This window comes from Thrips palmi, unplaced genomic scaffold (genome assembly GCF_012932325.1).
Source record: "Thrips palmi isolate BJ-2018 unplaced genomic scaffold, TpBJ-2018v1 HiC_scaffold_6, whole genome shotgun sequence".
Classification (NCBI taxonomy): domain Eukaryota; kingdom Metazoa; phylum Arthropoda; class Insecta; order Thysanoptera; family Thripidae; genus Thrips; species Thrips palmi.
Window position 1 is genome coordinate 6,957,717 of NW_023144633.1, and position 66,155 is coordinate 7,023,871.

Sequence of the window (66,155 nt, forward strand, 5' to 3'; positions counted from 1 at the left end):
TTCAAAAATGTGTTGAGTGTTTGTGACTTGCGCAGCAACACCGCCGCCTGGACGTGCTGACCATCACGGCGCCGTCCAACATGGACGCCCCACTGAACCAGAGGGTGGTCGTCATCCTGGCCAGGGTGCACCCCGGCGAGGCGCCGTCGTCCTTCATCTGCCAAGGTCGTGCCAAGGTCGTGCCAAGGTCGTGCCAAGGTCGTGCCAAGGTCGTGCCAAGGTCGTGCCAAGGTCGTGCCAAGGTCGTGCCAACACCCTGAAAAGTGGGTTCTTGTCGTTAGAGTCACTCTTTATCACTTGTACCAAATACTCTTGAGCCCGGCGTATATTCATTGTGGAAATGAAATACTCTTGCTGCCGTCACGGACAAGATCCCCCTTTTCAGGGTAAAGGTCGTGCCGAGGTCGCGCCAAGGTCGAGCCAAGGTCGAGCCAAGGTCGTACCAAGGTCGTGCCGAGGTCGAGCCGAGGTCGTACCAAGGTCGCACCAAGGTCGTGCCGAGGTCGCCTGGCATGGCCTCTCTGCCCTGCGAGTGCCTCACCTTGCCCACCTTCCTCCACCTTAGCCCCTGCTCTGCCCGCAGGCCTGATCGACTTCCTGGCCGGCAGCCACCCCATCGCCGTGCTGCTGCGCGACCACGTCATCTTCAAGATCGTGCCCATGATGAACCCGGACGGCGTGTTCCTGGGGAACCAAAAGTGAGTCGCAGTCGTAAAACGAGAAAATAAAGAGATAAGAGAAGAAAAGAGCTGACGTCCGACAGTCCTAGCTCTCTCTCGCACTCATGGGGCGTCCCCTGCAGGTGCGAGAGAGACAGAGCGACGAAAACGACTCTCGGAATCAGTCTGCTGACACGTAGCGTGACCGGTGCCAGGTGCTCGCTGCTGGGACTGGACCTGAACCGGGGCTGGATCGACGCCACCCCGCTGTCGCACCCCACCCTGGACGCGGTGCAGAACCTCCTGGCGGACCTCAACCAGCGGAAGGTGAGAGTGAGACAACTGCATCGACTTTGAAAACGGGTTTCGGTATACTAAAGGTGCAGCAACTGTTTGGCGACTTGAAAAAGAAGTGTTCTAGGCAAATCTTTGGACGGAGTGCTCCAGAGTCTCTTTGAGGTCTTCATTTTCATACCGGCATTAGTTTTAAAAATGCCGCCCCACCATGAATGGAGCAAAGTCCGTGTTTGCGCTGGGAACTCCCCGTTTAGATCTGTATTCAGGCGGTGCGCCTGAAGTGTGCGCACTGTCGGACTGTCGGTGTGGAGTGGAATGTCTCGGGATTACTACGCACAAGCGCCAGACAGCGCCAGCCAGCGAGCCGCCGACGCGCTTTCACCGCCGCCTGGCTCCGAAGACTCGTCTCGTCGCTCTGTCTCTCTCGCACCCCTGCGGCACGCCCCGTGAGTGCGACAGAGACAGAGCGACGAAACGATCTTCCGGAATCAAGGCGGGCGGCTGTGCCATTAAAAGTTAGGAGCACGGCTGCGCCGCGCTCGCTGGCCGGGCCGACGCGCGGCCGGCGGCGGCAGACTGATTCCGAGAGTCGCTTTCGTCGCTCTGTCACTCTCGCACCTACACGGGACGCCCCATGAGTGCGAGAGGGACAGAGCGACGAAAGGGACTCTCAGCCTGCAGTGCCAGCCAACTCATTGCCGTGCGAGGGGCGAGGAACTGCCTTCCTCTGGGACTTTACCCGGAACGGCAGCACGCTGTGAAACGCGCCCGTTTTTCCTGGCGCTGAATTTGGCGGACAGGCTGCACTGTGGACTGATTCCGAGAGCCGTTTTCATCGCTTTGTCTCGCTCGCACCCTTAGGAACGCCCCATGAGTGCGAGAGAGACAGAGCGACGAGAACGACTCTCGGAATCAGTCCGCTGGAAGGGCTGGAAGCGCGCTGGAGGGCCCCGGGGAGGTTTCACCCTCACTGTAACAGAGTGCCAGCAGCACGGGAAACTGTGCAAATGGTCGCGCAGTCGAGCTGTGCCGCGGCGGCGTGGTCGCGAGGCTAAAACAGCTGAAACTCTACTAACGTCATTAAAAGTGTTATTTTTTTCTGTTTCAGGACGTGCACCTTGACTTTGTGTTCGACATCCACGCGCACACCAGCCTCCACGGCGCCTTCATCTACGGCAACTCCTACGACGACGTGTACAGGTCCGTCCATCCCACAGTGGGCCAGAAAGACCGGTCAAAATCCCGGACGCGTTTTGAGCTCCAGAGTCGCTGAATGGGACTCGAACCGAACGTGTGACCCCACCAATGGATGGCTCTCCGAACGAGGAATCCATTGGTGGGGTCACACGTTCGGTTCGAGTCCTGTTTAGCGACTCTGGAGCTCAAAACGCGTCGAGAGTTTTCGCCGCGCCAGGGTTCCTGGCCCACTGTGCGTCGTCCGTGCCCCCAGTGACCCTGCTTCATCGCTCATGTGCTCTCTGACGTCGCCGACGTGGAAGTCGCAGTATCGTCAGGCGGCGGCTGCGCACAGTCGAAAGGCCCGTTTGCGTGTCGGTGTCGCCGCCGTGCCGCACACTATAATCCGAGCTAAAATCTCATCTTCTCGAGTGCCGCTATCTGCCGTCCTCGCCTCCTTTCTCTTTCGCCCTTTTTTGTGTCCTTTTGGCGTGAGCGACAGTTTTAGTGGAGGGACGCCGAGCACGTCTCAGTGGAAAGGGGGGTGGGGAGGGGGTTCCATTCGGTTTGAAAGACTTTGACAACATCTCGGTCCCGACTCTCCCCGCCGCGCCCCTCCCTGCGCTCCCTTTATCGAATTCCCCTGGGATGCTCTCCTCTTACCCCGGAGAAACTTACCCCCCCCCCCCTGACAATTTACCCTTACCCCGTTCCCTGCCTCGCCGCAACGAGCCAGCTGTCTTCTCAGAGACGTCACTGCGAGCGGCTCGGAGATCCGCTTCTCTATCGCTGTCCTTCCCTTTCTCTCCGCCTCTCCATCTCGGTTCAACGCGTGTCGAGGGATTCAGAAGAGCGGTTTGTCGCTCTGTCTCTCTCGCACCCTTACGGAGAGCTCCATGAGTGCGAGAGAGACAGGGCGACGAAACGACTCCTCTGAATCACTCGGCTGGCTGCCTGCAGGTACGAGCGCCACATCGTGTACCCCAAGCTGCTGGCGCAGAACGCGGAGGACTTCAACTCCCTGGACACGATGTACAACCGGGACCCCAAGAAGGCTGGCACGGCGCGGAGGTCGGCACACCGGAAACGGAACTTGGAGTGAAAGGAACGACCGAAAAGCCAAAGGCGGGTTTCTGCCTCCAGGTACCTGTGCGCCACGCTGAAGGACTCCGTCAACTGCTACACGCTGTTCGCCTCCTTGCACGGCTACCGCCGGGACACCCCACCCTACTTCCTCAACTACAGCGAGGAGGGCTGTATCCTTTTTCACCAGTGTAGCTGGCGTAGCTCGCCGCAGTGCTGCGGGTTTGCCGATCCGAGGAAACCCGCAAACTCGCAACCCTGCGCACAGTGGGCCACAGGAACGGTGGAGGCGGTCAAAATCCCGGACGCGTTTTGAGCCCCAGAGTCACTAAATGGGACTCGAATCGGACGTGTGACCCCACCAATGGATTGCTCTCCGGACGAGGAATCCATTGGTGGGGTCACACGCCCGGTTCGAGTCCTGGTTAGCGACTCTGGAGTTCAAAACGCGTCCAAAGTTCTGGCCGCCGGCGCCGGCCTTCCAGCCCACTGTGCTGCGGCCTGACCGACAGCAGGCCGATCTCGAACAGAGAGCCCCGTCTCTCTCGCACCCGTGCGGCACGCGCCGCGAGTGCGAGAGAGACGGAGCGTCCTTGACGCGCGCACAGACTACCGCCTGGGCCGGAACGTGGCGCGAACCTACCTGGACTACTACCACGTGGTGGGCGTCATCCCCGTGGGGCTGCCCGCCTCCCCCGGCGCCCTCAAGCGGGCCAGGCGCAGCCGGCCGCGGCACCGCCGCCGGTCCAGGTACAGTAGGCGTCAGGAAAACTTCGACAAATTGGAAGCAAAACCGGAACAAAGTAGGTTGTTCAGCGTTTACTGCAGGGTTTTTAAAACTCTTCCTGGGTCCCAGGTCCTGGCCAAGCAGAGAGCCCCGGCGAAGGACACCCGGGGGTCGCGTGGAGCAGCTCCGACCCCACCAGGTAGAACAACGAGACGAATCTCCGAGGGGTACCTCACTTCGAAAACAGGTGTACACTGACTGGTGACTATACTCAATTTCCACTTTGACTAGATTGAAAATATCACGAAATGCGTTGCAAAAATACTAAAATTGGGACAAATTTACGTGGTTTGACCGACTTTTTCAGTGATTAGACTGAAACGAGGCAGTGACTGGAGTCAGGGGTGTACACTGACTAGACGAAGTGAGGTACCCCTCGCGAATCTCCGTTTGTCTTTTCGCAGCTCCACTCGTCCCTCACCCCTTTCCCCATTCCGCGCCGCAGGTACAGTGCTACTGCGTCATCACCTCGTCGAGCGAGGACGAGGACGAGGACGCCGAGACGTACTTCCTGGCCGGGCGGCCGTTTCCTCCGCCGCGCCCCATGCGCTCCAGCCACAGCCCCCCGCGGGGCCCCCACCACCCGCACCGCAGCCCCCCCAGGACGGGCAGGTACGCCCCCCGGCACGCCAGCCCGCCGGGGGCGCCGCGCGCCCGCAGGAAAGTGAGTACGACGCTCCCATGCCGAGGGCGGGGCTGCAAACTCAACCTTTTTTCGAGGGGTCCACCCCTTTTTTTTATAAAACATCTTTAATAATAAAATAAGTTACAGGGGGTCAGAGCCATTACATTGGACACTAGAGAAGGAAATACTCAGCTACACAGGATTTCTGATTACCAGTGATCACCTACAAAGTACTCAAAAAACTATAATTTTGACCAGCTAAGAGCATTTTTGGGCTATTTTCATAAGAAAAAAAAAACAAAATCCGATAAAAACGGCGAAAATAGCCAGGTTTTACGACTACGTAATGACGATTGATTACTGGACGAAGTTCACACGATTACCAGAGTGGTTGACCCCTCGCTTTTTTTGCGATTGCTGGTGTCTATAGGTCGCAGACGACCACATATTTCAAAATGATCATGCACAGCAGCACCACTCCGAATCAAAATTCAATTCCAAATTTAATTTGTTCAGGCATGACTGTTTTAACTTAAGCCGTTTGCGACGTACTAGCTCCAACAACCACGCTGGGATGTTAAGTTTGCACAGCCTGCGGCGACAAGTTTCAATATCCCCTCGACTGCGAATGACGAATGCAGCCGTCCGGTTTGCCAGTCTGAGTGCAGAGTGCTCATATTCGGGCGCCGGCGACGTTTCCCCGGGAGTTTCGTTTGAGTTTGACTTTCGCGGGTCGTACAGTGTACAGTGCTCAGCCTGCGGATGGCGGCATAGGCACGCCCGGGCGCGCCCGTGTGTTGCGGGACGGCCTACCTCCAGACTTCAGGCGCCCGCCGCCACCGCCGCCACCACCGAGCACAGAGACACGGCGCACGGTGGGCCAGAAGACCGGTGGGGCGGCCAAAATTCTAGACGCGTTTTGAGCTCTAGTCGCTAAATAGAACTCAAACCGAACGTGTGACCCCACCAATGGATCGCTCTCCAAACGAGGAATCCAATGGTTGGGTCACACGTTCGGTTTGAGTCCTGTTTAGCGACTCTGGAGCTCAAAACGCGTCTTAGAGTTTTGGCCGCCCCCACCGGTCTTCTGGCCCACTGTGCACCGCCAGCACCGAGCACAGAGACATGGCGGCCGCCACGGCCCCAGCCAGCGCGGCATGGCAGCACGGCAGGCACGGCGGGGAGGAGGCGGTAGGGACTTGCACGTGTGCCCCCCACCCGTAGTTTTTCTGTTCTGATGCTGGAGCTGCTGGCGCTACAGGCTGCGCGGGGCCGCGCTGGGGCGCGCTGGGGCCGGGCCACACCCTGCTGTGCCACAGCGTGGCCACGGCCGTGCCGCGACGCCACCCCTCCCCCACCACGCCCGGCCCCGCCACGCCCTTGTCGATAAAACCGGATGCCGAAGGCGGAAGCAACGTATTGGCGCCGGAGTGTTTATTGTTGGCCGCCTTGTCTGAAGGGGTCTTGGTGAAGACGGCCGGGCAGGGCGGCAGGGCGGCAGCGCGGCACGTCCCGAGTGGCGGAGGAAGCAGGAAAGCCCGCAGCGGCTGCGTGATTAGACTGAGGGCCCCGGCGGAACTCGCGGCAAAGGGAAAAGGGCGGCCCTCGGGCTGCGGCGTGGCGAGCTCGGCGTGCTCCAGCAACAGCTTTCTTTCTGTCTTGCAGGTGGGCGGCGGCGGCGTCATCTCGTCGTCCTGGTTCGCGTCGTCCGCGGCCGCCGCGGCCGCGCCCGTCGAGCGGGCAGAGCGGGGCCCGCACCCCACCCCCGGCGGCGATTCGCCTCCGCCACTGCTCTCCATCATCGACTTCAACCAGCTGGCCCGCGGAGGCCTGGAGGCCGCGGCAGGCGGCGGCGGCGGCGGCGGCGGCGCGGTCGGCCCCGAGGGCGGCGCGGCCAGCTCCTGCCCCCGCATCAGGGTGCGCACCGCCAGGGAACGGTCGCGGAGAAGACTCATCAGCGAATCCTCTGCCGCGGGCTGAGCGAACCACGGCGGCCCCGCCGGCCATGAGGTCGATGCCAGCATGCCTGCAGACATCCGGACAGGCAGTCTGGTGTTTTCCAGCTTGGCACCGCGAGCATGTCGCTCCAAATTCTCGTCTGCCCGGCGGCTCGGCCTCAGTGGCGGGCGGTGGGCGGTTTGGGGGGCTGATGCTGGCGGCCGATGAGGGGCTCGGGTCGGGGGCAGCATCATGCCAGCACATGCAGCACCATGGCGGCTCCGCCCCCGCCGAGACCTAGCCCGGGCAGACCCAGTCCGAGGCCCCCAGGCCCCCGCCCGCCCCCGGGTCCCTGGTCCCGGAGTCCCGGGTCCCGGACGAGGCCAGGCCAGCCGTGCCACCGCCCCCAGCGGCCCCCGGCGGCCTCCACCGCCCCCAGCATCCGGGAAGGGCGGGGCTCGGTCCTTCTCTTCCAGCTTCCAGCGGCTTCCAGTGTGGGGGGCACTCCGCCAGGGGGCGCCACGCGGCGATACCCCGCGCTGGTTCGCGCTGCAAGGAGGCCCCCTCCGGAGTCAGGGAGGGGGCAGCAACAGTGCGGGGCAAGGATGCTGCGGGCTGTGCGCGCTGTGCGCCCTGGCAGGGCCCTGCACACCCGTAGCAGGGCGTGGCCCGCGGCGTGGCGGGGAGCGCGCTACTTGCGACCCGGTGACCCCCAAGGCCTCACCCCCTTCACGTCCTTCCGGTCACCAGTCTCCGCTTCTTGCTTCAAGTCTGTCGCGGGTACTGCCCCCTCCACTTCCTCTTTTTCTATACCTCTGCTGCCAAAACCGGGAAACCGGAGAACAGGGCGGGGCCCGGGGCCGTTGGAACGAACCGCGAGAGTGGGGGGAGCGCGCGATCACGCCTTCATTTTTTGTTTTCGCCGGGGATAAAAAGATTTAATTAAATCCGTCCACAGAGATAATGTGCCCCCCTGCCGCTATCTATCTTCTGGTGAAACGCGTTTCGGCTCATTTCAACGAGCGAATGCTTTCTTTGTTGTTTTGCTGGAGGGAGTGCGTTTTGGATTGTCGTCGAACATTAGACGGGCTGTTGTGTGTTTTCCTTTTTGCTCAATATTGTTTTTATAAAATATGTTACGTCTCTGAAAAGCTGTTATTCTTCATTCTTTCGTCGGCCCGATCACCCATCACGCCATCACACCTTTAAAAGTATGCGAAGCATCGCCTTGTGAAGAAAATGAAAGGCGATTGCGAATTTAATACATCTTTTAATATAGTTTTGTTCCGATTATTTTTTGAAAGTCAACAGTGTAGTGGTGGACGAGAAGTACAAGTCAATGAGAAAAAGTTGGGGCGAAATGGCACGGACGGACATGCAATCGGGAGTCGTCCCGGACTTGGGTTCGGACTTGGGGCTGGCGAGGCGAGGCTTGGGGCGGAATGGACTTGGGGCGACATGTCAGCCCCGACGGGGCGGCCGACGTGGCGGCCGACGCACAGTGGGCCATAAGACCGGCGGAGGCGGCCAAAACTCTAGACACGTTTTGAGCTCCAGAGTCGCTAAATGGGACTCGAACCGAACGTGTGACCCCACCAATAGATTGCTCTCCGAACGAGGAATCCATTGGTGGGGTCACACGTTTGGTTCGAGTCCTGCTTAGTGACTCTGGAGCTCAAAACGCGTCAGTTTTGGCCGCCTCCACCGGTCTTCTGGCCCACTGTGCGACGTGGCGGCCGACGTGGCGGAGGCGGAGGCGCGCTGTCAACGACGTTTACAATAATCGCCTTGAGCCGCCGGCCTCTGCCTCTTGCGGCGGGCCGTCGTGCCCCCGAGTGGCGGCGGCCTGGGGCCTGGGGACCGCGCCGGCCTTCCCCGGCCCCTCCGTCCCGCCCGCGGCGGCCCGCTCCCACACTGCTACGGCCTCAGTGTGTACACACGACACGGCGCCGCTTGGCTAAATAGATTTGCCCGCCGGCCGGGCTTCGGGCTTCCCAGCGACACTTTGGCGCGGACGTCGGGAATACTCCAAAAACTGCCGGCGCGCCTCCACTGCCAAACCAAGAGTGGACAACTCCACTTTCCTGGTGCGGAGGAATTCTCCACGCTTGGGTGTGTGGAGTTTGCAGAGAACTACGCCTGCGCGATGGCCTCCAAAAGGCCTCCACGACGGCCTCCACGAAGGCCTCCACGACGGCCTCCACGACGGCCTCCACGACGGCCTCCATGACGGCCTCCACGACGGCCTCCACGAAGGCCTCCACGACGGCATCGATGACGGCCTCGACGACGGCCTCGACGACGGCCTCGACGACGGCCTCCACGACGGCCTCCGCGAAGGCCTTCACGACGGCCTTCACGACGGCCCCCACGAAAGCCTGCGCACGACGGACACCCCGACGGCCTCCACGACGGCCTCCACGACGGCCTCCAAGAAGGCCCCAACGAAGGCCTCCAAGAAAGGCCTCCACGGCTCGCTCCACGGCCTGCACGGCCTCACCGCGCGGGGTATTGGCAGAGCCATTTCTCTTGCCACTTTCAGCCCCTCCCCGTTCGCCTGTTCGGCCTGTTCCGGCTGCAACAGAGCGTGCTTCCCGGCGCCGGATGGGCTGCCTACCCACCGGGTGCAAAACGGGGCCAGGAAGGGAGGGTTGTGAAGGGCCTGGTGGGCAGGGCACTGCACAGTGGGCCAAAACCCCGGCCAGGTTTTGAGCTCCAGAGTCGCTAAACAGGACTCGAACCAAACGTGTGACCCCACCAGTGGATTGCTCTCCGAACGAGGAATCCATTGGTGGGGTCACACGTTCGGTTCGAGTCATATTTAGCGACTCTAGAGCCCAAAACGCGTTTAGAGTTTTGGCCGCCTCCACCGGTCTTCTGGCCCACTGTGCATCTGCACTGGAGGGGCGGCGCCGCTGGTCCGCCTCGCCGCCCTTCGCTGTGATTACGCCCTCGGGTGTGCTGTGGCGAAACACTCCCCGAGGCCCGGGCACGAGACACCCTCCATGTACACCCTGCCCTGCTACCTCACTGTTAGTGGCGCTGCCAGAACGGCATGGTCAATATTGGAGGGGTTGTAAGGGTCATCGGTCAACAGCACACGCGATCAATATGAGAACGGGCAGCTGGCGGAATCGTCCGCCGTCCATCGTCCGCCGAGGGACGAGTCCGGGCCGGCGTTTCAATTTGGCCGCTTTGCCTGTCGGCGCTGTCTGCAATGGCAGAAGCGGGGCCGCACAGTGGGCCAGAAACCGGCGGGGGCGGCCAAAATTCGAGACGCGTTTTGAGCTCCCGAGTCACTAAGCAGGACTCGAACCGAACGTGTGACCCCACCAATGGATTCCTCGTCCTGAGAGCAATCCATTGGTGGGGTCACACGTTCGGTTCGAGTCCCATTTAGCGACTCTGGAGCTCAAAACGCGTCTAGAATTTTGGCCGCCTCCGCCGGTTTCTGTTCCACTGTGGGCCGGGTAGGCGCCATGGTACGCCCTTCACTCGCACAGGGAAGGTCTGGGGATTCCTGGGCGCCGTCGCAGAGACGGCCGAACCTGTTCAACTCCCTCGGGTAGTCTTGCAAAAGAGCCGCCGCCCTCCTCCCACAGTGTAGCCCACACGTCCGCCGAACCTGCCCTAACGCCCAGGCAGGTCCAAAGGGCTAATGCCCGCGTGGCGTCCTATCTGATTTCGGCACGGCCGCGGCGGCCGTCGGGCCGTCAGCTCGGCGTCGGCCTTCCGCGCCCTCCCCCACCCCTGCATAAAGAGGAATGTTGACGCCGCCCTGCCTGCCGGTGCCCGCCGGGCCGGCCGCGCGGCAGATAGTTGCCACAGCAACCGCCGGGACGCGCTAAAGCTCTCGAGTCGCTTGAGTAAAGTCCTTTACCTTCGCGGCCCCCCGTCGGCCACTCGCCCCGCCGCCACGCCTAGTCCCGCCCCTGCCGCCCGCCCGCCCGCCACGCGTGAGCCTCGCGTCGGTATCGACCGCCTCTCTCCCTCTCTCTCTCTCTCTCTCTCTCTCTCTCTCTCTCTCTCTCTCTCTCTCTCTCTCTCTCTCTCTCTCTCTCTCTCTCTCTCTCTCTCTCCCTCTCTCCCTCTCTCTCGCCCTGCGCGCCCTGCTCCGGGTCGCGTCGCTCCGCGCTCCGCCCCCGCTTCAACTTCAACCTGTCCCGCCCGGCCGCAAAATGCGAGTGCGCCGAGCTTCGCTAGCTTCGCCTGCCCTGCTTCGCCGCTTCGCCGCTTCGCCGTGCCGCCCTTGTTGTTGGCGATGTTGGCGAGGGTGGCGCCGCGCCGCGTCCGCGTGCCGCGAAGTGCCGCGTGGCAGAGGGGCCGTATCGATCGCAAACATCGCCACAAATGTCCTGCCTTCTGGAAAACACTGTTGATTACGAACGAGTCACCACCCAATCCGCTTTTATCCGTTTCTCAAAGTCAGGGAACCAATGTTGTTGGGGAGGGAGGGTGTAACCTAGAGTCAGGCACAATTTTCCTGAGATAAATTTACCGAAGCTTTGCGACGAATTTTGCGTGTGATACGCACTCCCAGAGGAACACGTCGCTGCTGCGCCTCGCCGCTGGTTTAAAATTCCCTCCCAATCCGCCGTCGAGACAATCGAGATGTCTCGAAGAGGCTCTCGATTCATAAATCGAAATCGAACCTCCTGGGGGGGGACTTCGCTTAATTTTTTTGATTAGCGTCGACTGCTGAAGTTGTTGTTTATGTAGGGAGTTTTGTGAGTTGTTAGAAATGAATTTGTCAATTTCTAAGTTTTTTTCTTCCAACAAAAAGAAGCATGCTAACGAGGGCCCAACAGAAATCGGTCGACCAACTAACGTACTTCATGAATTTCATGTTAGTAGAAATAAAGAGACTGGCCTTCTAGAGGGCCTCCCAACGCCCTGGCTCAGGCTTTTGAACACACAAATAACGTAAGTTGATAAGGATCTTGTAAGTATAAGTGTTAAATTGGCCATCCGTTCAAAAGGGATGTCATAAATTTTGATCTTTTTAATCATTAAAGGAATTCTTGTAGTGAGGTTATGTTATTGTTGTGACTCACCTGTTGTTCTGTCACTCTTCCCAGAGCATCGTTTTCCTTCATGATTTTGATGCAGGAATATAAAATAATTGAAAGAAGACATTCTTTTAAAAAATACTCTCTGTTAGAGCAATTTACCTTTGTCCTGTTAAAAATTTTCCCAGAGTGAAGGTCACTTCCCTAGGCGTGTCAAAATTTTTTACATGTGTTATTTAGCTTCATCCAATAATGAATTCGTTTACAGGAAAGCAGAACAAGATGAGAATCCAAATGCTGCTCTTCAGGCCATCAAATTTTATAATTATTCTATCAAGAAACGGCACTCGGACACTTTTAAACCTCTAGCAACAGAACGAGTTATTGAGCAGGAATCAAAAGAAATTGAGAAAATTCTTGGAGAAAACATCGGTTTGGGTAGGTTCAATATAAAATTGATGGTGTTTCATCCACTGTGGGTTATTTGGGCTTTCTAAGACTACTACGCTTCTGGCACTTTGCAAACATCATTTTTCAATAATTAATTTTTTAAACAATTAGTATTTTTGCAAGCGGCTTGGATTATGAGGTTTATTACCTGATGGTAAGGCATAAATTAATGCTAATTTGCTTACTAATTGACCTTGGAGTGCGTTTTGATTTGGTCATCCATTAGTTGTAGACAGGCTCAAGTTTGTTTTCTTCATTTTCCCAACATTTACATTTTCTGTTGCATAGGCCGTGCTAAGGGCTGCAATAACCTGACACTCAGTATACTCAGTGACGGTACTGACAGGGTTGTATCACCATGCTCCTCTTCAGAAGAAGCTACACCTCGATCATCTCTTCAGTCTGACTATGGGGAAGCTTTTGATCGGTCTACGTACATTGTTGAAAAAAAGGTGTGGTAATTGTTTTTTTTTATTTTTTTCGTGCTTTTGCTTTTGGGGTGTTGTGGAACAGTTTGAAAACACACTCTAATGTGCAGGATGACCAGGAAGCATCAAACTGCACACTGATAAATGACGCACTTGAAGAGAGCTTGAAGAATTTGCAACTGGAAGTTTCAACGCTTCCTGATCCAATTTTACCTGACAGCCATAGTGACAATGAGAGTCCAGTTTTGAGGAGAAAAACAGATGACCGTTCCATAGATCAATTGAACGAGGAGGAAGTTTATGCTGAGTTGAGGAGAATCTGTAATCAAGGAAACCCAAAACGGCGATTTGAAATGAAATCTGAACTTGGTGCAGGGTAAGGCTTTAAACAACTATTGCATTTGCATTTTGAAGTACTTAGACATGTCCGGTTGCAACACCTTCACTTTTTTTTCCATTTCAGAGCATCTGGAACAGTTTCTATTGCTAGAGATATTGTGACTAACCAGAAGGTTGCAATCAAGGACATAGATTTGTCAAAGCAGCCCCGCAAAGAACTTATTCTTAATGAAATTCGAGTCATGAAAGATTTTAATCATGATAACTTAGTCAATTTCCTGGATGCCTACCTAGTAGATGATCATCTCTGGGTAAGTAAATGCATGATTCATACATGTCTTTGTGGACAGCAGATATTTTCTTCTGTGTTTCAGTAATTAATTTACTTGTTCTTCTGTTTTCCTCAGGTTATTATGGAACTGTTAGAAGGAGGACCATTGACAGATGTTGTTACTGAAACTGTAATGAAAGACAAGCAAATTGCAGCAGTCTGTCGAGAAGTATTGAAGGCTATAAGCTTCCTGCATGCCAAGGTTTGAATTCTGCATGCAGAACAATTGTGTGTGGACTGTGACTTTGTCAGTTATTTTCAACTCCAGTTTTCTCCTTTTCTTCAGGGCATTATACACAGAGATGTGAAATCTGACAATGTTCTTCTTGGTCTTGATGGAACAGTGAAGCTCACTGATTTTGGATTCAGTGCAAATATTGTTGGGGATGAAAAGCGGCAAACAATGGTGGGAACTCCATATTGGATGGCTCCTGAAGTTGTGACTCGGAAACAGTATGGACGTAAAGTTGACATATGGTCTTTGGGAATAATGGCTATTGAAATGATTGAAGGAGAACCACCATACTTGAAAGAGACACCGCTTCGTGCACTCTACCTGATAGCTGCCATTGGCAGACCTCAAATTAAGCGTTGGGACAGCCTTTCCCCAGAGTTACAGGTAAGGCTGTTGCCTACAAAACAATTTACTGGAAATTTGTTTCATTTGTCCAAGTGTCATTCTCTATGAGTTGATTTTTGTGTATTTCCCTCCAGGACTTTTTAGACCGGTGTCTTCAAGTTGATGTTGATACACGAGCCAGTGCAGATGAGTTATTGAAGCATCCTTTCTTACAAGATTGTGCCAAGCTCAGCTCACTAACTCCTCTAATTCGTGCGGCTCAAAAAATATTAAGCAAAACTTATTTCTGAGCCAACAACAATCAACCAACTTGTCAGACAACCCACTTCAGCACAACACAACCTGAGTTACCAGCCCCTCTTCTCCATTGCACAAGTCTGCATTATGTTAATCTAGTGGTTTTATTTCTTAATACCTAAATGATATAAAGTTATTGTTATTTGAAGTATTACCTAGAGCAGTGTTTAATGGGGCTCCCAATGGCCATAACAGTACCTGCTTTAGGAAGCTTGTTTTCATTTTTAATAGGTACCGCTAGTTTATAATTGATTACAATTTTGTACATTTTGTGTATTTTCACTTGTTTACTTGCAGTATTTGTGGTGTGATGTATTTTCAGCCTGGTCCAATCTGTCATGTTTGTATAAAGAGTGGGTAATGAATTCAGGTCTAGTCGAATACACCCACAATATATACGACTCTCTAGATATGAAAGCAATCAGATTGCTATCATTCATCACAGCATGATGGGCTATGTTATTTAAGTAACCAATTAGAATTTTTAGTTTTTTTCTTTAACACAATTGTGAATGTGAGTTTCACAAATGTCATACTTAACTGTGTTATGTTTCAATTGTGGGACCACTTTGAACTTCATTGAGTGACGAATTTGTGTGCTTCAAACTTGTTGACTGTCCTTGTTTATTTTGTCTCATATTCTTGACTTTTGAGCCACGTATTCTTTGTAAATGTTGATATTAGGAAATATTTATGTTAATCATTCCCAGAAATGGATAGTCTGAAATGTTTAAAAGAAAAGAGATACATTCCTGTTGTGCACTTAGAAAAAAAAAATCTTTCGCAACAGATTGATCTAAACATGTGCTCATTATTTACCTTATGGGTTTTGCTTTTTATTGATTATATTTTTAAGATTTGTATTTTTTCCATATATTTTATAGAAGTTTTATGAAATAATATTTTAGAATGTCTTCCCTCTTTTGCTGTCCTATTTTTTATACGGATGTTCTGCAGTTGTTTGCTTTTCACATTTTACTACTTCCTGCCTGATCTCCTTGATGAACTGAAGTGATTTCCCTTTCGACCAATGTTCTTTAACCTAATTGTTGCATCAGTGATTTTGTGTAGTTACATAGTAGCCATTTGTACTTGATACTTAAGTCACACCAACCTACCTAAGTGGGCTGAGGAACATCCGTCCATGTATTATTGATCAGACTATAGGATCTTCTTAGTTAGAGACTGCTTACTTAGGAACTGGGCGGTACTAGGGAATTAGTGCCATCCTCTGGAGGAAATAGTGTATAAAATGTCATGTACATAATATGTTAGTGTGCTATCAGCGTGTGTCTCAACTTACAGGGTGCATATATTGATGAAATGTTTCTTTTATGATAATTTTTTTTAGATAAGAGTTTTACAAGTTTTGGTCTGTTTTTTTTTTTTGTTGACACAGTTGTGTTAAAATGGATCATAGTTTTATTTTTAATGAAGATTATTATTCATTGAGAAATTTTACCTAATAATCCTCTGGATTGTATGAACCATGTCTTTGATGGAAGGAGTATTAAATAAAGTGACTAAAAGAACCATCCCTTTTTAAAGTAAAAAGTTCATTATCCTCAGGTCAATGCACATTTAGTTAGAAGTGAATTTTCTACTTCGGTTTTGGTTTTGGCTTTGCAGGAGCTTTCTTCTGGCCTTTCACTTTTGGAGCTTTGTCCAATCCACGCATGTTTGCTATGGGTACCCTGTATTTGTCTGCCAGAGCAAAACAAACTTAAATTTAAGTGAGGAAGTGAAAGAAAAGGTCTGTCACATAAATATCAGCCTGAACTTACCATGCAATAACTGTGAAATGAAGCGTACTTGATTTCCCTGAATTTGGAGTTGAACACCTTTTCTCCCAGGCAATGGGTTAATAGTAGTGCTAGCAGCAACACCTCGTTGACACTCCTTAGCAAATTCGGCAACATCAACTCCATAAATTTCCAAATTTGCAACCAATGTTACCTAAAAAGTTATTACAAATAATGCATTTATGTGTGTTCAGGATTAACTATGCTATGAACAGTAATAATAATCATTTTTCAATGCACCTTCTTGTTTCCAGTTCGAGTTGCAGTTTGAATATCTATAGGAGTCAGTTTTCCTTTATCTTCCTTGGCTACTTTTGGTGGGGGCAAAGTACTAGTGTCCAGCATCCGAGCCATTATTCTTTTAAGTAAATCACTGCACTGAAGAACTAAGGCCTCAGTTGGAGGAATTCCCAGAACTGCTTGGGCAAGGACTTCATCACACTTTATGTCACTAAGAAACAAAGTTTAATAAATTAAGTAAAGTTAAATGCAAAGAATCTATGAATTGCCATTGTATTAATTAATTACCTTGTGTCTGGACTTGAAAGGGACTTACTGGTCACATAGTCCATTACAACCTTTTTGACAGAAGAAGCAGTAAGCTGATCTCCTAGCCTTTTTTAAAATAAAAAAAAAAGTAAAATAGCTTAAAATTGATTTTTTTAAATCCACAGCTGTGTTTACCAAGTCATTGCCATACCTGTTGGAATATAGCCCAAATATTGGGAGAACAGCTGGTGTAACAGAGTACATTTGCTCGGTGTGAACTTCTCCACAAATGCATTTCCCCACTAGTGAATGGCCCTGCATGGCATTTCCTACTACAACAGCATCAAGGTCCAAAAATGTTAGAATAGCTTCGTGCTTATAATTGATGGCTGGAACAGATATTTTAATTATATTAGAAGTTTTTCAGTTGCCATAGTAGAAGAGTTAGGGTATTGCAACTGATTTGGAATATTTTACCACTCACAAGTTATACTCATTACACCCTTGCTTAATTCCTTTTGAACTAGGATCTTCTCCTCAGCAATTTCATCCAAAAACTTTCCAAGCTTTTTATATGATGATTTCTTTAAATCAACAGACTTTCCAGAGGGGCAAGCTGGGAGCATATGCACTTTATAGAAATTGCTTGCAAGAATAGGAAGAGGCACCTAATGAAAATTTATAATGAGAGAAAAAAATGGTTACTGTACTTGAAGATCTTATGCAAATTCCCACACTAGTGATGTGCAAAATACAATGCATCACACATCAGACAGGTTGTTAAGAAAATACACACCTTAGCAGCTGATGTTTTAAGTGCTTTTATACAGCAGAACCTTATTAATTTATCCATAGCCTCTGCTTCTGTTTCTACTGGAGCAGGTGAGCTAGACACGTCCGCAGTTTCCATGTCACTGAACTTTTGTTCAAGTTCTTTTACCCCTGTAAGATAGCAGAAAGTTCAGGTATGTGACACACATCCATCAGTAACAATAAAGCTTAATTAATAAATGATCTAGTCAAAAACAATTACCACCGGCTTCTTCTTTGTCGTTATCATCATCGTCATCAGAAGAAGAAGAAGAGGACTTCTGGTCTGAATCATCTTCACTACTTTCATCCTCTTCTTCTGAACCACCCAGTTCATCAGGCATATTTGGCATATTGGGAGGGCCTAGCTCTGGAACATTATATTTTCCTTGCGACCATAACAGGTCTCCGACAAAATGCAGAACGTTGACACATTTTCCTCGTCCTCCACACATGTACATGTCCTGGCTGGAGTGTGCAGCAACACCAACAGCGATAGGAGCTCGATTAGTTGATAAATTAACTGAAACACAATCCCCTTTTTCTAGTGTACCATAGGAATTAATTCCTATGACGCCACCAGGTAACACAACCCCAGGAAGCATGAGATCTGCTCCATTCTTAATTTTGTCAAGCACCTGAAAAAAAAATTTAACACGTAAAGTGTTGGTCAAGTGGATATTTGGCAAAAATGAATAAGATGTAATTTGCACCTACCGGGGGCCATGTAGTGAATGTTGGAACCAAATCAGGGAACTGCCACAATAAATATAATGCAGGAAACAGTTTGTTTTCCATCTCAAATGCAATTGGACCTTTTTCTATGCTGTACACATGGACCGCCTGTTTAGTATGAGTGTAAACTTTCATCACAGACACCGGGTCCTTATTTGGAATACATTCATTGAAGGCATCTTCTGTGATGGCAGGAAACGCTTTCAATACATCAGCTCTGAACTTTTTCCTGAAAAGAAGAGGATGATTTTTGTTGAATACATGTTCAGTACTGTCGGAACTACGTTAACTTGGATTCAGCAAAAGCACTGTCATTAGAGCAAAAGGAAATAAAAAGACAAGTCACTCAACAAATTTTTGACATAATGATAAAACCAAAGGATGCATAAGAATGGAGTTTAGAATGAAATTTATTTGAAAAGGTAGATAATATGTGAGATCATACCTTGCTGATCCTTTCAGTTGACTATTGCTTTTTTACTTGGAAGGGTTTAGCAAACATTTTTGTAACTGACAATCAATATTGATCTTGCAACAAAAACCATAAGCAATAAGTCGCAACACCAAAACCCACAGCTGTAGCTAGAATAAAACAGGAGCAGACCAAAACGTGTGAAACCGTCACCCCTTTGACAGAGGGACTCTGTAATGTTGGTATGTGAGGTGAATACTAATCACTGCTAAATTGTACTGATGTACTGATGTACTAGAGATAGCTCGCAATTCCTAAAAATATATGTCCGATGAATTTTCTTTTCATAAAAAAACAAATCTAACAAAAATAAAATAAAAGATAAACATTCACCATTTGTTGCTTGTTGGTACACTGTGCGTCGTCTGCTCGAAGGTAGCGTTTGTTTTGTGTGAGAGAGAAAGAAAGCGAAAGGAAAGAGAAAAACACATGATGGCTGCTCTAAGGGCCCGTGCTATATCTCTATTTCAAGGGATTCTATGCAATTCTAAATCAAATTCTAGTGCTCTTGATGTTCGGTACGATTACTTGCTGATAGGTTTCCATTCAGAGAGGCTGGGATAGATGTTTTAACCCCTCGTCGTCATTACTTTGTATTTAGTACTGTCGGCATGCTGTAGGTTATATTTTCAATTTTATTATTATAATTGTAATTCTCTACAGGTTTCAAGTTTGTGTGACACAAGTGAGGAGCCACAAAATCATTCAAATACCCAGATTTCGTCATCCTTACTGGCACGTTCGGAAAGATCGTTCTGTAAGTAAAATGGACATTCCCCATTCCTCACATTGGAGTCTTATGGAATTTTCTACATTAATCTGCATTCTCTGTTTCAGCATTATTCTGAAAATCTTACTGCAGAAAACAAAGAATTCATACAAGAGACTATTGCTAAAGAATTTGGTCCACCAACTGTTGTCAGTGGTGTTCAGACTTACGGCTCTCCTGTTAAAAATGTCACAAAAGTTGAGCCCGTAGAGTGGTTCCCTGGAATTAGAAGAACCTCAACAATAGCAAGGAAGATTGGTATTCAGCCTATGTGGCTCAAAGATGGAACTCGTGTCATGTGTACTCTATTACAAGTGAGTACAATTTTTCGGAGACTGGCATTTATGTAAGCTTTGAGCTTTCTGACTTACTGTTCTTGTTGTTCAGATTGTAGATAACCATGTTGTAAAGTATAACCCACCTGAGAATGTTATTCCATTAAGAAGACGTGAAAAAGTTGTTCCCAAAAAGGCTCTGGGTAGATATGGTGCTTTGGTTGTCGGAGCGGAGAGTGCAGATCCCCAGGAGGTATGGTGTATTTTTGCTGCTAATATGTCTATACATATGCATTTTTTCATCATGTATTAGAGGCTCTTTTCTTTCCCTGCTGAGGTCCAATTTACATTTTGCAGTTCACCAAAAACTATTGTGGATTGTTCCGGGAATCGGGACTTCCACCTAAACGCAGGCTGGCAAGGTTTTTAATATCTCCTCAAGCAGTTCTTCCTCCTGGTACTCCTCTCAATGCTATGCATTACCGAGCTGGAGATTATGTTGATGTAACAGGGTTTACGTAAGTATTACTCATGTGTTCATGTATTCATGTGTTTCTTAAATCATAAATAAATTTAATGTAATCTAATTTTTGTATGGATTTTAGGATAATGAGAGGGTTTCAAGGAGTCATGAAAAGATGGGGCTTCAAAGGCATGCGAGCTACTCATGGTGTTACAAAGACTCATCGACGTCCTGGTAATATTGGTGCAGGTGGAGGTAAAGCACGTGTTTGGCCAGGGAAAAAGATGCCTGGGCACATGGGAGGAAAGACACGAACACTACGAGGCTTGAAGGTGTGAAATTTGTTCCCTAGTGATTTCTGATCTGTGTCTTAAAATGTAACTTTATAGGAAATTAACTGATCATTTTCAACCTTTCAGATTTTGAGAATTAATACTGAATACAATGTTCTTTATGTTATTGGACAAAATGTTCCTGGACAAATTAACTCCTATACCTACATTCATGATTGTTTATTGCAACACAGGTAAGGATTTTTTAATTTTTTTTTTTTTAGAACTTTGAAAAACTTTCACAGAATTTAAATTGTTTTAATTTTTTTTATCAGGTGGGTTAGAGAGGCAAAAGATGCACGTCCACTGCCAACCTACATACCTAAAGAAGGAGAGACGCACCCAGAGGACATTTATGCAGCTGATGTCCATCCATTTGATGGATCTTCCATAATGTATGAAGTAGTTGACACTCCTACTGTGAGAACTGGTGCTAAGATTGCCAAAGCTAAAGGAGGAAAGAAATGAGAATAATACTGCAATACCTTCACAATAATCGTTTTCACTACTTCTGAAAAATAATCATGCCAGAATGTTGTAAAATATTTTGTACATTAGAGTATTAAAATTTGTTAAACTTGACAGAATTATGTTCTAGATGGAAAGTTTCCTTGCCCTTTGCACATGAAAGTTGTTTTTGAAGCCAGAAAAAATGAATGTCAGTCCAAGGTAGTGATGCTTCCCTCAGCATCAACTGAAAAATCTACCTAGACAGGGTTGCAAGGTTGCAGGCATACTATGATGTTTCAGCAATTGGGATTTATTAGAGGTAGTAACTCAACTCAATTTAAACAGTGAGGAATTGTTTTTTATTCATAAAGGCTTTATAGGCATGTCTTTACAACTGTACCGGAACATCAAATGCATCAACATTTTCTATTATAAAAATAGGTGCACAACAGTTTGCAGGAATGTTGCATTAATTTGATTTAGATAGCTTTAAGAATGCATTTGATTGAGTGCGACTAGAGATCTGATGTGATTGGTTTTCTTTGTGGACAGATTCATACATCACAAGTAACATATATATACTAAATTGTACAGGTAACTTACAGTTTAACAAATGCACAGTAAAATACATTAAAAAGTTTGGCATTTTAAAAGGGGGCAACAGGGGAAGGGGGGGGGGGCATATAAAAAAGGTGTTTTCAGGAAATTTACTTGGTGACCTCATGCATAGCCTTTGCGAGGTATCCAACATTCTTGCTGGTGACTCCAGCCATAGAAATGCGTCCATCCTTGGTAAGGTAAACACTGAAAGTCTTGGTAAGCCGTTCAACCTAGGAAGAAACAGTCGTATAAGCAAAGGGAACATGGGACTGGACACAGGACCAAATAAAATAGAAAGCATAGAATATCTCACCTGATCGGGCTTCATGCCAGTGAAGCAGAACATTCCAATTTGGTCAGTGATGTGAGTCCAGTTGTGGGACGATCCCTCCTTCTTTAAGTTATCCTTGAGCTGTGTCCTCATAGAAATGATACGGTCTGCCATTCCCTTCACATCCTTCAGCCTATTAACAGCAACGAAGTATTTTACACCATCAAAATGTTGACAAGCGGACTAGAGAGAATGAGCAAAAACACAACTTACCAAGTGGCCTTCAAAGAAGCATCACCAAGGATTTCAGCCACAATTCTTGCTCCATGAACGGGAGGGTTGGAATACATAGGTCGGACAAGAATCTTCAGCTGGGACATGACAGTGTCAGCTTCTTGTTTGCTGCCAGCAACGAGAGAGAATGCTCCCGCACGCTCACCTGAAATAAATCAGTAACTAGGGAGCTCTACCAAAGTTATGATTCATGTGAACTTGCAAACAATACTGACCATAGAGGCCCATATTCTTGGCATAGGACTGCGCAAGAGCAATGTGGTGACCTTCCTTCACAAAAAGCCTCACAGCGAACGCATCACGGGCAACATCACCTAAGAAACCAATTTCAAATTTATTTCATTTCTGGGAGAAACTAAGGGCATCTTATTGATTAGGATTGTTAATTGTACCTGATGCAAAGCCCTGGTAGGCCATATCGAAGAAGGGGAACAATTTTTTGTCCTTGATGAGCTTTGAAAGCTCCTTCCACTGCTCTGGCTTGGGGTCCACACCAGTTGGGTTGTGTGCACAGGCATGCAGTAAGATAATAGATTTCTCAGGGATTTTCTGAACAAATAAGAATATTATTAGTGTGTTAATAAGTATGTAAGAACCATTCAAGCAGTCAGAAAGGCCCTGAGTGTTACATACTGAAATGTCATCCAGAGCACCCTGGAAGTTAAGTCCGCAGGTAGCAGGGTCATAGTAACGGTACTGCTTTACATTAAGTCCAGAATCCTTGAAAATGGGTGTGTGGTTTCCCCAGGAAGGAGTTGGCAGGTAGATGTCTTTCGACCCAGGGAAGAATCGTTGAAGGAAAGCACCACCAATACGCAGGGACCCAGTTCCCGAAATACCCTGTACTGTAGCATTCTACAAAGCAAAATAATGAACGTTACTTCCATACACTTGTTGATAAAGTAACTGCAACCACCAGTGACAAACTTGCCAGAGAGTTCTTCAGATGTTCACTGTCTTCACCCAGAGCAAGTGCAATGCTGTGTTTGCAGAAATCAGCAGGACCAGAGATGGGAGCATACTCCTTGTCCAGTGCCTTCTTGCGCATGCGCTCTTCAGCCTAGAAAAGAGAGTACGATGTAATTCAGATGGGTGTGTCATCACACAACAAACAGAGCTAAGTTTCCGAAGACAATCGTTCTTACCTCAAGTACACTTGGCAGAACGAAAGGTTTGCCGTTGTCATCACGGTACGCTCCAACACCAAGATTGATCTTGTTGGGATTCTGGTCGCGCTTGTACGCCTCGGTCACACCCAGGATTGGGTCGGGGGGACCCATCTGAACGTGGGACCACCATGAGCTGGCAGACAGAACAAACAGGAAATTAAATGCACCGCCACACTGGAAGTAGCCAGCCACTTGACATCGGACGCCCTGACGTCAGGGCAACCACGAGGCCAATTGACGAGGCATGTCAACGAACGGAGCGCGGGTGGGACGACCAAACAGATGGAACACAAGGACTGGTACGCCGGGCGGCAGCGAGTCTGAGTCGAGCGACCTTGAGCTGACCTTGATTGAGTGCGAGTACTTGACGAGGGGCGTGCCGAAGGCAAACCCTACCCGCCCCGGCCCTTGACCACCGACACTGAACGCCACCGACACCGAGGCCGGGGCACTCACTCGATAAAGCACGCGGCACGCGGCCTTACCGAGCGCACTTCGCACCGGGGTTACGTCAACTCACTTGTGCCTGGACGGCGCGGCCGATGACAGCGACACCGGCGCAGCCTTGAGCAGGGAGTTGGTGGTGATGCCCACGATCTTGGTTGCTGACGCCATGGCTCGTGGGATTTCGGCAAGATCGGGGAGGAAGAAACGCCGCGCCGTCAAGGTCAGCACTCTGAACGCTTCTGACTGACGGAGATCGAAAGCAGTGGCCTGCTCTCCTCGCGTGGCACGGCGCACAGTGGCTGTCGGCTGCTAGAGGGGGGCGGCGGAGGGGAGGGGGCGGGGGCAGGGGCGGAACCAGCTGATGGGCGGGGGGCGGGGAAAGACACAGCCACCACACTTTATCTCGCCGGCGAATCAGCTTTGGAAACAAATAACCGAGTCCCACTCATCTCGCTCAAGGCCGAGACGCGATAAGTTGCGCTCGGGGATGTTCTGACAAGGTTTTGTCGCCCCGTTCGGCGAATCGCGAACGCTGTAGAAAAAAGTTCTTCATTGAACACCGCCAGGGAATTTCCACCTCCACGCAAATGTGTCTTTTTCGCAGTTTACTGCTGGGTCATGCGTCATTTTATTTTTAGATCAGTTGCTCTTTGATCCGAGGAAAATTAAGAAATGGGGAGATAAGAGAGAGAGGTGAGCGGCAGAACAGGGAAAGGGGTAGAGAAATGGTCGATGCGAATATGAATGTGTGCCATGAGGAGTACTTGTAGATTTGACAAGTTAATACCAGAAGAAAATCACCGCGAATACTTTTTGTCTTCAGGTCGCGCTTCAGACTCCTCTAGCTTTGAGAACGGACTAGTGCAATGTACCCTACAATAAATTTGTACCCCCAGTTTTCATTTTTGAGACCCGTGTGAGTGGTAACACTGCTGTCCGGCTGTCACTTTCCGTTACCGTCGTCTGTCCGTCTGTCTGTCTGCTACGGTCAGTGGATGTGTGTTGTTGTGGTTTTGCTAGGGTTTTACATCAAAGTATGTGCCTTGCGTACCGTTTATCTACATCTTGATCAACTCCGGCGTGACAAATCTCATTGCATCAGACTTTAATCGTTTCAAACTTGGGGTGTCCTTATCTCAGATATGGACCACGCAATCAAACGACAATGCTCCTAACCTTTTTTATTTAGTAAACAACTGTCTTTTGACAGGAATTGTAGGAATCAGAAATGGGGAGAACCGTGTAAATTGTCACTGAACTAACCAGTCAGTTGAAACTCATACAATCAGAATGATAATAATCCCTTCAGGGTCGGGAATACCCCGTAAGTAACAGGAACATTAAGCTTTTCTAATGTCACTTATTTTGTTTCTACTATCCAATTTTTGGAATGTTTCATTAATTTTCTTATTTATTTCAGGTTTGCACATTCCATCTGACCAGCCTTTGACTGATGAGCAGAGTGAAGATGATATTCATATTTGCGGCAAGTGTAAAAAGCACTTTACGGATATATTTCTGTTCATGCGTCACAAGAGCGAAAAAAACTGTAATTCGCCCATTAGCAGAAAGTTGGTGTCTGCTCCAGTTCCTTGCATCTCTCCTTCATCCAGTAGCAATCCTATTTTTACATCCTTTAGTGGTAAGACTTTCTTTCTTTCTAAGTGGAGATAGACATTGATAAATGCTTCACAACTTTTCATACTAATTTATTTTGTAGGTAGCAACATTAGTCCCACCCGGCCAGAAACAAAGTATACGAGGGTTGCCTTAATCAATACTGAGGCATTCACCATTCAAAAGGAAGAGGTTTATGAGGAAGTTCCCCCCACAAATTGCATTGAAACTGCTGAAGCACCTTCCCCTGCTCACCCACCTCATTTGTTGTTGGCTGATCTTGCAAGTCAAAGATTAGACGACCTAAACCAAGATATTTCTTCAGATGACAAAGCAGCTGAGGAGGGAATCATGTTGGATGATGATGTACGTATTTTTCAAAGCTGCAAATTTTGAGTATCTCTCAGTTTTTATATAAATTAGTAGCAAATTACATCATTACCATCAATATGTTTTTCTTTTATCTAGTGGGTGTCTTCCTGGTCTGCTGCCAAAGTTTTGGGCACTTTTAGTGTTTCTAATTCTCTGAGGAAGCTGCAGAACCAAAATATGAAAGAGAACTGTAATGTTGAAGAAGACGCAAGTGTTGAAGTGATGGCCACAGAGGATGACAGCATGCATGAAGAGATGGGCCATGAGCATTTGCAGAGGTGTGAAGAGGATTCTGTGCTCACATTGACTCATGAGAAGCATATTGATGATGAGATTCATTCGGTGAGTTACTTTGTAAGTACATTACTGGATTTGAACTGCCTGCAACTGGGTGTTAATATTTGTGTCACTGTATTTTGGGGATAAGGTTGAAGAAGAGTGCCAAGTTCCTGAACGGTTCATCGGTCCTCATGGTGGTTTGTTGGATGTTGAAGATGTGGAAGTTGCTACACTATTAGCCAACCATCTAACAAATGAGCCAAGCCTCCCAATCTATCCTAATGCTGCTGGTAAACTGAAGTTCATATTTGTGCTTTGCTCTGATTGCTCTTGCGCTTGTCTCTTTTATTTATTTTTCTTCCATTGATCACAGAATCATTCCTGTCCTATGGCAATTTGCACAACCAGTTGGTTATCACTGACTCAACTGACACTTTAACCTTTGAAACTGAAGATGGTAAAAAGAGATTGCTAGAGCAGGTTGCTGAACCAGAAACTACTTCACCTGCTCCTGATGGCATTGACTCACTTGGTAGCAACATACTATCACAGATGCAAACAAATCAAGTTTTGAAAACAAGTAGGCCTCGCAAAGTTCACTCATGTCCCAATGATGGATGCAAGTTTCAAGGAAACTCTTTAAGAGATTTAACCCGACATATAAGAACACATACAGGTATTGAACCTTTCTACTCACAAAGTGCCAATTAAGTACCCTGTAGAGTTCTCAATGGCTAAAGTAGGCTTTGTGTTTTAGGTGAGCGACCTTTTAAGTGCCCTGAATGTGACAAGACTTTTACACGAGGAGACAAATTGTCAGTTCACCTTCGCTGCCATGGTGGTGAAAAGACTTTTCTTTGTAAAGTCTGTGACTTTGCATGTAGGGACCAAAGCGGTTTGGTCATACACATGCGCAAGCACACAGATGAACGGCCTTACAAGTAAGAAGATTTCTTGTTCTTTTAACACAATTTTTATTTAAAAGTACCGTACTTATGATTGGTATTGTTTTCTTTTGTAGGTGTCAGTTATGTGATCACCGTGCTCGCACAAAGTCACATTTGAACGTTCACTTGAGGAAGCACACTGGTATGATTAAAAATAAAAAGCCTATCTAACTAAAATACAAGTTGGTATTTATTGTTATTGTTTTAAAAAAAATCTATGTATTTTTCAGGTGACCATCCCTACAAGTGCAAGAAATGTGGCAGAGCTTTCACTACCAGCTCTGACCTTACAAGACATACAAGATTGCATTCTGGTGACAAGCCATTTAAATGCCCAGACTGCAGCTATGCTGCTGCTCTTAAAAGTGAGTCATAACAATGTTCCTTACAAATGAGTTTCAGCATTAGCAAAAAGAATTTCATCAACTTATTAAACTCCATGATACTGATTATTGATATACTTTCTCACAGCGAGTCTAAGAACACACATTCAACAAAATCATCAACCAGGAATTTCACTTATTTGTCCAAAGTGTGATCTTCGGTGTGAGTCTCGCAAGGATTTGCGGAATCATGTGAAATCACACAAAGGTAACCTTAGGGCTTGGCAAGAGAAATTGCTATCATTAGTAACAAAATTTTGTTTGTAAAATGGGAATAATGATCATTAAATTGTGTCCACAGATGATTGCAAACGATGCAACAAGTGTGATTTTGTTGGTGCCACCAACACTGCTTTAAAAAATCATATGAAGGTTCACATGCCTGAAAAAGTAAAACAAAGTCCATTATTAAATGGAAAGAGAGGTATGTATCTGTTTGAGGTCTCCCCTTCAGTCCCCTGTCTGTCTATCTACAGTATTGCTTGTTTTATTTTCATAGGTCATCATCGACCACACCTTAAGAAGAAAGCTTCACAGAAGAAACAGAGGAAAGTCATGGATGTTTTCCCTGTGGTCCACAATTGCACATACTGCAATGAATCCTTTTGGCGGGAAGATACCTTGGAGGAGCACTTGCGGCAGCACCAACTTGAAGAGCTAGTTGGTACTCGGGCCTCAGCAACCCAGGATCCTGTGCTTGCAGATAGTGCTGATAGCCGTGACAGCACAGACAGCACAAGTATGGATGGTACTTGTGGCCTGGCAGGCTTGGCTGCTCTGGCCTCTTATCACAGTACAGCAGAACAACCCACTTTCCTTTATCGGTACATATCTGGGTCGCACAGCAATGAAAGCAACGATGATCTGCGGAATGCAGAGATCTTAGCTTCTCTTAACCAAGGCTCCAATTTGCCCCAATATGTGGCTATTCAAACTGAGCAAAATACACTTGTTGATGCTTTGAACTGTATACAGTATGTACTACCTAGTCCATTAGGAACATTGGATGATAATGATAATGACAATGCAACTTCATTACTCTGCTAGTCATGAAAAAAATTTGAAAATCCAGAGCTTTACAAATCTAATTCTGTTGAGCTTTTGAAAAGACTGTCATCTTAATGGGAATTTTGGTCTTGATTGAGTTGTTTCTGTGTTAATTTTGTGTTGCTTTAACTAAGAAATCCCTGTAAATGTCGAAGAAGTGAATATGCCTGTGATAAGTATTTAACATTTTCTGTGGTCTGCATAATTTAATTTCGTGGATTCTGTTTGGTTTGTTAGTCAGAATAGTTTGACATTAAATTAATTACCAATCCTACTGAAGTAAGAATACTTTACTTATTGAAAATCTGTTTTGTATGTTATTTTTGTGAGTCAGTAGAGTTAAGTTGTTAATTATTTATATCTTGTGTTGGCCAGTGGAGATCTTTTTAATTCTTTAAAAGACTGATTTTCATGCCTGTGTAATTTATTTACCTTCTGATTTAAGGAGCATGATTTTTGTTTCTATCCAAATCTAATGGGCTCCCAGTATTCTGTGGCCCAGTATTGTACGTACTATATCATATTCTAGATGTATTTCTAATAAAGAGTTAATATTGATGAAACTGCTTCTCTGTTCTTCCCCTTATGTCTCTATCTATGAGCAATTAAATTTACCGTAGATAAAGACACTTGAAAATGCTGGACTGATGATCAGCCTCCACATACATCTCATCATTGAGAAAAATTAGAGTGAAAGAGAGGAAGAGAAAGAAAATGAGAGAGAAAAGAAACAAAAACCCTCAGCTGCGTGAGAAAGAGTCGCGAGTTTGACGACGGGTCTGAATTCGATAGGCAGAGATCAATGCGCAATTTAAAGAATGACTCGCTTGCCGACAGGCCACTGCGGCCTAAGGGGTCGAAGGCCCAGCAACGTCCATTCGAAAAGAAAGCAAAAGGAGAGAAACAGTGCGATGAATACATTTGCGCAGTCATCGAACTTAGCGAAGCGATTCTGAATTCATGAAGACACGTCTGCGACACAATGATGCACTGTCAACACGGGGGATATGAATGCGAGATGGATTCGCCCCACCCCATGCCGCGCTGCTGTTGACATTAAATCTGAGTGTTGACGCACCTCGGCCTCGGGTCTGCCCGTCCGGCCGGGCGGGGCGGGGCGGGGCGGGGCGGTCTGCACGTGCCCGTGCCTGCACCTCGAGGTGAAAGGCGAACAAGAGGGGCTGAGATTGCATAAGCTGACGAAATAAAAAGACGCGTCTCGAGAGTCCCGCAGACTGACTCCGAGAGTCGTTTTCGTCGCTCTGTCCCTCTCGCACTAATGCAGCGCCCCGTGCAGGTGTGAGAGGGACGGAGCGGCGCGAACGACTCTCGGAGTCAGTCTGCTGCGCGCGACATCTCAATCACAACGTCACAAGCGCCGTTCACGCGTTTCAATCTCGGCTCGGCCGGGGGTGGGGTGGGGCGTGGGGCCCGACCACGGGCCGTGTGCACCATGCACCAAGCAGTGCAGCAGTGCATCCAGTGCGTCAGCTCCATGGTCCTCGAGCGGGGACTCGAATCAGACACACGAGAGTAAACCAGCGGACTGCCTTGCGAACGCGGACGCGGAATCCAATAATGGCACCGTCAAGTGCTTGATTCTAGTTCTAATTCAAAGGGGCTTCTCAGTGAACATGGGCGCCGAGTGCGCTTGCAGGGCGCGTGCACTTGCAGTGGAGGCGCCCGCTAGCGCCCGCCGAAGCGAGGGTGGGCCAGCCGCCACACAGTGGAGCGGTCGGGTTGCCTACCCCGCCGTTCGCAGGCGCCATAGCTAGGCCGACGGCCGGCAACGGCACAGCAGACGGAGCACAGTGGGCCAGAAGACCGGTGAGGCGGCCAAAACTCTAGACGCGTTTTGAGCTCTAGAGTCGCTAAATGAGACTCGAACCGATCGTGTGACCCCATCAATGGACTGCTCTCCGAACGAGGAATCCATTAGTGGGGTCACACGTTCGGTTCGAGGCCTGTTTAACGACTCTGGAGCTCAAAACGCGTCTAGAGTTTTGGCCGCCTCCACCGGTCTTCTGGTCCACTGTGCGACGGCCGCCAACGGCACAGCAGACGGAGTCCGAGAGTCGCTCTCGTCGCTCTGTCCTTCTCGCACTCATGGGGCGTCCCGTGTAGGTGCGAGAGAGACAGAGCGACGAAGCGACTCTCGGACTCGGTCTCCTGGGAGTCGGCGAACGGGGAGTCATCGGGGCGCACGTCCCGTCGCGCGCGGGGCGGAGGATTCCGAATAGCGCCATCTCACTCGCACTCACGGGCCCTTCCACCGCCCGTAGGGGTGCGAGAGAGACAGAAGAGACGAGGCGTCGGACGGGGTCGCGCCCACGTCCACCTCGCGTCGCGTCGCCACGCCGCCCCGCCCGTGGCTCATTTGTCCGTGATGCCCGCCTGCCTCGATCCGGATTTATCGAGAAACAGCGAGTCTGGGCGGGAAAAACACAAAGACGGCCTGGAGTTCATTGTCCGGGCCAAGACATGCCCAAGCCTTGCCCCAGACACGTCCACGCCCCACGCGTGTCCGTCGAGGAGGTGTCGCGGGCCGCGGCGACGTTCATTTCCAGTCAGACAATGCCGCACATCCCACGTGTGTCTCCCTCCCTCTTCTTTTCTTCTTTTTCTCTCACAATGAGGGGGTCCGTATAGGTGCGAGGAAGACAGAGCACGCTTTGTCCTCTTTTTCGTTCTTTTTCTCTCACAATGTTGACCTTCGAAGGGCCAACTCTTTAGAAGAATCAACTATTTTAGAAGAGCCAACTCTTACTCATATAGAAGAGTCAACTGTTTAGAAGAGTCCACTCTTCAGAGGAGTACACTCTTTAGAAGAGTCCACTCTTTAGAAGAGTCCACTCTTTAGAAGAGTCCACTCTTCAGAGGAGTCCACTCTTTAGAAGAGTCCTCTTTAGAACAGTCCACTCTTTGGAACAGCTCACTCTTTAGAACAGTCCACTCTTTAGAACAGTTCACTCTTTAGAACAGCCCACTCTTTAGAAGAGTCCACTCTTTAGAAGAGTCCGCTCTTTAGAAGAGTCCACTCATTAGAAGAGTCAACCATGTAAACTCTTCGGTTTCCAGACTGGCAGTGCAGGGGCAGGTCAATGAAATGGCCGCTCCCTTTATTCGCTCGCCACGTCGAGGGAGAGACAGGGCGCGGACATGGACGATGAGTCCTTGATGGACGATAATGCTCTGAAGTGATTCTCGGCACTCCAAGCGCCGCCACTGCCAATTAAGGAGCCCTCGGTGGAGTTGCCGCTCGGTGGACCGCGATCCACGCGCAAGTGAGTGCGTGTGCGCGTGTGTGCGTCTGTGTGTGTGTGTGTGTGTGTGTCTGTCTGTCTGTCTGTCTGTCTGTCTGTCTGTCTGTCTGTCTGTCTGTCTGTCTGTCTGTCTGTCTGTCTCTCTCTCTCTCTCTCTCTCTCTCTCTCTCTCTTCTCTCTCTGTGTGTGTGTGTGTGTGTGTCTGTGTGCGCACGCGCGCATGTGTATGCCGGGGTGGTGGGCTTTGAAGTGACGCGGCGCAGCAGGGCGCGGCACGACACGGCGCGGCACGACACGGCGCGGCACTCGGTTTTAACCTTTCGCTCGACTTGGTGCCCCTCTGCTTTTCTGTCCCTCTGCCTCCGTCTCCGTCTCGGGACGCGACGGGACGCGCTAGACGTTGACGTCGTTACCGCTCCGCTATTAGGAGGGAACTCTCATCCGCGTTTTACCCCGGCGCACTCGGCTGCTGACTGATTCCGAGGGTCGTTTTCGTCGCTGCGTCTCTCTCGCACTCACAGGGGGATCCGTATGGGAGCGAGAGAGACAGAGCGACGAAAGCGACTCTCGCAATCAGTCTGCTGGCTCGCCTCCCTCATCGGTAAGCAGCCGGTCGTCTTCGACGACGACATGACGATGACGCCGCCGACGACGACGACGACGTGGATGACGTAGAGGTCAGAGACCGTCCGGGACGCCATCCGATGTTTGTAATGTTGTTATTTCGCGTTGAAAGACAATTACTCCTCGTCGTTCGGCGCGGCCTGCGCCCCGGGGCCGGGCGCCGTCTCGGGCGGTGGCGCACAGTGGACCAGAAGACCGGTGGAGGCGGCCAAAACTCTAGACGCGTTTTGAGCCAAGCTCCAGAGTCGCTAAATGGGACTCGAATCGAACGTGTGACCCCACCAATGGATTGCTCTCCGAACGAGGAATCCATTGGTGGGGTCACACATTTGTTTCGAGTCCCACTTAGCGACTCTGTAGCTCTTAACGCGTCTATAATTTTTGCTGCCTCCACTGTTCTTCTGGCCCACTGTGTGGCGGTGCCAAGGCGGGGCCGTCGGCGAGGCCCGGGGCGAGGCTAGCGCGCCGACTCATTCGAATCGATGCACGGCCAGACGCGCCGCCAAATTGACGATAGCGAGAATGAATTAACGAGGTTTATTGTGTGGTGCCTTCTTCCCGCTTTAGAGTAGCCGTCACCGGCAGACCCTTGCTTCGACTCGCCTCCCCGCCGTCGGGCTTCGGCGGCCCGGACGACTTGGAGTACTTGCTGCAGACTGATTCCGAGAGTCGTTTTCTGTCTCTCTGTCTCTCCCGCACGCATGCGGGACGCCCCATGAGTGCGAGGGAGACAGAGCGACGAAAACGACGCGCGGAGGGCGGAAGGCGCTGGCGGGGAGCCGCCGAGGCCGCCGAGGCCGCCGTCGCAGACTTTGCCGCTAGTTTCAACAGGGTTAAATCGAGTTCGAGCGCAGCGAGTCCTTAATGAAGAAGCAGCGTGCATTCTGGCCGCTCCACCTCGCCCGGCCTCACCCCGCCCCGCCCCGCCCCGCCCCGCCCCGCCCCGCCCCGCCCCGCCTCGCCCCGCCCCGCCCCGCCCCGTCTCGCCCCACCCCGGCCCACCTCCGCCGCCTACCCCCGCGAGTCGACCCCCAGGTGGGAAAAGAATCTGGCGACACACAAAGGGTAAGGAATTGGCGACACAACGCGGAGGGGAGAGGGGGAGGGGGAGGGGGAGGGGATTTGTCATTTCACGTCTCGGAGGCGAAGAGGCAGCCGGGCGGTGAGGGTGAGGAGCGGCGGCGCCTGCTGCCGGGACACTGTTTGTCTGCGTTTACCGACGGTCATAATTATATTTCTCTTCGAGCGCTTCCATCTGTTTGGTTGTGTTTCTCTTTTTCGTAAAGGTAAAGTTGTGCGGAGTGCTCGCTGTGTTGGTCGCGATGCGATGGAGCGCGATGGAGCACTGTACAATGCGGGGCGGGGCGGGGCGGGGCGGGGCGGCCGAGGCCGAGGGGCCGACGGTCCTGAGTGGAGAGCCAAAACTCAATAACGCGGATGATCCGAGACCTGGCTGCCCGTTTTCGCGCGTCGCAAATTACTCAAAACTCGATTTGCTCTTTTCCGGCAGGCAGACGACGAGGTTGGCCCGCCTGGAACTCCAGCGCGCCAACGGGCCAACGGACCAACGCTCCAGCGGGCCAGGAATGGCAGCCATCCTTGTTCCAGGTCGCTTTTATTAACGTTATCGGCCCGCAGTCTCCCCTCGTTGCGTTTGTTTATCTTGTTGCTGCCTGCTGCCTGGTGGACGGCGCGCCCCGCCCCGCCCCGCCCCGCCCCGCTTTGCTCCGCTCCACTACCTCCGCGTTCCAGGTAACGGCAGGGCGCGGCGGGCGATGGGATTGGCGGTGGCACCTGCACTCGCGAAAATGAGCTCCGAAGGGGACTCGGACCGACTCGAACCCAGGCGAACCCAGGCAGCCGCAGCCGCAGTCGGGCTCGCTCGGGCTCGCTCCATGCTGAGGTACCGTTAGGACCTCGCCGACCCGGCCAACATTCCGAAACGCCGTTTCGATCCGAGAACCGAAGACGAAGGTCGTAAAACAGAAGGGATCGAGTCCTATTTTTAGGCTTCGCCGGACAGGTTCGCAGGCCAGTTTACCGGAAAGAAGACCAGCAGCCAGAACTGAGCAAAGACGCGGCCCTGCGGCCCTTGCCCTTGGCTCGCCCTTGGTGGACCGTGAACCCTGCCAAAGGAGTCCTGGAGATAAAGGACGAGGAGGGGCGGCGAGGGGAGGGGGAAGGGGAGGGGGAGGGGAGGGGGAGGGGGATGGGAGGGAGGGGAAGGAGATGGCGGGGAGGGGTTAAAGACGCGGGGGTCGTCGTGGCAATTTAATTCACAGTTGTGTTCAAGCGCGCGTTCAAGCGCAAGTGCCGGGCAGCAGACTATTTCCAAGAGTCGTTTATTTCGTCGCTCTGTCCCTCTCGCACCGAAAGGGACGCCCCATGAGTGCAAAGAGAGACAGAGCGACGAAAACGACTCGCGGAATCAGTCTGCAGCCTCCTTGTCTCCCGGACATCTTGCCGCTCTCTTTGTCCACCAGCGAGATCACGGTGGCCCCTGCAGCAGACTGATTCCGAGAGTCGTTTTCCTCGCTCTGTCTCTCTCGCACCTGTACGGGACGCCCCACGAGTGCGAGAGAGACAGAGCGACGAAGGCGGCCCTCGGAATCGGTCGACAGGCAGACTGCGTGGCGTCGTCCTCCCCCCCCCCCCCCCCCCCTCCCCCTTGGCAGCGAGCTCGGGCCGGGAAGCCCCACCGGCGCGCTGCCGCGCTCCAGACAAGGGGGCACCCACGCTGCATCGAGCCGCGCGGAGTGGCGAACATACACTGATTCCGGGAGTCGTTTCCGTCGCTCTGTCTCTCTCGCACCGGAAAGGACGCCCCATGAGTGCGAGAGAGACAGAGCGACGAAAGCGACCCTCGGAATCAGGCCGCTGCAACATCTGGAACATCCTGTTGCCGGGAGCGGAGAGTCCTAGACGGCCAGAGGCGTGCACAGGAGGTTAGGTCAGGGTTAGGGTAGTATTGCCTTTTTGAAGCAGTGGCCTGCCGCACGCCGAAAGGGTTGTATTATATTTTTGAACGGTGGCCCTTGCGGCGGCCGACCTCACGCCACTAAAGGGAATATCAGTTTTCGCGCAGGGCGGAGGTCGGGAGGGGTCACCCCCCCCCCCTTTTATCGTGCTAAACAGCCGCCTGCAAGGGAAGGTAGGATAATTGCCACACGTTCCGCCAAGAAGCATTAGCTTTGACCGCCCTTTCCAAAATTTGCGGGCACGGCACACCGCTGGGCGGTCCTGGACCGTCCGGAGCTGCATTAGCAGCCTCAATAGTGATTAACTGGAGAGGCAGCCCCTGAGAAGGACTCTGCTCGGACGGGGGAGGAGGTGGACTGCGGTGCGGTGCGGTGGGACGGCGGGACGCTGGTCAGGGTGTCGAGGGAGGGCGGCGGTGGCGAAGGGCGCCGCACAGTGGGCCAGAAGACCGGTGGAGGCGGCCAAAACACTAGACGCGTTTTGAGCTCCAGTCACTAAACAGGACTCGAACCGAACGTGTGACCCTACCAATGGATTTCTTGTTTGGAGAGCAATCCATTGGTGGGGCCACACGTTCGGTTCGAGTCCCATTTTAGCGTCGCTGGAGCTCAAAACGCGTCTCGAGTTTTGGCCGCCTCCACCGGTCTTCTGGCCCACTGTGCGGCGGGGTGGACCGGCGCTCCTGAGCGCCCGTGATAACTGGAGCGGCACCCCTATATTGAGAAGTTGGGGGTGCGGGGGAGGCACGGCGCGGCAGGGGCACGGCAGGGCCAAGGCGCGCCACGGGGCCGGAAGCCGGTGGAGTGGCCACCCCTTGGTCCGAAAACAGGCTCGCCGAACGTCATGTCACTCCAAGGGATTGTTGCGGGGCCCCGGCGCACACTTCGAGTTCGAGTCCCCGTTTTCCCCTCCCTCTCGAGTCCCCTCCCCTCCTCCCACTGTGCGGCGGGCCGGGGCCGGCCCGCTCCGTGCCGCCACCCGCAACATTTGGGACGGCAGAAGGGTGGCGTCGGGCATGGGCCCGCTTGGCCCCGGCGGCGACGCGACGCGAGGCCTGCGGTAAGTGAGCCCCCCTTGCCAAAAAAGCCCGTTAGCTATGTCAACTCAGGGATTTTGAGCAGGCTGGCGCGGCGCTGGATCTGAGGCAGGGAGCCGTTTCCCCGCTCAACTGGCTTCCTCCAGACGCGCGTACCCCTGCCGGGCCCCCCCACCTTCCAGGGGGGCCTCGCGCCCCCCGCTTGGCCACGGGGACCCGCTCCTTTCTTAACTTGATATAGCTGTTTTCGTCGCTCTGTCTGACTATCGCACTCACGGGGCACTCCGTCTAGGTGCGCGAGAGACAGAGACGGAGACGACTCTCGCAATCAGTCGGCTGGCTTCGCGGAGCGCCGCACAGTGGGCCAGAAGACCGGTGGGGCGGCCCAACTTCTAGACGCGTTTTGAGCTCCAGAGTCGCTAAATGGGACTCGAACCGAACGTGTGACCCCACCAATGGATTGGTCTCCGAACGAGGAATCCATTGGTGGGGTCACACGTTCGGTTCGAGTCCCATTTAGCGACTCTGGAGCTCAAAACGCGTCTAGAAGTTGGGCCGCCCCACCGGTCTTCTGGCCCACTGTGCGCCGAGTCCTCGAACCGGCGCCGCCCCACCCCCTCTCATCCCTCTCATCCCCATCATCCCGTCCAACTTTTTAATTAGTGGGGCAGAGCGAGAAAGTCCTGTTATAGGTGAGGGAAGGGTTTATCCCGATGCCGGCTTTGTTTCTTGGAACTGAAATAAAAATACGGCGATGGCAACGCGAAGGGGCGAACCACTCCGCGTTGGTGTACATGCGAGTACAAGGGTGAATAAACACCATGCGATCATCATCAATTCCACAATATCCTGCCAAAACTTTGCTATTTTTGCGTGAGTTGACACTGAAAGCGGGCTCGTGCCCGCCAGAGCGCAGTGGTTCACCCCTGCGGTCGCAGGGCCTCACCTCACCTCTCCCTCACCTCACCTCTCCCTTCCCCGACCGCCACAGCGCAGACGGGGTTTGAGCTCTAGAGTCGCTGAATGGAACTCAAACCGACCGTGTGACCCCACCAATGGATTGCTCTCCGAACGACGAACGGTCACACGTTCGATTCGAGTCCTGCTTAGCGACTCTGTAGCTCAAAACGCGTCTGGAGTTTTGGCCGCCTCCACCGGTCTGCTGGCCCACTGTGTGCCGTGTTGGCACCACCGCGGCCTCGACCTTCTCCACCTGAGCCGGCGTGCAGCCAGCGGCGCCCCGGCAGAGTGGGGGGGGGGGGAGATCCTGATTCCTGGTACCCATTGGGATTAGCCCTTTGGTGTGGCGGGAAGCGACCCCGGCGAGGCGAGGCGAGGCGAGGCGTCCCGCTCCGAGCAGACAACCACACCACACCACGCCATCGCCATCCCCGCTCCATTTCGTGGAAACGGAACGCCGCGGGCGACAGGAGTCGAACCCGGCTCGCTGTTTGTCCAGGACTTTATTAACGGTCAGGTAGCAGGCGGCGGACACACGTGTCGAGGCCGCGGGTACACTATGATTCCGTTGTGGCGCGCGGCCTCCACGCCCAGGAAAGGTTTCGTCATGTTTCCTAAAAATAAAAACAAACTAGAAAAGTTTTTTTTTTTTCAAGTTCAAGAAGTCATTTTCTTGGGTGCACTCAGCCCTGGTGCACCGCGCGTATACGCTCGACCGATCGCTCGACCGGGCCTTGGCTTTGTGCGTTGAGGGTGCCCTGGCCGCCGGTTTCAATGTACATAGTGGGGTGCAAACTTGTTGGTCCGCCGGCCGCCCGCCTTGCCCGCCTCGCCCACCCGCCTCGCCCGCCCGCCTCGCCCGCTGCGCTTCGGTCCGGATGTCTTTTGTCGCGCTGCTGGGCAATCGACGCAAAAGGCAAGGCGGACAACCCGGCGGGGCGGCGCGGCGGGGCGGCACGGCGGCGGGGCCGAAGGGTCGGAGGCAAACTTTCCAAGAGGCGCCGTGCGGGCTGGGCCGCCACGCCGCGCCGCACAGTGGGCCAGAAGACCGGTGGAGGCGGCCGAAATTCTAGACGCGTTTTGAGCTCCAACGTCGCTACATAGGACTCGAACCGAGCGTGTGACCCCACTAATGGATTGCTCTCCGAACGAGGAATCCATAGGTGGGGTCACACGTTCGGTTCGAGGCCTGTTTGGCGACTCTGGAGCTCAAAATGCGTCTCGAGTTTTGGACGCCTCCACCGGTCTTCTGGCCCACTGTGCGCCGCGCCGCGCACAGTCGAGTCGGGCCAGGCCAGCCAGGCTCGACGGAGCATAGTTTGATTCTTGGCCTCCCCGAACCCAAACAGCCGCCTGCTGGGAGGCTGACAGCGCCGGCCTGGTGCTGCACTGCTGCACTGCTGCACCGTGCTTGGGCCGGCGGTCCGATGTCCGAGCCAGATTCGAATGGTACAGATCCCTTTCGGGTGGCGGCCACTAGGGCCACCACCAGTCATGAAAGGCGGCTACCCCCCACGCCCCCACCCCACGGCCGCGCGGCCCCGCGAAACGTCGGTCTCATCAACGTCGTTGTGTCGAGTCTGTCTAGGGAAACAACCCCAGCCCCGGCCGGCCCGGCCCGATGGCCCGGCCCCTCTCGCAGGCCCTCTCCACGGCCCTCTGTCCTGTCTCTGACCTGTTTATCCGCGTGGTCCCGGCCGAGGCCGCGACGCGGCGCCCTCCCTGATCGCCGAATCGAATTCACAGTCAGGATCAATTGCCGGGCAAGTGGCGTGGTCCCCGCGCCGCGCCGCGTGTGTACATCTTTTCAACCCTCGGTGGCCTGTGGACTGTGGTGCACAGTGGGCCAGAAGACTGGTGGAGGCGGCCAAAACTCTAGACGCGTTTCGAGCGGTAGAGTCGCTAAATGGGACTCGAACCGGACGCGTGACCCCACCAATGGATTGCTCTGCGAACGACGAATCCATTGGTGCGGCCTCACGGTTCGGTTCAAGTCCTGTTTAGCGACTCTGGGGCTCAAAAAGCGTCAAGAATTTTGGCCGCTTCCACCAGTCTTCTGGCCCACTGTGCGGCGGACCGGCCTGACGCAAGTATTCTCGGAATAGATTTCGCGAAAGAACACCGGCGAGAGAGCCTGCAAGGGGCTGTGGAACAATGTCCTCGAAAAAATCCTGGAATCGGTCCTGCTGGAAGGGCCCCTGGAAAGGGTCCTGGAATTGGAAGATGTCCTTGAAGGATTCTGGAGGGAGCCCTGGGGTGGCGGAAAGGCAAGGTGCTGTGCCGTCGGCGCGCGGCGGGGGAGGGGAGGGGGAGGGGGAGGGGGAGGGGGAGGGGAGGGGGAGGGGGAGGGAAAGGGGAGGGGTGTGTTGTCGCGGAGGGTGGTGGCTGACGGCTGCGGCGTGCCCGAGGTCCCTGAACCCGGGCCTTTGACATCGACGAGGCACAGCGCGGCACAGCGCCGCGCACATCACGCACTCGCTTATAGATAACATGCCGAGACAGGAGAGCTGCACCATCAAAGATAGGTGCTTGAATGAATCCCATTCCGGCGAAAACCGAAACATTCTAGCCGACTGATTCCGAGAGACGTTGTCGTCGCCGTGTTTCTCTCGCACCCAGGAAGGACGCCCCATGAGTGCTAGAGAGACAGAGCGACGAAAGCGACTCTCGGAATCAGCCTGCTGGGGCGTTGTGCTTTCAATTAAAAGGAGACCGGAGCAGGGTCTTCCTCGTCAACCCACGCGTCTGGCTGGAGACTGGACGGCTCGCGTCGCCGCCGCCGTGGCCGCGCCGCGGGGGCTCTCCTTCTCATCGCACGGCCGTGCCCGCCGCGCCCGCCGCGCCGCCCTCCTCCAGATTCCAGGTCCTCGGTCTTCGGCCCTCGGCCCTCCGCGTGGGCCGCGCGCCCTGCCGCCACAGTGGGCCAAAAGACCGGTGGAGGCGGCCGGCCAAAACTCTAGACGCGTTTTGAGCTCCAGAGTCGCTAAACAGGCCTCGAACCGAACGTGTGACCCCACCAATGGATTCCTCGTTCGCAGAGCAATCCATTGGTGGGGTCACACGTTCGATTCGAGTCCCATTGAGCGACGCTGGAGCTCAAAACGCGTCTAGAGTTTTGTCCGCCTCCACCGGTCTTCAGGCCCACTGTGTGCCGTGGGCCGCGGCGCCGTGGCCTCGGTCCGCCCTTATTACAATAGACGTCTTCTTTGTCCTGACGGCGGCCGCCGACTCCCCCTCCCCCTCCCCCTCCCCGTGGCTTCCCCTGGCGGCTGCCGGCATCGTCTTCAGCGATTCAACTCCGACGCGGTCGCACTCGAGCGGCGCAGGCCCGGCGCAGGCTTAACGCAGCCCCGCGCAGCCCGCAGACGCTCTTCCGGGACCTCTTAGGTCAAGCCACCGACGACGAGCCGAGCCATCAGGAACGGGGAGCGTCTCTCTCGCGCCCCTACGGGCCGCCCCACGAGTGCAACAGGGACACGGCGACGAGGTGACTCCTCGGAATAAGTCTGCTGGTCTGAGAATGGAAAAACTTTTAGCGCGCGGGTGTCGGGCGCAGGCAGCCGCGGTACGGTCTCGCCGAAGCCGTTGAGATGCCCCGCCCCGCCCGTCCCGCCCCGTCCACCAGTAATTATGCTCACAAAGCCCGTCCCCGGGAAGGCACTAACGACCCTGCACTCGAGCCAACGTGCCGAACCTCGAGATACTTCTGGGCAGATCAAATTACAGCGGCGCGGCCTCTGCCATGACGGCCTCCCTCGATACTTGATGGCTCCCTGGCTGATTAGAGTTGCAACTGGTGCCGCTCTTGCTGCATTCCTCACGAAGGACCACCCCACCCCACCCCACCCACTAGAAGCACGCGTCCACCCTACCGCCCTGGGGCCCTTCGTGGGGCAGGTCGAGGCTACCAAGCCAACACGCACAGTGGTATAGTGCTTGTCGATTGAATGCCGGCCAACGCAGAGCTATAGTCGCCGATCTCGGCAGCCTCAGCCACCCTTGTCCAGTGTGCCTCTCAGGTCGGGGCTGGCGGGGCTGGCGGGGCGGGCCCCTACCCCTCGCATCCCTGTTGCTACGGGCAAGCGCACGCGATCTCTCTGTCTCTCTCTCCCTCTCTCCCTCTCCCCCTCTCCCTCTCCCTCTCCCTCTCTTCCTCTCTTCCTCTCTCCCTCTCTCCCTCTCTTCCTCTCTCCCTCTCTCTCGCCCTCTCTCTCTCTCTCTCTCTCCCTCTCTCTCTCCCTCTCTCTCTGTCTCTCTCCTTCCCCTTCTCTCTCCTATTCCCTCTCCCTCCCTCTCTCCCTCCCTCTCTCTCCTTCCCCCGGTCTCTCCCTCTCTCTCACCTTCCCCCGGTCTCTCCCTCGCTCTCACCCGCCCGCCCCTGGCCCCGGCCGGCTGGTCCGGGCCTCCACCTCCAGTCGCTAGTCGCTCACGGCTGGGGGCTGCGAGCGGACGCAGCGCCAGCCCGCACGTCGCCACCCCGGGACTCCAGGATTCCAGGACTCCAGAGCTCCAGGACCCCAGAGCTCCAGGACTTCAGGACTCCAGGAACCCAGGAGCTGCTGCAGACCCTCTTGTAAGTACGCACAGTTCGCCAGTCGCGGGTAGCCTCAGCGGGGGGAGGTGCTGGAGGGGGTGGGGGTGGGGGTGGTAGTGGGTCGGGGAAGGCCGGCGGGGAAGACAGCCCCACTAGGGACCGCGGGTCAAGGAATCGGCGCGGCCGAGTGGAACAGACTGATGATCGCGGAGGAGGGGGTGGTTTGCATGCGAGGGGGCAACCAATCGAGAAATCCTGTGTCCCCTGGAGACTTAGAAACCTCTGGAAATCCGAAATCTTTCCCCAAAGAGGCAAAAAGCCGGCAGATTTTCGGCGTAAAAGTGGACGAAATCTTTCGAAATCTGACGAAATCTACTGTCTTAAGAAATGTTGTGTCCCCAAACATCCGTACGTGGTTGCCCCCTCGGGTGGATGACCGACCTGGCTAAGGAAGGACATCAGGCCACACAGTGGGCCAGAAGACTGGTGGAGGTGGCCAAAACTCTAGACGCATTTCGAGCTCCAGAGTCGCTAAACAGGACTCGAACCGAACGTGTGACCCCACCGATGGGTATATCTTCGAGTGAGGAATACATTGGTGGGGTCACACACTCGGTTCGAGTCCCTTTTAGTGACTCTGTAGCTCAAAACGAATCTAGAGTTTTAGCAGCCTCCACCGGTCTTCTGGCTCACACTGTGAGCCGCCAGGTTTGGAGGCAGTCAATGATACAGTGTAGTGAGAGGACCTAAGGAGCATCGCACAAGCAGTTCAACGATTTCCTTTACAAAACGAACGCACTTTTCGAAAATACCATGAACCCAACGGACCGGCTGACGCCTAAAAAAAATAGGTACTTTTTTTAAAAAAAAAAAAAAGTGCGAGTAAAATGGTGGTTAACGGAACGGACGAAACGAAAAGTGTAGCGCGCTCCGCTCATGTCCCGAAACTTCGGGGACTGGGGACAAGGCGTTCGGAATTGGGGCAGGCAGGCGGCCGGGCTGGCGGGCGGGCAGACGGGCTTTGCTCGGTAAGGGCGCGGGCGGCGCGGGCGGCGCGGGCCGAGGGCGGCGAGGGCGCGGTAGGCTGGGTGGGGCACACAGCAGCGACAGCAACACGGCGAGTAACAGGTCGGCATTCCGCTGCTTCGCGTCCCGTCATCCCGCGAAGAACGTGCGGGGAAAGTAATTTTTTCATCTTTATTTTTAATTTGTTTTCTTATTGGTGAGTCACTGGTGTAAATCAACTCAGAAATTTTCTGATACTTTTGCATATCAGAACATTTCTCATGTCTGAATTCTGATGTTTTTTCGGACACCTATTTCTGGTGTTTGTGTTTCTGATGCCTCAATTTTCTGATGACTTTAGTTCTGATAACAGCGGCTAGACTCATAAAGAAATATATCAGAACAATCATTTTCTTCTGTATATATATTTTTTGATCTACATGAGACTCGGAAACGGGGAAAACGTAGTCGGGGGGTCAAAACCGAGTCCGATCCAAATCTGCAGTCCAAATTGAGCTAGCTCGCCATCAACTCTCAAAAAGACAGTAAATGTGATCCGATCTCATTGAGATAAAAACTGGCCTAGCCAAATCTTGCAAATAAGACACTCACCAAATTTGAAACTGAAATTACGTAAACTTTCTATTTTACAGGGATCTCGTTTTTTGAACATCAGACATCTGAAACATTTCTGACGATTATATTTCTGATAACTAGCAGTTATCAGAAATCAGATCGACTTATCAGAAAGGTCTCTTTTTCTGATGTCTCTATTCTGATAACCTATGGAAGTATCAGAAATAACCATTTCTGATGACCTCTTTCTGATAAATAATTGATGTTATCAGAAAATACTCGAAATCTGATGTTTTTTGGTCAAGTTATCAGAAAATCCACCGTTTATCAGAAAATTTCTGAGTTGATTTACACCAGTGGTGGGATTTTTCTGGAACGAATAACTCGAGGCGCACGGCGCACGTGGCGGAGGCGGCGGTGGAAACAATAAGTTGGGGATGGAGGAGGAGAAATCGGCACACAGGTTCGAACCGAGCCTGCGTCGCTCGGTCTCTCTCGCGCTCGCGGCTCTAGGCTAGTGGGTGAGCGAGGGGCCGGAGAGAGACAGCGCCGCAACAAGCGCTGTTCGGATCAGCCCCGGAGGCGTTGGCCCAAACTCTAGCCGGGTTTTGAGCAACAGAGTCGCTATATGGGACTCGAACCGAACGTGTGACCCCACCAATGGATTGCTTTTCGAACGAGGAATCCATTGGTCGGGTCACACGTTCGGTTCGATTCCTGTTCAGCGACTCTGGAGCTCAAAACGCGGCTCGAGTTTCGGCCGCCTGCACCAGGCTCCTGGTCTACTGTGCCCCGCTCTCCGTTTCCCCCATTGTCGCTCGACGTCTGCCTCCCGAAAAGCGCCCAGCCGGCCCCGCCCGTCCCGTGACCTAATTACTGCCAAATCCCCGGCATTGGACGCAGCGCGGCAGCGGCATTGTCCTTGCTGGCCCGGCGGGGCTGCACCAAGGCCACCAAGGCCCGCGCCAAGGCCACCAAGGCCCGCGCCAAGGCCACCAAGGCCTGCACCATGGCGCCGTGCTGCAGGCGGGTCGATGGGTGGCTTCTAGCCTCAGCCATGATGGCGGCGGGGCGAGAGGCAACCACGTGGCACCAACTACGCAGCATTGCAGCTACGCTACGCCATGACCCCGTTGGCAGTTGCCAGGCACCGAGCTGCCGCGCTGCTATTGGTCGCCCGCCTCCCCCAACCCTTCGCCTGCAGAGGCCCCAGCACAACAGCGCTTTCGTCGCTCTGTCTCTCTTGCACTCATGGGGCGTCTCGAAGACGAAAGACAGCGACGCGGTGCTGTTCGCAATCAAGGAGCTGGTTCCGCCCCTGGCCGGCAAGGGCGCCCCTCCCTCCCCGCCGCGCCCCGAGGCCCGAGCTCGGTGAGCCCCGTTCCCATTGGCGCCCCACTGGTGGCCCCAGTGGTGGCTGCAGCTGGCGTCCATCTTGTGCCGACCTCCCCCCTCCCCCGCCCGGGCCGCCTTGCCTCGCCTAGCCTGCTGGGCCCGGATGGGGCCGGAAGGGGAGGTACCGCCGCCGCCGGTTGGCCCGCGCGGCCACCGCCCCCGCCCCGCCTGCACCCCGCGCGCCCCATCCAGCCGCGCCCCGCCCGGGGTACCCGCGGCCAGGGAGGCTGGAGGGCGAGAGCACCCTCACCAACTGCGCTGCTTCGCAGCTACGCCGTGGCCTCGTTGGCCGTTGCCAGGGACTGGGTGCTGCGCTGCCATTGGTCTGCTGCCGAGGCCCGTGACCGGGGTGACACCCCCACCCTTCCCCCAGCCCCCTCGGTAACCCTAGCCCCGCTGCGCAAGGGTACTCACGGGGCGCGCGGGGCACCAGCTCCAACTACGCAGTTTCGCGACCTCGTTGGCCGTTGCCAGGGACTGGGCTGCAGCTCTCCCATTGGTCTGCCGCGTACTGGGCCGACACCCCCACCCTTCCCCCAGCCCCCGCGGTAAGCCTAGCCCCGCTCCGCCAGGGGTACTCGCGGCCAGAGAGGCTGGAGGGGCGCGGGGCACCCGCTCTAACTACGCTGTTTCGCGACCTCGTTGGCCGTTGCCAGGGACCAGATTGCATCTCTGCCATTGGTCTGCTGCGGACGGGGCTGACACCCCCACCCCCACCCTTCCCCCCGCTCCCGCGGTGACCCGAGCCCCGCCCTGCCGCGGGTACCCGCGGCCAGGGAGGCTGGGGGGCGAGGGGCACCCGCGCACCAACTACGCAGCATCGCAGCTACGCCGTGGCCCCGTTGGCTGTTGCCAGGGACTGGGTGCTGCGCTGCCATTGGTCTGCTGGCGAGTCACGTGACCGCGGGGCGCTCACGGGGTGACACCTCCACCCCCAGCCCTACCCTCAGCCCCTCGGTGGCCTGGCTGCCAGCTCCGCGCCCCGCCCGGGGGCCACACCCTGGTCGCACTCGCCAACCAACTTCCGCGCCGAGCGGCCACCGCTGGCACTCGCTCCGCGTCCGCGACTGCAGCGCGCAGAGTCCAGCCTGCGAGGCGCGCAGCCCGCCGCGCAGCAAAGCCCTCGTGCTGCCTACCTCCCAGGCGCTCCCCGCGCTCGACTAGCGCCAGACTAGCGCCAGACTAGCGTCCGCTCGACGTTCGACAGCCAGGTTTGACGCGGTCCACGTTCTCAACGAGAGTGGCGTCACGCGTGCGGTCGTGGGGTTGTTCACTTGCAGTGCCGTGGGTTCGGAGTTAGGACTTCCCAGTGTCGGGACGGCCCCGCGACGGACTGGACGAGCGCTGGCCTCATTCTGTGCGCGCACTCCGAAAAGTGCCACATTGTGCCAAAGTGCGTTTCTCGCGTCTAGAAACGGCTCTACAGGGTGCAGTTGGTCGGGACCGACAGTCATCCTGACGTGTGTAGGCCGAGGGGGTAAACACTTCAAGAAATCGTGTACAGACTACTCGGTATTACGCTGTATTACGGTGTATTACACGTGTATTACGGCCTTAAAATGCCAAAATTTGGCACATTTGACCCAAAAATGGTATTACGATCACGTGTATTACGCGTAATACACGGTTGTGTAGGCCGTTCCATTCCGTTCGCCCGCTCAGCCCCGTCTCGCATGTAGTTGTCGACTTTGCACGATTTTCCAGGAATTTACCGTGTTTTTCCCCATGTTGTGCTTTTGTGTAGACTTTAGAAGTAGCAAGTCCGACCTCGGGCTGCCCAAGGACGTGCCGTTTTCCAGTAGATACAAATCTCTCCATGTCTGATTTGAAAGTGGCAGGTTATGTTTCTACTGAAAAACGACGCGTCCCACCTCCAGCCGCCCGCCGGACTTCCCCGACCTTCGCAGAGGCGCGACGCGGACTCCAGCCGTAAGTTTCCGCATGCAATGCCCAGCAGCCCCTCCGGAGGGCCGATTTCCGGCCCCGAACGACGTGTTGGTTCTCTGTGGAGACAAGTTGTTTATCCATATCAGAGTGAACGTTGTGGGTATGGAACAATTTGTCGACACTGAGAAACAGCGGCAGTCTGTCCACGCATCGCGGGACGGCGTTCCACGAGGCGTTCCACGAGGCGTTCCACGAGGCGTTCCACGAGGCGTTCCACGAGGCGTTCGTTCCACTACACCGGCGGCGAGCTCGCGGCACCTTCCGCTCTCACTCGCTCGCACATTTTGGTTCGAGCACTCGGATGTTTGACTTGAATGCTCAGCCCTAATGTGAAAGCGGGTGTGAGTGCGACGCGACACCGTGCGGCCTCCTCGTCAGCCTCCGCATCGGTCTCCTCGTCGGCGTCGTGGGAGGACAAGAAAACAAGTCACTCTCGCTGGCGGGTTGTCTGTCTCAAGCCTGCCTCCATAGACTTCCTGAGATGCACTAGAAGTTTGTGTGGGTTGCGCTGAGACAGCCAACTCGCATCTCCTGGACACCGCCGCGGCAGCATTTCGTCCCCGCTGCTTCCCATGTTCGCAGCGAGGCGTTTGGTGTATCTGTTTTAACCCTCTTTGTGTCAAGAAAAAACGAAAAGGTTATTACAGATACACCGACGCTCCGCTGTCAATACGCGCATCGGGACGTCCACCGCCTCTTCAGCGAGGGACTCGGCGCGTTGTCCATCGGGTCGGCAGCGGTGGCCGGCAATTGCTCGCGACGTCAGGTTCGGCTAGCCGGGGCAAGCATGACGCCCGATCAGTTGCCGGCTGCCGTGAACTACCCAGGCAAGTCGCCGCAGTCGCCGCCACGTTGCCGCCGTCGCCGCAGTCGCCACCGTCGCCGCAGTCGCCACCGTCGCCGCAGTCGCCACCGTCGCCGCAGTCGCCACCTGACCTGTCTGGTTAAGCATCGCTTAGCCGAGCCCGTGGAAAGCGACTGGGCGGAACGCGAGCGTGAGTGCTGGCACCACACTGGGACAGGCCCACGCCAAACCGTTAAGTCTCTGCCACTCTAGTCGCCGTATTGATTCCCCTCTCCCAGAGTTTGTAACCCCCTGCGCTGGTGAGTGACGCTATCGACGAGGGCACACCTCACGAGTCACTATTTTATGTTTGGGTTCGCACATTGGTAGTCGACAGCCGCTGTTAAGATGAAAAGACCAATGCTTTTCTTTATCGAGCTAGGTCGAAAAGTATGGGCTGCGGAGCCGAACACTGCCCTTTGATCTGGGTCGCGATAAAAAAAAATCCCAAGTTTGTGTTCCAAAAGAGCATCGACCACTGTGCGAATTGAAGAGTGTTCGTGGTTGAGTCTTCTGGAGAGTCAACCAGACGGTTTACGCATTTAACTGTCCACTTTTAGGCATGCTGTAAAAAAGAGTGTATTTGCCATGAACACAATTTTTTGCCCCATGCCTGTCCAGTACACGATAGTAAGCGTCAACCTTCAGTTTGACTCTCCGCAGAAGAGCGAACCACACCCACTCTTCGGTTTGAAGCGCACCGAAATAGTAGTAACAGGCTCTGACTCACTTTGCCCCCCTGCGAGGGGCAAGGGCAACGTGATCGAAGTGCCAGTTCCACTCCACCTACTCGTGTTACTCTGAGTCCGGACGTGCGCGCCGTTCAAGGGGTTGTAAGGTTGCGGGCTGCCCACCCATCAGGCCCTTCCCGTGTCGTTGCGCCCGGTTGCCTATACCCATCAGGCGCCACGCGCGTCGTCTTGGGCAGGTGAGTGTGTGTCATCGGGGACCTCACGGGGTGGCCGATGACGTCCTAATCGTGCACCGACAAGCCTCAAGTGTTCACTAGGCGGAGCTCCGAGGCAGACCTCGTCCAGCAAGCGAGCTAACCGGTGCCTCTGTGACTCTGCCATCTCTTATTGGCTGCGTCTTCCGGACGTGCCTGCGGTTTTCAATGCCGTGAGGTTTTGGATTACCAGTGTGGGTCCAAGTGGTTTCCCACCCACCAGGCGCTTTCGAGCGTATCTTTACGATGGGGTTGTCTACCCACCCGGGCCTCCGAGCGCTCCGCGTTTCGGAAGGTTTCTGGAAAAAGAATAGCAATGTGTTTGTCTGAGACGACCTTTTGTTTTCGAAGAAGACGAATGAGTTAATTTTTTTTCGTACGCGTTCAGTTTGATTCGTGTCGGGTTCACAGTTGGTGAGTGCTCTCGTGTCCAACCTACCTGTGAAGGCTTTTATTCGTAGCGCACTCCTTTGGCCTCTGCCTTCGCGCCGTGCCGCGCCGTGCCGAAGGGTCCGCCCGCCTCGCGCCCGCGCGTCGGTCGCCGCGTCGCGACTGAGCCGAGAGGCAGCCTGCACCGCATCCAGCTGTCGGCGGACGGGGTCGACATGAGCCCCGTCTCGTTTGCACCCCAATGACCTGAGCCCCGGTTAGGGCTCCGGCTGGCTCCGACTCGAACCCCGTCTAGAGGAGACCTCGACGGGGAGCCTTGGGCCTCCGAAACCAGGGGGACCGGCCGGGGTTTCCCAGTCTGTCCTCCGGGACCAGTCCGGTTTTGTCCCCTTCTTGAGCCCCACTTCAGCCCTGACCAGAGCACCATTTGAGCCCCGCGCAAAAAAAAACTTCCATTTTTACTACGTGTTTTGGTGTTCCGGGTCTATATCATTTGACCTACCGAAAGTAGACCGACAAAAAGTAAACCAACCTATTTTTTGACCGACCTAATAAAAAAATTGAATAAAAAACTTGAATTAAAATATTCGCATTTTCGGGCGACCTAGACTTGACCGACCTTATAAAAAAATTGAATAAAATAATTCAATTAAAATATTCGCATTATTGACCGACCTGAATTTAACAATTCGCTTTTTTGACCGACTTGAATTTAAAAATCTCATTCAACGAACGTTAATGAAAGCAGATGATACTCGTTTGGTTTTCTTCTACGGGATAGTATGGGCTCATTCCAAATATAGTATTTAAAAACTGAGTCTTTTGTGCCTTGGCCTGCACCGCCGCGCCGTGCCCGTTGGATTGCGAGCACCCGGTGCCTCTGGGCTGAATCGGGGAGGGATTGTCAATGTTGCGCGCAGGCCGTCGCGTGCGAGGAGGGGGTGCCATTGTCGAATTCCGCGCAGGCTGCGCCGCATTGAGCCAGCCACGCAGCAGCCAGCCACAGCCCGCCCCGGCAGCCAGCCCCTATTATATTGTTACACTGAAAATCAAATAGTGATACATCTCATTCTCTGAGGGGTGAGACAAAACCGTCTCACCGAAAAAACGGTGATACTAAAATGTATCACCGAGAAAATGGTCGTACACGCATGTATCACCGAAAAAAGGGTCGTACACAAATGTATCACCGGAAAAAAGGTCGTACACAAATGTATCACCGAAAAAAGGGTGATACTTCCCCAGGAAAACAGGGGTTAATCTCGCTGATGTCTCACCTTTTTGTCGGTGATATATTTGTGTACGACCTATTTTTCGGTGATACATGCGTGTACGACCATTTTTTCGGTGATACATTCGTGTACGACCCTTTTTTCGGTGATACATTTTGTATCGCCGAAAATTGGTGAGACGTCTCACCCTTTGAATTACAGTGTAGGATACGCACTTGGTTTTTGGACTCTCGAGTAAAAGCTAGCTGTTACCTTTATGTATCATGTAGTTGTAGTTTTAGGTATGTTTTGAGTGAAGGTATGATCTGCTCAAAACTACGAAGGGGGTGCGGGGGTTATTTTTGGCGCACTCGAGGCCGCTACCTCACCGAAAACCCTCCGTCGAGGACGCCGTCAAGGCCGTTGTTGAGGCCGTTCTTGAGGCCGTTCTTGAGGCCGCCGTCGAGGCCGCCGTCGAGGCCGCCGTCGAGGCCGCCGTCGAGGCCGCCGTCGAGGCCGCCGTCGAGGCCGCCGTCGAGGCCGCCGTCGAGGCCGGCGGCGGCCTCGACGGCGGGCTCAAGAACGGCCTCAACAACGGCCTCGACGGCGGCCTCGACGGAGGGTTTTCGGTGAGGTAGCGGCCTGGAGTGCGCCAAAAATAACCCCCGCACCCCCTTCGTAGTTTTGAGCAGATCATACCTTCACTCAAAAGATACCTAAAACTACAACTACAAGATACATAAAGGTAACAGCTAGCGGACTTCTCGGCGCGGCACGGTGCGCAGGCAGAGGCCAAGTGAGTGCGACTCGAGCAAAAGCCTTCGCAGGTCGGTTGGACGCGAGCACTCGCCCGCTATGCACACGAACCACACCGACCCTGTAAATGAAAGAGTACTCGTCGTCACGACCTTCTTCTAAAACAAAAGGCCGTCTTGGACAAAACTTTGCGATTCTTTTCCAAAAACCTTCCGAAACGCGGAGGGCCCGGTGGTCCTGGCGGGTAGGCAACCCCATCGTAAAGATACGCACCAAGCGTCTGGTGGGTAGGTAGCCACTTGACTCCACACTGATAATCCAAAACCTCGGCATTGAGAACGGCACGCATGGCCGGAAGACACAGCCAACACGAGACGGCGCGGCGGGGTCGCGTAGGTGCCCGGTTGGTCGCTACCTGGCCGCAGTCTGCCCCGGAACTCTGCCGAGTGGACACCTGAGGCTATTCGATGCACGGTTAGGACGTCATCGACCACCTCAAGAGGTCCCCGATGACGCACTCACCCACCCAAGACGACGCGCGTGGGGCCTGATGGGTAGGCAGCCGGGCGCAAGGGTTTGGGCAAGCGCCCGATGGGTAGGCAGCCCGCAACCTCTTGAACTTGAGAACGGCACGCATGTCCGGATGCCCCAGCGAAGCGCGTGTTGGCGAAGTCGAACTGGTTCTGGCTGGCTCTGCCAGTCCCTGTCAGGGTAGGCGAAGTGAGTCAGTGCCTGTCATACTGCACAAAATTGGGGCCCAAACGAAAATAGTAATTCGGGAGTTGTGCTCGTGTCACACAACGGAATCACGCACCAGTGCCTGGGGGTAACAAATTCTCGGAAGAAGAAACAATTCGGTGACTACGGTGGCAGAGAACTTAACGTTTTGGCGTGGGTTGACCCAATGACCCCCGGACTCAACGTTCTCGGCGCTACCGCCCTCCTCGCTTTCCCGCTCTCGCCTAAGCGATGCTTAACTAGCTGGGCCAACAGTCAACCGTCACCACCGTCAACCGTCACCACCTTCAACCGTTACCGCCGCCAACAGTCACGCCGCCGTCACCGAAAAACGAAAGCTCGGATCTTCTGGCCTGATCCCGTCCCTCACTCCGTGATTTGAACTGGAATCAGGGTCGGTGATAAGTTCAAAGGATCCAAGTGACACCCATCGAACTGCCACGCCGTCCTCCTCGATGAAAGACTGCTTTGTAGTATTGTACACTGTTGCGGATTTTTAAGTTAATTGAAAGGAAGCATGAAGGGTAAAGCAAAGACGAAGTGTGCTCGGGGGAACGGAACGGAATGCGTGTCTACTCAAGGATGTCTGCTCAGCTCAGCCAAAACGGCCGCACAGTGGGCCAGAAGACCGGTAGAGGCGGACAAAACTCTAGACGCGTTTTGAGCTCCAGAGTCTCTAAATGGGACTCGATCCGAACGTGTGACCCCACCTATGGATTGCTCTCCGAACGAGGAATCCATTGGTGGGGTCACACGCTCGGTTTGTCCCGTTTAGCGACTCTGGAGCTCAAAACGCGTCTAGAGTTTTGTCCGCCTCCACCGGTCTTCTGGCCCACTGTGGGCCGACTTGGCCCGCTCTGATTCTCGTCTGTACTTGGTGGGCGTTCTCTGCAGCGCACTACCCCCACCCGTGCCCCCGCCGCTGCGCCGCTGCCCGGCAGGCGGGGGGCTGCAGGGGGCGCGGCCTTCATCGACCTCGGGACCACGCCCCCGCCACGCCCCCACCACGCTCCGCCCCGAGTACTGCTGCCACCCTGCTGCAAACTACTGCATGGCTATTTTCCAAGCCTAAAACCCACTTGTTTATTTCTTTCACTTTGTTTTAAATTTCAGCTCGTTGCATTGGAAGGCGAAAGCTCATCGGGGCTGATGCGATTAGGTTGCGTTTGCCATTGACCTATCTCAGCGCGCGCACTGGAATGGAAGCTCTGGAAGCCTGGCACTCCGAACCCTTGGGTCCGTGGTTCGACTCTTATTTTTCTTTACGTTTCCCAACGTGCTTCCTCAGTACGAGCAACAGGCCCCATTTTTCCTACTTCTGAAAATCGTTGTCTTCACAAACAGATTCCATGTCGACCGGAGTGAACCCTTTACCTTGAGTGCATCCCTGCGCCTCCTTTCCCAGAGCGCCCGCAGAGTAGGTCGGCGTCTTGCAGCGTCACCGCTAAGACGTCAACGCCATCCTCTGCCCCGCAGGTGACTCGCCGGCCGCGGTCGGTCAGGGTGACCTCGCCGTCGAAGTCACCGTCGCCGCCCCGCATGCGCCGAACACCTGAGACCACGTCCGCGACCACGCCCGCGACCACGCCCGCGACCACGCCCGCGACCACGTCCGGGACCACGTCCGGGACCACGTCCGGGACCACGTCCGCGACCACGTCCGGGACCACGTCCGCGACCACGTCCGCGACCACGTCCCCGACCAGGGATGTCGTCGTCGTCGCGCAAGGCTCGCGAGCCGCCGGCGTGCAGGTTCTACCTGGACCCTCGGGCCGTCACGATTCTCTTCGAAGCCGCCACGCCGTGCCCGTGTCTGCCGCTGCCGATGGGGCGTCGAGGCCTCATTCACCCCCTCTCCGTCGTCGCCATCTGCCCCCATATCTCGCGCGACGCGACGCTGTGCCCCATGTCGTGCCCCCTCCCTGGCTTGTGCCCCGTTTCGAAGCCCTGCCCGTGCGTGTGCCACTGCGCGCGTTGGCGAGCCGCGCCGCCCGCGACGGCCAATCAGCTGTAGCGCCAAGGCGCCGCCTCAGCTCCGTGGCGGACGTCGAGACACCGGACGTCGAGACACCGGACGTCGAGACCGACGACGCCGAGGTCGCCGGGTCGGCCGACTCGCCCGCCTCCGCGCCCGCCTCGGTGTGAGTGGCGCGGCCCCTGCCACCGCGCGGCCCCTGCATGGCCACGGAGGGCTCGCCGTCAGAGTACGACTCTGACTCCAGCGTGCAGTTCCTGCGCGCCTTGGTCGGCAACCGGCCCGTGGAACGCCCCGGGGACCAGTCCGGGGACCGCACCGCGCACCGCCGCGATGCGCTCTACGATGACGACCATGACGACGGCGAACGGGGGGCGTCGCCCGCACGGCGGGCCTCGTCAGAGCAAGCCAACGCGGCGCCGCGCCCTGCGCTGCCCGCCCAGACCCCACAGGCCTCGCGGGGCCCCTACATGTCGGCCATCGACAACCTGCGCGTCCTCCTGAACGAGCCTCTGGGACACGACTCGAGCCTCGGCCTCCTGCCTCCTGCCTCCACGCATGCATCGCAGCCACCGCAGCCGCCACAGCCGTCGCAAGCGCCGCAGCCGCCGCAGCGGTCGCAGCCGTCGCTGCCACCGCAGCCGTCGCTTCCACCGCAGACATCGCTTCCACCGCAGCCGTCGCAGCCGTCGCTTCCACCGCAGACACCGCTTCCACCGCAGCCGTCGCAGCCGTCGCTTCCACCGCAGACATCGCTTCCACCGCAGCCGTCGCAGCCGTCGCTTCCACCGCAGACATCGCTTCCACCGCAGCCGTCGCAGCCGTCGCAGCCGTCGCAGCCGCCGCAGCCGCCGCAGCCGCCACAGCCGTCGCCAAAAGAGCAGGTGATCCAGGAGACCGCGATTCTGTACTTTCCCACGTTTTTGGGTCAATCTGTGCACGACTGCTTTGGCTTTTCAGAACCCTCAGTTCCTGACCCCTGTCACAAGGCCCGAATTAGAGTACCAAGCCATCTTCTGTGACCCGTCGCGGATCGTCTTGCGACGCCAACCCCAGGCCACGGCCACGACCACGGCCACGACCACGGCCACGACCACGGCCACGGTCACGACCACGACCGCGACCACCGCCGCGGCCGTACTCGTTTCGCCCGACTCCACCACGCCGGCCGCGCAGGCCGCGCAGGCCCAGCACGTTCAGGCCCGGCAAGTCCAGGCCCAAACCAAGCAGGTATAGTATAGCACTGTAGTGCAGTGCAGGCTGCATGACTTGCAGTGATGCACTGGATCTGTCGTTTGGAATTGCACGGACTAACCTTCCACTGTGTTTTCTGTTCTCTTCGAGTTGCGGCGTGTGCGATTCGCAAAGGCGCCAGAGTTCCTGAGGACAGCCTTGACGGGGATGCCCACGGCGCCACAGTATCTAGACCGACCGCCGCCGCCGCCGACCGCGGCGCCGTCATCGCCGCCGCAGCCAGCCTCGCCGAAGCCACCGACACCGTCGCCGTCGCCACCCCCACCCCCGCCGTCGCCGCCGCCGCCACCCGAGGCCACCCCGCCGGTCCCGCCGCTGTCGTCGGTGCCGCCGTGGCAGCGGCGTCGCTTCTCGCCGATGACCCTCCCCGACGAGGCGCTCGGGGCGCTTGGGGAGCCCGTCAGCAGCCCGGAGGTGGTGCTGGAGCCGCACGAGCCGCCGACCGCCGCCCCTCTCTGGCACTTACCCACCCCCCACCTGTTCGGCCCCAACCCGCCAGAGCTCGCCCCCACCCCCGCCCCCGACGATGTGCCTCCGCGGGGCCGCGGCCGCGGTCGGGGCCGCGCGTCCTCAGGCAGGGCCGTTGCCCGAGGGCAGTCCCGCCGGGGCAGCCGCCAGCAACAGGGGCACCTTCAGGCGCCGAGCACCGACCCCGACGTCAACGACGAGAACAATGTACTGCCTTTGGAAACTGCCTGGCCTTTCGTGGGGAAATGCCTGTCGGATTTCTCATCGTGTTTTCTGCTCTCTGCCAGGATCCGAGGCGGCAGGCCAGGCAACTGCAGCGCTCGCCGCCGCAGAGGGCGAACCCTCCGCACCTGCAGCACCTGCAGGACCTCGCCGACCAGCTGCATGTTTCGCGCGCGGGCCGGCCGTCGCAGAGGCCCTTGCAGCAGCAACAGCAGCAGCAGCAACATCAGCCGCAGCAACAACACCACCACCAACAACAAGTACAACAACTACAACAACAACAACAAGTACAACTTCAACAACAACAAGTACAACTACAACAGCAACAACAAGTACAACAACTACAACATCAACAAGTACAACAACTACAACAACAACAGCAACAGTACCAAGAGCAACTACCGCTGCAGCAGCAGTTCCTCACGCAGCCTCAGTTGATCCAGCAACAACAGCAGCAACAACAACTGCACTTCTTGCAGCAGCAACAACTCCAGATTTTTCAGCAGCGCGTGAACCAGCACCAGCAGGCCATGTTTTATCAACAACAACAACAACAGCAACAGCAACAGCTGCCCACAGTGCATCCTCCCATAAGCTGGCACCGGCCGAGCCTTGAAAGCGGCGATTTCATCGGCCCGGTGGACACGGCACCGGTACGCCCCGTCCCCTGGACATTCAGACCTCTCATCTTCGTACTCCAGCCTCGTTTGCTCATGGTTTCGTACTATCCGATAATTCTAATTTAGAGATTGAAATGTAGAGACTTTCTTTTCCAAACGAGCTTCGCTGTACAGTCCCATGTTTGCTCGTGGTTGCTGGAACTGTTCCACTGTTCCAGAATCAGCGGCCGACGTCCACGGTGCACTGGAGGACGTCGAATTGGACAGAGCATCCGACGATGCCCATGCAGCGCGGGCAACACCGCGGGCAGCGAGGGCAGCACCGCGGCCAGCATCGCACCATGCATCGCGGTCTCGAGCGCGGTCCGCAGCGAGAGCAGCAAGCTGGAAGCAGTGGAGGCCCGGCGGCAGCCTGGTCGGCACCGCGGTCGTTAGGCAGGCCGTCGCAGAGGGCTTCGGCCATCGCCCAGATCCCCCCGGAGCAGGGCGCCGCCCTCGCCGACGTGGACCTCGCGCCGTACGCGGCCGCGCCGCCCCGCCCCCACCAGCACATCATGCCGAAGCCCCCGAACTTCCCAGCCGCGACGGAGCAGGCGTACCGTGCCCAGTGGGCTGCCGCGGCCCCGCAGCCCCAGATGGGCCCACTGCACCCCATGCCTCCGTTGCTGCGCCAGGGCCTCGGCCCCGACCTCGGCCAGGGCCTCGGTCAAAGTCTCGGACAGGGACTAGGTCCGGGCCTCGGTCAGGGCCTCGGACAGGGCCTCGGACAGGGCCTCGGACAGGGCCTCGGTCAGGGCCTCGGTCAGGGCCTCGGACAGGGCCACGGACAGGTACTCGGCCAGGCCCGCCCGCAGGCGGCAGCGCGCGGGCGGCGCCATGACCTCGGCGGCGTGCCGGGCGGCGTACCCATGGTCGCCATGCCCTCCATCAGGAACCTCCTGACGACGCTCGTGTCCTCGCTGCAGGTCTCGCACGAGGTGAACCAGGGGAGCCCCGGCGTGGGCGAAGTGCTGGGCCACCTGTCCACGCTGGCGCAAGGCGTGATCCCCGGCAACGCTATGACCGTGTCCCTGACGCTGGAGCACGACGGCCAGGTCGGACCCCCGGGTGCCGGGCGCGCCATGCTGCTGCCCACCAACGGCCGCGAGGGCGTGGTGCTGGGCTCGTACAGGCACTCCAGCCTCGAGGAGACGATGCAGGCCGGGCCGCTGGCCGGGCCCCAGGCCCTGCTCCCCGTCGGCATGGAGGACGGCGCGTCCACGCCCGCCCCCACCCCGCAGCCCTTCGTGACGCACATGAGCTCGGCGGGGTCGCAGCTCACCGTCACACACCTCCCCGAGCTGGCCGCGCCGTGGAACCTGCCGGACATGCAGTAGTCTTTTCGTTACTAACCACCTTCTCGAATTTTATTTGTTGACATTTCTCCTGGTTCCCTCTGGAACCATTTGTCGCGCTAATTGTGCCTGAGTAGGCTAAGGAGCCGGTAATCGGTTTATACTAGTTTTTAATGTGCCATAGATAAGAATCTCGTTATTTACGGCTTTATGCAATATTTTTTAAAAGAGGTGCTTGTAATTGCAAAGCTGGGCGTGAAGGCCATGACTAGAGTGGACTTTCTTCTCATAGATCTTTCAATTTTTTGGAGATGTGTTCAATAAGTTTTCTTCAGCTATGCTTAATAAAAAAAATTATAATTAGCATATAAAATAACTTTAATTGGTGTATGTTGAGATCTAACAACCCTGATAATGATGAAGATATGTAGTGTGTGAAGGTAATGTAGCGTAATGTAATGTTTCAAAAGGTACTACTTACATAATCTCTTTGTGACTCTTACCAATATTGTCTGTGCTGTATGATGTGTGAGAGAAATTTGCGTGTTTATGCAAGTAAAACTAATATATTCTTGCACTTTTGTTTTTCCTATTCTGTCTTAGTAAACCTCATAGCTAAAATAATTTACATATTTCCTGGTTTACATATTCTCTCTCTCTCTCTCTCTCTCTCTCTCTGGATTGCATAGAAATTTACAAAAAGAAAAAAAGTCAGATGGGTGTAATAGAGTTTGTTATTTCTCATGTAACGCATTGGCCCAGTGTACCAGGTCTTTGATTCATTTTTTTATCCTAAAACCGCTAGTTTAGAAAACTGAATGTTTATCAATACATGTTGCAAGAAAGGAATGCAATAAAAAGAATGCATTTTAAAGATTTATTTTAATTATTATGAAGCTAATATATGTAATTTGGGACACTTCACAATAGTTACAAGTCAGGTATACTCAGAGCACCTAAAACATACGGATACGAGCTAACAATTTATAATAACGGATACAAAATCAAAATACACAGGTTTCTGCACAACATTTGTAGAGATACCAATGAGAAATTTCTCTTAATGAGCAGTAACATAAATACATAGAAGCAGCATGTTTCAGTCTTCAGATCTCTAATATTTTGAGGCTAACTCCATTCAGTTTCAAGTGAAACCCCAATCATTGAGACACTTTACTAAGAGAAATTCTATCAAGTAACAAATTATTAATACGGTGCTGAACTGATAAAAATTGCTGAAATTACTGTTTTCTAAATAACTCGATGTCTGAGACAATGATCTTCCAACCTGGTTAAAACAATTGGGAGGGCATCATTGAGATGAATACACAGAGTAAGTAGCACCTGCTTCAACATATTCTGCCACACACAGAAGCCAACACATAGGCACACATAGACAAGGAAAAAAAGTGTTCAGCAATGATTTTTAAAAACGAATTATGTGAACAAAACATTTACATTCCCTTCAAATGACATGAATATGATATGAAAACACAGCTGAAATAGTAGAAAACTTCAAGTTTCCATTAAATTTGAAGTAGTAAGAAAAAGGAACCTTTATTATCTTTGTTAAACAGTACTTCATCAATTCTGAATGGAAGTTCTTCAAAATTGCAAGCACAGCAATTTTTATTGGTTCCAAATAATTTTGAAAAATGAAGTCCACCTTCATACGGTGTGACAAAATATATCACAGCACCTCCACTACAAAAACAGAAAATAAACAGAAACTGACTAGTTTCACATTCACAAATCTCACAGGAAAACAGGAAGAAAAAAATACAAGATTTGTGGTGGCTCTAGCATCAATTACCAAGGAAAAGAACCGTTCATTTAAAAAGTTCATAACATTCCTAAAAAATTGAATATATCCACAAGCAGGCATAAATAAAGGAGAATGCAGATTCCAACCAGCTATGCAACATTTAAACCACATTAGAAAGATACTTATCAGCTAGATGGAATGTGATGCATTTTCAAATGGACCAAAGCACACACACACACACAAAACAAAGGTGTAGTGCTTGCACATAACAGTGAGAATATAAGTCTCAAAACCTTTTTATTATTACTATGATGGGAATCTTGAAGTTCTCATGGCATGGCTGTGTCAGGCAAAATTTGAAATTGGTGCATACCAAAAAGGAGTCACTTCAAGTGTGATTCAATTACAAAACTCTTTCTGATGAAATGCAAATGGAACAGTGTCATAAAACCAGCAGGGAGCAAAACAGGAGGCACATTCAGAGAAATCATCTAACAGGTAGAAAACTACGACAATTAAAGAGCATTCAACTCTAACTGTCCCAATATGGGTTATAGGATATCAAACATAGGTGGTTATGGCAATTTTCTGAGCCATGAACAAATCAGCAACTAATGTAATGCAGTCCATCTCCTGAATGGGGGTCTTGTACACACAAAACAAATGTAAGATGAAAGAATGGGTTGAAATCGGTATGGAATGCAAATCAGCTCTTGAACCCCCACAAATATCTCATAGAAATAAGATGAAATAGAAAATAAAAAACATACTGAAATGAAATTTGTAATTTTTGTAAGCTCTCCACATTATCCCCATCACTTTATAGTGACCTCATTTTGTAAATCCTGTATTAAGATCCAATTTACTTTCGAACTGAAGTCCTAGATGGTTATCAATGATCTGGAAAAGTTCTGGTGGTTGAGGAATACGACCTGTCTCTATTTTGGACCAAACTGGCATATCTGCAAGTTGCAATAAACAGAAAGGATTAAAACTTTATAAATATTTTTTTCTAGGCAACATTTTAAAGACATTTAATGCTAACTTACCATCAAGGGTTATTTCAAAAGCACCTGTAGACATCATTTGTCCCTCAATAGCGTTGGTGAGGAAGAAGCACATAAGGCACGAGTACAACTTATTTTCCACACACCAGACCCACCAGTTTGGTGGCGCCGCATTGCCATGTCCAAGAAATTGGAATGGATTGGAACCAGTCATAATTGCGAAGATTATAACCATTTTGGCAATACTCTGTTGAGAAAAGTCAAAATATTAAAATACAAATAAACTGTGAAGTGTTAGTGGTTTGAAGGAGAATCTGATAACCTTACCAAAAACCTTGCAAACTGCAAGGACACTCCAGGTGGGTCATAGTTGGAACCATGGACAGAAATTTGTGGGTATTTTTGTTGAATGATGGTAACGTAGTCATCAAATACTTTCCGGTAGCCACACGAATAGCTGCAAAAAAGAAAGGGAAAAAGAAGATAATAGGAGCTTGACTTCGGATTGTGAGTTCAAAATTTGCTATGAGTGATCCTAAATTATATGCAAATATGCACAGGATAAGGGGGATTATTGCTTAACCTTTACAACGATTTCAAGAAAAATAAAGTCATTAAATTAGTTCCGAAAATGATCAGCATTCGCAATGCAAGGGAATCGCTGAGCAGTGACAATCCCAAAAACACGAACACGAAGTCGCCAAAACAGACAATGATTCATAGGAATAGGTGAATGAAATTTCGCAAGTAATGTCAACACGGGACCTGATGAACGCACTCACCAATAAAGGAATTTCAGCGTCGGACCAACATTTTTAAAGCCAACTTTTGATATAGTTGGTATCTCTTTTTCACTGGAAGAATCAGCAAACAATCCAATATCTCTGATAGATAATCCTAGGCAAATCATAAACAGAAATACATAAGTCAATCTCGTCAAGTCAGCCATTTTTACTGCACTGTCTGTCCAGTCGGCCGCAAGCAGAAAGCATTTGGGAGAAATTTTTCATTTCTGTGTTCATGTGTATGAGAAAGTTTCAAGTCATGTCAAAACACAAAATTGAATTTTATCGTCTTGTGGCTTTTTAACGAGATTTCTCAAGTAATAAAATATAAGAAATTAGGTCCTTATTCGAGTAGAAACGTGTATTTATCACATGAGGAAATAAATGCTGAAAATAAAGTGAGTCTTGTCTGAAGGCCAATGATCATTCAAGAACAAAAATAGTAACAAAAGCAGACTGCTCAGGACAACAAAACACTGTCGATGTTCATTGCGGCTGCGGCACGGCGACGTGCCCCTGTGTTTTGTATTTAGCTAGAAAGTTTTTATATTTCTGTGAAAATGGCTGGTCGAGGATCTGCGAGTCGTTTAGTTGAGAATGAGACAGCCATTGCCTACGTGCAAATGGATGGTTTGGTAAGATTCATACATGAGGATCTGGCTTGAAGAGGGAATTCTGTCAACTGATTAACCTCCTTGTTACAGGCGATGATGAAAATTATTAAACATTGTCATGAAGAGAGTGCAGGTAACATGAAAATGGCCCAAGGTGCGCTTCTTGGGCTAGTTGTCAAGAACCGCCTGGAAATCACAAACTGCTTTGCCTTCCCTAAGAACAGTGATGATTCCATGGATGAAGGTACGTTGAGTTAGGTTAGGTCTTGCAGGTCCATGTCATGTAACAGATTTCTTTACCTAGGATATATATGATTGATTATTTATTGCAGAGGAATATCAGCTGACCATGATGAGGAGGTTACGGAGAGTGAATGTAGATCATTTCCATGTTGGATGGTACCAGAGCTCAGATGTTGGGAACTTTTTGAGCTTATCATTGCTCGAGAGCCAGTTCCATTATCAGACCTCAATTGAAGAATCTGTCGTTGTCATCTATGGTATGCTTCAATTGGCTTGTTTCGTCTTAACCGTAGCTCATCAAATATTCAGCTTGTGTACTAAAGGCCTATCTTTACAGATACTGCCAAAACTGCTCGTGGATTTTTGACATGTAAGGCATATCGTCTAACTCCTCAGGCTATCAATATGTACAAAGAGGGAGAGTTCACTCCAGAGGCTCTTCGTACTCTGAAAGTTGGCTTTGAGTCATTATTTGTTGAAGTGCCTGTTGTAGTAAAGAATTCTTTACTCACAAACATCATGCTTACTGAAATTGACGAGATGGTCCCTGAAGATGAAGGAACTAAGTTTTTGGATCTCGGGACAGCGTGAGTTCTGTTTAAAATCTCTCTTGCATCAAACCCCTCTCATTTTTACGTCTGTAGCATATTTCAATTTTGTTTTATTTGTGCCAGGTCTGTGCTTGAAGGACAGCTCCGGAGTATGATGGACAGAGTTGATGAGCTTAACCAGGAAGCCATCAAATTCAACAGATTCCAGGTCCAGGTTATTCGTCAACAGCAAGAGAAGCATCGTTTTACATTGAAGAGGGTTAGTACCAGCTTTAATTTTGAATCCAAACACCCTTAAAATAAAACTCATGCATGTGGCTCATATCTTCAAACTGTGTGCTGAACTTTTCTCTCTGCATTTCAGGCTCAAGAAAATGCTGCCCGGTCAGCCAAGGGAGAGCCTCCTTTGCCAGAAGAGGACCTCACCAAACTTTTCAGACCAATTCCTGTGCCACCCCGTCTCAACCCCATGATCATCGCTGGACAGATCAACACCTACAGCCAGCACATTTCTCAGTTCTGCTCGCAATCTCTTGCAAAGTTATATATTACTCAATCCCTTCAGCAAGCAAAAGAAGCATCAAACAATTAGCTGATTGTAACATTCATTGCGTCCATGACGCCCCTATTTTTGAGCTTGTGGAGGCAAGCTCTTTTCCTTTTTTACTGGATCGTAACCTTTGGGTATGCATCAGATAATTCCTCTTTTATTAAAAGTTCTGAAAGTGTACCAATGCATTTTTTTGGAAAGAGGGAGTTCACTATTTTGAAGCAAAGCTTTTTTTGAATGATGATAATTGCAGGTGTATTCATGTCTCTGGTCTCCATCATGTTCATATGAATTCATTATACATCAGATTGCAACTTGTGTGACTGTTGAAATTTCTTTACAGTTTTGTTTGGCATTAAAGGTAATATAAAGCAAGCATCTTGCTTTTGTCTGTCGCCTTTATTTAACCTTATGATCAGACATTGATATTTTTCTACAAAATCATTATCACATATATGTGCGCAACTGAATAAAACACTTATCCCTCTAAGGGAAACATAGTGGCAACAAGGATTACATCAAGAAGGAATTTGTTGATAGGGCAAAAAATGTGCATTTGAAGGCAATGAAATTGCTTTCACAATTAAGAAGCTAGAATTTATAATAATTTGGCTTAAACCACAGTGGAGGGAGATCCCCTCCCGCTATGGTTTTTAACATAACATTGTCTATAGTACCAGGAATATTAGCCTTTCCATCACTTCTGAGCCTTGGGTAAATGGGTATATTCATCACATGTCCAACAATTACCAGCATTGTGCGTTCAAAGCGCATCTCATATTCCAAGCATACAATGGAATGTATAGTTAATAACCTTTGAGGAATGATATGATTAAATTGCAATAACACATGATAAGCTGTACTTGCTCTAGGAGCACTAACATTGACAAGGATTAAATACACTGAAGCCTGAGTGCAATCTGTCACTTCAGGACTGAGACAAATTTCATCTTGAACACATCAACATCCTGAATGAACAGCGACTCAAGCAGCTTCTCTCATATTGAGCAACAATGTGCTCTCTAGTTTGGTAACTTGCAATATATTAACCAGAATAAATAAGATTTCTACTAACAACAGAAACACGAATACATCATTAAACTAAATTGCAATAGAGTAACCACAGAGCAGCTCGCTCTTATCACTTAAAATCATAGTGACTAAAAATTTCTAGGAAAACAATGTAACATAAATATATTGAACACATATTGAAACCATTTTGTACTAAAATTGTTCTTAACAAAATTATTTACTAGTGGCAAAAAATGCTAAGACTTGCAGCCATTTCAAAACAAATTATTTTCTAGTAATAGAAACAAGAATAAAGAAATCACATCTAAACACACTCTTACAATAACACCAAGATAGACAAACAGAGAGGATAAATATTTTAATAATTGATTTAATTTTAATTGATTTAGATAGATAAAACTCAGTTCAAACAACTATAATGCAGAAGGAATGAACACACAACAAATTTTACTAAAACTTGATATAAATAAGTAACAGTAATTAGGATAAGGTAATAGTAATAGAGTTTAGTCACGTCTATGGAAGGCGATGAACACAGAAGGATAGTTAAGGTAACACACTTTGACTAGAACATTGGCTGACGCCACACTAGAAGCGAAAACGAGATATCGTGGTTGCCCAGTGCGGGCCCACAAACAGTAAGTAGCATCTCTAGAGGGGAAACAAGAAACAGGAAGGCACGAAAATCGAGAAATTAGAAAGAGAGGCTGCGACTACCCCCTCGGGGATGATGGGAACCGGCCAGGGAGCTCGGAGCCTTCACGGACCCAGGAAGAACAGGGAAGTCCCGATCAATGATGAAACTTTGGTCCATTTTAATGTCAAAATGACATTAGTTATTGACGACATTTTGACCTGAGTTTGACTGCCTGTTCTCCTTGGGACGTTTGCATGGTTTATATCAACAAGCGCTGCGCCGGGTTGGTGATGGGCAGCACCGTGGGTACCACCACGCCGTCCAGGATGTAGGCCCTGATCGGGTCGGGCAGCGGCAGCGTCTCCACGTCCTCGGGGTTGTGCAGCGCGCGCAGCACGGCCGCCCTGCAGCGGTCCAGCAGCGTGCCAATGTCGACGCGCGCCGACAGCAGCGTGAACTTGGTGTTCCTGGCCGTGGCCGCCACCATGGGGTACAGCGGCTCGTTTACCTGGAACACCAACATGACGTCACCAAGGCCGCACAGTGGGCCAAGACCGGCGCAGGCGCAGGCGGTCAAAACCCTGAACGCGTTTTGAGCTCCAGAGTCGCTTAACAGGACTCGATCCCAACGTGTGACCCCACCAATGGATTCCTCGTTCGGAGAGCAATCCATTGGTGGGGTCACACGTTCGATTCGAGTCACATTTAGCGACTCTTCTGGCCCACTGTGAGCCACGAAAGCCAGCAGGAGAACGCGTCGGGTAAGACGCCCAGCGGGTAGGCAACCCCTACAGCAACCGCCGAGCGGGCAGGCAACCCCTCGTACTTCGTCCTCGCCGACGGCCCACAGTGGGCCAGAAGACCGGTGGAGGCGGCCAAAACTCTAGACGCGTTTTGAGCTCCGGAGTCGCTAAATGGGACTCGAACCGAGCGTGTGACCGACCCCACCAATGGATAGCTCTTCGAACGAGGAATCCATAGATGGCGAGGGGTCACCCACTCCGGGAATCGTGTGTACACTCAGTCCGGGAATCGTTCGTAATTTGCTCAAAATTTTATCGAAAATCTTAAAAGTTTCAATGGTGAGGGATAAGTAATAGACACTAAACACTCAAAAGCTAAGAAAAATCTTCAAAAACCTCTCCTTTTATGCAAGATTTGTTCAGGAATCGCGGGAATCCGGAATCGTGTGTACGCCCAAGTACCGAGTGGGTAACCCCTCGATAGATGGGGTCACTCTGTCGGTTCGAGTCCTGATTAGCGACTCTGAAGCTGAAAACGCGTCTAGAGTTTCGGCCGCCTCCACCGGTCTTCTGGCCCACTGTGCGGCCCTCTCCTCACCTTGTCCAGCCCTTTGAAGGCCACGCCCATCCAGCGGTTGTCCTTGAAGAAGCCCAGGGTGCCGGCGATGCCGTCAAACAGACCCCGATGACGGTGTCCTCGTTCTGCGTGAAGGGCTCGGCGTAGGGCGCCCAGAGGCCCTTGTGCCACACCACGCCCTTGTGGGAGATGCCCCAGCCGTTCTCGTCCTCGCCTGCAACACACAAGTACCGAGTATGACAACGCGGGTTGGGGGTTCAAGGAGGGCGCGACACGCGGTCTGAGGGCCTCAAGGGTGCCGAAGGCAAGCGGCCGAGCAGCCGAGGCAAGGGCCAAGGCAGCCAAGGGCTGCATCCGCTGCGTCACGCTGCCAATAAGACCTCCCCTCCCCCTCCCCCGCGCGATCTGAATCAAGTCAAAATGCCGGTTAGGCATCAGCGCTTCCGTCCTCTTCATCAGGCTATTTGAAATTTTAATGTTTTGCATGGCATATTACTTGTGGACTGCCGCGCTGTTCCCCCGCTAGCTTGTGTACACAAAAAATCAGGGCCC

At 52.6% G+C, this 66,155-nt stretch overlaps 11 protein-coding genes across 12 annotated transcripts in view; 7 read left to right on the plus strand and 4 right to left on the minus strand.

Annotated features, from left to right (window-relative positions):
• Positions 1–483: 483 nt before the first annotated feature.
• Positions 484–4,145, plus strand: LOC117652014 (cytosolic carboxypeptidase 6-like). Its single transcript, XM_034396639.1, has 7 exons — positions 484–698; positions 875–986; positions 2,065–2,156; positions 3,093–3,203; positions 3,276–3,388; positions 3,824–4,018; positions 4,072–4,145. Exons 1-7 carry the CDS (start codon positions 661–663, stop codon positions 4,143–4,145), a joined length of 735 nt encoding a protein of 244 aa, XP_034252530.1. The 5' UTR covers positions 484–660.
• Positions 4,146–11,204: 7,059 nt separating this feature from the next.
• Positions 11,205–15,528, plus strand: LOC117651653 (serine/threonine-protein kinase PAK 3). The gene is made up of 8 exons (XM_034395852.1): positions 11,205–11,488; positions 11,843–12,012; positions 12,313–12,476; positions 12,563–12,828; positions 12,916–13,102; positions 13,199–13,324; positions 13,409–13,741; positions 13,837–15,528. The coding sequence occupies exons 1-8, from the start codon at positions 11,307–11,309 to the stop codon at positions 13,990–13,992; spliced, it is 1,584 nt and encodes a 527-aa protein (XP_034251743.1). The 5' UTR covers positions 11,205–11,306; the 3' UTR covers positions 13,993–15,528.
• Positions 15,529–15,534: 6 nt separating this feature from the next.
• On the minus strand, positions 15,535–18,529 carry LOC117651650 (eukaryotic translation initiation factor 2D). The gene is given in 11 exon segments (XM_034395848.1): positions 15,535–15,703; positions 15,784–15,955; positions 16,042–16,252; positions 16,330–16,416; positions 16,502–16,679; positions 16,775–16,958; positions 17,087–17,232; positions 17,324–17,738; positions 17,818–18,064; positions 18,281–18,312; positions 18,314–18,529. Coding segments are annotated over 11 exon segments (1,800 nt in total). The 5' UTR covers positions 18,338–18,529; the 3' UTR covers positions 15,535–15,599.
• A 147-nt stretch (positions 18,530–18,676) lies between these two features.
• On the plus strand, positions 18,677–20,730 carry LOC117651657 (39S ribosomal protein L3, mitochondrial). The gene is made up of 8 exons (XM_034395856.1): positions 18,677–18,825; positions 18,971–19,064; positions 19,145–19,390; positions 19,464–19,604; positions 19,709–19,869; positions 19,957–20,146; positions 20,234–20,340; positions 20,422–20,730. The coding sequence occupies exons 1-8, from the start codon at positions 18,737–18,739 to the stop codon at positions 20,612–20,614; spliced, it is 1,221 nt and encodes a 406-aa protein (XP_034251747.1). The 5' UTR covers positions 18,677–18,736; the 3' UTR covers positions 20,615–20,730.
• A 202-nt stretch (positions 20,731–20,932) lies between these two features.
• Positions 20,933–23,691, minus strand: LOC117651655 (aspartate aminotransferase, mitochondrial). Its single transcript, XM_034395854.1, has 9 exons — positions 23,451–23,691; positions 22,907–23,063; positions 22,693–22,821; positions 22,395–22,616; positions 22,154–22,310; positions 21,977–22,075; positions 21,741–21,906; positions 21,510–21,660; positions 20,933–21,426 (listed from the first exon to the last, which is right to left on the minus strand). Exons 1-9 carry the CDS (start codon positions 23,543–23,545, stop codon positions 21,304–21,306), a joined length of 1,299 nt encoding a protein of 432 aa, XP_034251745.1. The 5' UTR covers positions 23,546–23,691; the 3' UTR covers positions 20,933–21,303.
• A 435-nt stretch (positions 23,692–24,126) lies between these two features.
• On the plus strand, positions 24,127–28,585 carry LOC117651648 (zinc finger protein 878-like). Of its 2 annotated transcripts, none has more exons than XM_034395844.1 (13): positions 24,127–24,364; positions 24,588–24,701; positions 24,798–25,019; positions 25,098–25,360; positions 25,463–25,708; positions 25,794–25,935; positions 26,019–26,321; positions 26,403–26,586; positions 26,667–26,734; positions 26,823–26,957; positions 27,064–27,183; positions 27,277–27,399; positions 27,475–28,585. In XM_034395844.1, the coding sequence occupies exons 2-13, from the start codon at positions 24,668–24,670 to the stop codon at positions 28,020–28,022; spliced, it is 2,388 nt and encodes a 795-aa protein (XP_034251735.1). In that variant the 5' UTR covers positions 24,127–24,364; positions 24,588–24,667; the 3' UTR covers positions 28,023–28,585. The 2 variants fall into 2 exon arrangements, with proteins under 2 accessions (XP_034251735.1, XP_034251736.1); XM_034395845.1 differs by lacking the exon at positions 24,127–24,364 and adding an exon at positions 24,380–24,411.
• A 24,819-nt stretch (positions 28,586–53,404) lies between these two features.
• LOC117652015 (leucine-rich repeat extensin-like protein 5) lies at positions 53,405–54,223 on the plus strand. Its single transcript, XM_034396640.1, has one exon. It carries the CDS (start codon positions 53,405–53,407, stop codon positions 54,221–54,223), a length of 819 nt encoding a protein of 272 aa, XP_034252531.1.
• A 1,149-nt stretch (positions 54,224–55,372) lies between these two features.
• Positions 55,373–56,494, plus strand: LOC117652016 (transcription factor SPT20 homolog; the record flags this gene model as incomplete). The annotated part of the gene is made up of 3 exons (XM_034396641.1): positions 55,373–55,798; positions 55,984–56,282; positions 56,440–56,494. Coding segments are annotated over 3 exons (780 nt in total), but the record flags the coding sequence as incomplete, so codon positions are not given.
• A 1,468-nt stretch (positions 56,495–57,962) lies between these two features.
• On the minus strand, positions 57,963–60,856 carry LOC117651664 (thioredoxin reductase-like selenoprotein T homolog CG3887). The gene is made up of 4 exons (XM_034395896.1): positions 60,654–60,856; positions 60,199–60,328; positions 59,914–60,118; positions 57,963–59,826 (listed from the first exon to the last, which is right to left on the minus strand). The coding sequence occupies exons 1-4, from the start codon at positions 60,818–60,820 to the stop codon at positions 59,696–59,698; spliced, it is 633 nt and encodes a 210-aa protein (XP_034251787.1). The 5' UTR covers positions 60,821–60,856; the 3' UTR covers positions 57,963–59,695.
• Positions 60,857–61,216: 360 nt separating this feature from the next.
• On the plus strand, positions 61,217–62,990 carry LOC117651660 (eukaryotic translation initiation factor 3 subunit H). Its single transcript, XM_034395891.1, has 6 exons — positions 61,217–61,291; positions 61,361–61,514; positions 61,603–61,770; positions 61,851–62,100; positions 62,188–62,323; positions 62,429–62,990. Exons 1-6 carry the CDS (start codon positions 61,217–61,219, stop codon positions 62,654–62,656), a joined length of 1,011 nt encoding a protein of 336 aa, XP_034251782.1. The 3' UTR covers positions 62,657–62,990.
• Positions 62,991–63,008: 18 nt separating this feature from the next.
• Positions 63,009–66,155, minus strand: part of LOC117651662 (SPRY domain-containing SOCS box protein 3) — a 47,157-nt gene continuing 44,010 nt past the window's right edge. The window contains 3 exon segments of the mRNA XM_034395894.1: positions 63,009–64,791; positions 65,625–65,707; positions 65,710–65,817. Coding sequence (XP_034251785.1) covers positions 64,543–64,791; positions 65,625–65,707; positions 65,710–65,817 — 440 coding nt within the window. The 3' untranslated portion in view covers positions 63,009–64,542.

Bases quoted from the DNA above. Each gene is read 5' to 3' on its own strand.
- LOC117652014 (XM_034396639.1), top strand. From the start codon at position 661: ATGATGAACCCGGACGGCGTGTTCCTGGGGAACCAAAA. The intron at 2,157-3,092 runs GTCCGTCCATCC...GGCTGCCTGCAG, and splicing joins TCCTACGACGACGTGTACAG to GTACGAGCGCCACATCGTGT. The intron at 3,389-3,823 runs GTATCCTTTTTC...ACGCGCGCACAG, and splicing joins CAACTACAGCGAGGAGGGCT to ACTACCGCCTGGGCCGGAAC.
- LOC117651653 (XM_034395852.1), top strand. From the start codon at position 11,307: ATGAATTTGTCAATTTCTAAGTTTTTTTCTTCCAACAAAAAGAAGCAT. The intron at 12,477-12,562 runs GTGTGGTAATTG...TCTAATGTGCAG, and splicing joins CGTACATTGTTGAAAAAAAG to GATGACCAGGAAGCATCAAA. The intron at 13,325-13,408 runs GTTTGAATTCTG...CCTTTTCTTCAG, and splicing joins TAAGCTTCCTGCATGCCAAG to GGCATTATACACAGAGATGT.
- LOC117651657 (XM_034395856.1), top strand. From the start codon at position 18,737: ATGATGGCTGCTCTAAGGGCCCGTGCTATATCTCTATTTCAAGGGATT. The intron at 19,391-19,463 runs GTGAGTACAATT...CTTGTTGTTCAG, and splicing joins TCATGTGTACTCTATTACAA to ATTGTAGATAACCATGTTGT. The intron at 20,147-20,233 runs GTGTGAAATTTG...TCAACCTTTCAG, and splicing joins GAACACTACGAGGCTTGAAG to ATTTTGAGAATTAATACTGA.
- LOC117651655 (XM_034395854.1), bottom strand. From the start codon at position 23,545: ATGGCGTCAGCAACCAAGATCGTGGGCATCACCACCAACTCCCTGCTC. The intron at 23,064-23,450 runs GTGAGTTGACGT...TCTGTCTGCCAG, and splicing joins GCCGCGCCGTCCAGGCACAA to CTCATGGTGGTCCCACGTTC. The intron at 22,617-22,692 runs GCAAGTTTGTCA...TTTGCTTTGTAG, and splicing joins AACATCTGAAGAACTCTCTG to AATGCTACAGTACAGGGTAT.
- LOC117651648 (XM_034395844.1), top strand. From the start codon at position 24,668: ATGATAATAATCCCTTCAGGGTCGGGAATACCCC. The intron at 26,322-26,402 runs GTATTGAACCTT...TTTGTGTTTTAG, and splicing joins ACATATAAGAACACATACAG to GTGAGCGACCTTTTAAGTGC. The intron at 27,184-27,276 runs GTAACCTTAGGG...TTGTGTCCACAG, and splicing joins TCATGTGAAATCACACAAAG to ATGATTGCAAACGATGCAAC.
- LOC117652015 (XM_034396640.1), top strand. From the start codon at position 53,405: ATGGCCACGGAGGGCTCGCCGTCAGAGTACGACTCTGACTCCAGCGTG.
- LOC117651664 (XM_034395896.1), bottom strand. From the start codon at position 60,820: ATGGCTGACTTGACGAGATTGACTTATGTATTTCTGTTTATGATTTGC. The intron at 60,119-60,198 runs GTAAGGTTATCA...TTTTCTCAACAG, and splicing joins TGCAGTTTGCAAGGTTTTTG to AGTATTGCCAAAATGGTTAT. The intron at 59,827-59,913 runs GTAAGTTAGCAT...TGCAACTTGCAG, and splicing joins TTTTGAAATAACCCTTGATG to ATATGCCAGTTTGGTCCAAA.
- LOC117651660 (XM_034395891.1), top strand. From the start codon at position 61,217: ATGGCTGGTCGAGGATCTGCGAGTCGTTTAGTTGAGAATGAGACAGCC. The intron at 61,515-61,602 runs GTACGTTGAGTT...TATTTATTGCAG, and splicing joins TGATGATTCCATGGATGAAG to AGGAATATCAGCTGACCATG. The intron at 61,771-61,850 runs GTATGCTTCAAT...CTATCTTTACAG, and splicing joins ATCTGTCGTTGTCATCTATG to ATACTGCCAAAACTGCTCGT.